The sequence below is a fragment of the Sceloporus occidentalis genome, unplaced genomic scaffold (genome assembly GCF_023333645.1).
Source record: "Sceloporus occidentalis isolate IW3139 unplaced genomic scaffold, rSceOcc1.0.p SCAF_122, whole genome shotgun sequence".
NCBI lineage: Eukaryota > Metazoa > Chordata > Lepidosauria > Squamata > Phrynosomatidae > Sceloporus > Sceloporus occidentalis.
The window spans coordinates 95,394-167,482 of NW_028317102.1; the positions used below are offsets into that span (position 1 = coordinate 95,394).

Here is a 72,089-nt window from a genome sequence, read left to right on the forward strand (position 1 = left end):
TTCACCTATTATATATACAACGAGTGCAGCAAACCAAGAAACAGCGTGAAATGCAATACAATCATTAAATGAAATGTGAAAAGCTGTTCAGCTTTATTTACTAACCCACAAAAGGCTCCTCTGCCCACGTAAAATCCTTTCTTTCTGGGTTTCAATAGTTTAAAGTCTTTTTTTTTTTATAGTTTGCGAAAAGCTTTTGATGCATTTTTAGAATATCTCTGCAATATTTTAAAATGATATTTTTTATTTCACTCTGGAAAATGTCAGGAATTCTCTAGAATAACGAAAGGGATTGTGGTAGATACACTACTTATATGGACAAAAGTATTGGGACACCTGACCTTACACCAACAGGGACTTTGATGACATCACATTCTAAATACATTAATATGTAGTCAGTCCCCCGTTGCAGCTATAACGGCTTCCACTCCTCTAGGAAGGGCTTCCACAAGATTTTGAGGCGTTTCTTTGGGAATTTTTGCCCATTCATCCAGTAGAGTGTCTGTGAGGTCAGGCGCTGACGTCGGACGAGACGCCCTGCTCACAATCTCCGTTCCAGTTCATCCCAAAGGAGTTCGAAGAGGTTTGAGATCAGGACTCTCTGCTGGCCAGCAAAGTTCTTCCACACCAATTTGGACAAACCGTTTCTGTACGGACCTCCCTTCGATCACACGATCTTTGTCCTACTGAAACCAGATAGTGACGATCTTTGGCTTGTGTGCCGCTCCTTGTCTATGGAAACCACATTTCATGTAGCTCCTGAAGAGCAGTCCTTGTGCTGATGTTCCTGCAGAAGCAGTTTGGAACTTGGTAGCGAGTGTTCCAACTGAGGGCAGGTGTTTTTTTATATGCTATGTTCTTCAACGCTCAGAGGTCCCGTTCTGCGAGCCTCTGTGGACTCCTACGTTGTGGCGGAACTGTTGCTGCTTAAGAAAGGTTTCCAGATAACAGCATTTACGCCCCAAATTACTTTTTGGAAAAAATGGCATTCTGTGACAATGTCACGTTGAAAGTCGCTAAGCTCTTGCTGTTCTACTGCCAATGTTTGTCTATGGATGGCAGTGGGCTTGATTGTATACACTTGTCAGCAGTCGGAGCACTTTGTGTGTCTCTGAGTTTTGCGTTGTGTGTGTCACATATATTGTGTTTTAGTGTCACTCTCTTAAAGCAATTGATCTCATTATGTTCTTCACGTTCTCTCCATATGGATGGCTCACTGCTTATCTCTCCAAAGAATGAGTTCAATCAGAGCTCGCTGTATTTTTAACCTCCATTCGTCTGTCTTAATAGCCGCTGTGATGCCATCAAACAGCAATTGATGAAACGTCCCCTTTTAATTCAATTATTTTATTCGACAACGAGAGCCGGGTTTAAAGTGTTACCTTTGGTTGCTAAATATATGCAGGAGATAATGGTGTCATTAAAAGCCAGTATTTGTTGAGTTTCCCCAAGGGGTACGCTGACACCGCGGGGAAATAGCTGACAGTTTAGTGGCGAAATCGATCATTCCTACTAATGATTGAGCCAGAGACGATCATCTGATGAAACCAATATGAGCCAATTTGTTAGAAGTGGACAACATAAAGTAAGGATATAAGTAACCCACGTCATAGCCATTAAATTTACTGAATTGAATGTATTTCAGCATCCCGAAGGTTCCACGTCTCAGAGCCTCTTATTTACAAGTGGAAGTGAACCTATTGATTTATATAGAGAGCCGCTATATCTCGCGGCAGTTTATTTCCGGAGAACACTGATGCTTTTTTGCCTCAATGTTTCAAATGTGTGAGTCAAATTATTGGTGCCAACATACCCAACCCCAACTCTGTATTTTTGGCCCCCTTTTCCTCCCCTGATGTCCATCTTTTCTGGCAATGTTTGCTGGGTATGAGTATATTGCATTGGTCTACAGACCTTAAAGTCACAGTAATTGTAGAAAAACAACAGAAACGTGTTTATGAATTACATTTTTGTAATTTGCGATTTTTCTTCTTTTTTCTCTGATGATCTGCAATTCTTCTTCTTTCTTCTCCAATAATCTGCGATCATTCTTCTTTCTTCTCCGATGATCTGCTGCATTACCCTGGCCTCCTGGAGCACTTTCCCGTCAGGGCGGAGCCTCGGCGTTCACCATGTGGTCAACCTCTCGCCTGATTGGAAGTGGTCCAGTGGTGCATGCCGAAGCTCCGCCTTGATGCGAAAATGCGCCAGGAGGCCAAAATAATGCAAACAGATCTGCAGAGAAGAAGAAGCGCAGAAATGCTTCTCTTTCCCCATTCCTCCAATCTGTAGAGAAGTTGCCCCCCGTGGTCCTCGCTGAGGCTCTGGTCTGATGCGGAAGTGGTCCAGAAGACCAGGGTAATGCAGCAGATCACCAGAGGAGAATGCGGAGAACATGGAGGAGGAGAAGAAACTGAACTATGTAAATGGAGACAGAGACAGAGACGATAGGGAAACATTGAGAGAGAATGTGACAGAGTGTGGGAAAAGAAACCTAAGCAAAAATTCTGAGCTTTCAGTTTAAAATTCTTACACAATTACAGATCCTCCAATGTTTAGGAGCACCAAGGTGGCACCCGTTGGGATTAAAGCGTTGACTTCAGAAAAATGGACAGGGACTCCATTCATAACCACGTTCACCAGAAAAATAAATCTGCTCTTCTTTTTATTTGCATGTCGTAGCAAAGCCTGCCTGAAGATGCCCTGACTGGATACGTCATCGGATGAGAGTATGGAAACCTTTAAGTTAGACATTGAGCTCCCTCTGCTTCATAGACTCCCGGCAACAATATTTTACATGTCACTTTTCTTAAGTACTTTTTGTTCTCCCTGTAACTACTAAAGCTGGGGTATGAAGGCAAAATATTTTCTACGTAACATACATCAAGTAGCACAATGGTCCAGATCTGCATCTAATAAACGACTCTTAAGGCTGTAGAACCCTGTGATACCCTCATACCCAGCAAAACGTTCTGAGCTAATTGAAGAGATGCCTGTAGATGTCCTATATACATATATATACTCTTTGTATACCATAGATACAGTCTGCCATCTATATAGTCTGTTTTTATGATTGATTTTCAATATAGGTGTAAGATAATCTTAAACAATAAAGATAAACAAATAGTTATTAAACATATCATACTAGGCCAACTACTTTTGTGCAGGACAGTGGCTCTGCCTTGGGAAGTATATAATGTTATATATAATGTTTAGGGCTGAAACAACTAATCGATAAAATCGATAATAATCGATAATGAATATCGTTGTCAACGATTTTCATTTTCGATTAGTCGAATCGATTTTATCCTTATATAATCCGACCTCAAACAGAGATCGGATTATAACACTAGAATCCAGATCCCCCGCAACGCTGCAGGGTACCTGGATTCCCCTCACTGTCGGCCGGTCTCTCACTTCTGTCTCTCTCTCCCCTCCGATACACCCCTCTGACTCCTCCCCCTCCCATATACCACTCTGGCTCCTCCCCCTCCCATACACCACTCTGCCTCTATACCCGGTTCCCTTGTGTCTTGTGAACCTCGGTTGCTGACAGGAGGCAGAGTGGAGTATGGGAGGGGGGAGGAGGCAGAGTAGCGTATGGGAGGGGGAGGAGGCAGAGTGGAGTATGGGAGGGGGAGGAGCCAGAGTGGTGTATGGGAGGGGGGAGGAGCCAGATTGGTGTATGGGAGGGGGAGGGGCCAGAGTGGTGTATGGGAGGGGGGAGGAGGCAAAGTGGTGTATGAGGGGGGAGGAGGCAAAGCGGTGTATGGGAGGGGGGAGAAGGTAAAGTGGTGTATGGGAGGGGGGAGGAGGCAAAGTGGTGTATGGGAGGGGGGAGGAGGCAGAGTGGTGTATGGGAGGGGGGAGGAGGCAGAGTGGTGTATGGGTGAGTTATAGTGGTGTATGGGGGGTATAACGAATTTCAGGGAGGCAGAATGGCATATCTGGGGGAGTTAGAGTGGTGTATAGGGGAGGTAGAGTGGTGTATGGGGGGTATAATTAATTTCAGAGTGGCATATCTGGGGGAGGCAGAGTGGTGAATCAGGGAGAATTTCAGGGTGGTGCAGGGGAGCGGAGTGGCATATCAGGGTGCACAGTGGCATATAGGGAGGTATAAGGCATAAATGGGGGCGAGTGGCATATTGGAAGTTATAAGGCATATCAGGGGGGCATAAGACATATCTGGGGGTAAAAGGTATATCAGGGGGCTCAGTTGGATATCACTGGCATATAAGGAGTATAAGGCATATCGGGGGCACAGTGGCATATCAGGGGCACAGTGGAATCTGGCATATAAGAGGTATAAGGCATGGGGCACGAGTGGCAAGCTGGGGGTCAGATGTGCATAACTGGGGGCAGTTTGGTAAATAAACGAAAATATAAACAAGGCTTTTTTCTCAGTTTTTATTAAATATGAAAAATAGTTAACATATGAATTAATATTTACTAATAACTTTGTATTAAAACCTAGTTTGAGAAGCACTGTGTTTGGGTTCTTGTAGCTTTTATTATTATGTCAGTAAAATAAGAAGGTGAATAGCGAGAGGCCATTGTGATAAAGAGATGAAAGTGTAAATTGTACGTTTTTTTATTACATTATTTTAAATTAAAAAAAAAATGTTTTTATCCAATTAATCGAAAAAATAATCGGCCAACTAATCGATTATTAAAATAATCGTTAGTTGCAGCCCTAATAATGTTATATATAGTGGTTATTTTCATGGGTACTGATATACCCTTTGTGTTTGACTTGGTCAAACCCAGAGAATTCTCAGGTATACCAATTAAATAACCCTGCTGTGGGCAAAATTCTAGCCGTGGCAATATTGTAATGCAGGTAATTATCATTATGTAAAAAGAAATCAGCACGTAGCGTAAAACAGTGTGTTTTCTACTATTTATTACCCTGTTAGATACAGCGTAAAAAAAAATGAAAAATGTAGTTCCTAATTTAAAAATGTGACAATAATTGTTGTGACATTAAATGTTCCTGTACATAAACAAGCAAACAAGCCCCCCCCACCGCAGAGGAAAAGTGTGTTTCTGAATTTCCGAGAACTAAATCTTGTTAGAGCCTTTGCAGTGATTTCAAACATAATGATAAATTGTCCTTCATTTTCTTAGATCAATTTATCTACAAAAAATCATTTCTAAATAACATTGTTCGCCGTGTTCCCCATGGCTAGCGCTCTAGTAATGCATTTTAAATCTGCCTTATGGCTCTGAGAACAGAATCACTCATTATTCCCTGTTTGCCCTCAATACACGCAGCTTTGCCAACACATCTCAATCATGCCAGGATTTGTAATTTCTATGCCCAGTTTTTCCATTTTTTGGCAATGGTTCCATTAACCTGTTTCCCTGGCTGGCCCCTAGCGGCGTATAAGAACTTGGTTTTAGTTATTTTTTTCTTCCTGGTGAAACACTTTCTAAATAAAAAAAAAATAGTGTTTTCATATTTTATTTACAAAAAAATAGGGAAATATTTCAATACTGACATCAAGTGGTCAACTAGAAAACTGCAGTATTCTACCAGCAACCTTTTTACCCCAGGAAAGGAATGACTGATGAAGTACAATACTCAGGGGCGTACCTAGAGTATTTGGCACCCGGGGCGGATCCTGTAAGTGGCACCCCCCCCCCGCCCCACCAAATGTAAAGACATCTACAAAATTATGTTAAGAATATTTATTGCACCGATTTGTAAACTGTATGTCAACTGTAAACAACAAGAAATCTGAAAAAATAAATTAATAACTTATAAGTAAAATAAATACGTTTAAATAACATTTACTGAACATATAATAGCGCTTTCTTTAATAACCCTCCAAAAAAAACAGCGTCCACATTGCCCACATAGAACCTGACCGGCACCCAAATTACACACACATACGACGTGCCATCTTTGCCCCCAAACAGCCCAGCATGAGTCAGCATTGTTCCAAAACAGCCGAGTGTACGCCATCTTTGTCCCATGAACACGCTACCTGTGCCATCTTTGTCCCATAAACACCCTGCCTGTGCCATTTTTGTCCCATAAACACCCTGCTTATACCATCTTTGCCTTTTTGACAAATCAACTATACACCTATGATTAACACAAACACTTTTACAGTCACTCACTAATTCACTTTCATTCACACAATTCATTCACACAATCATTTATTCTTTCACACAAATTATTTACACATATTCATTGATGCATTCTCACAAACTCATTAATTCTCTCACTCATTCAAACAATTCACCCACACATTAATCCATTCATTTTCGCTCTCTCATTCTGACTCTTTATTTCAATATTCTTGCTACCCTCCTTTCTCCCTATCTACCCATTCTCACCCCCTTCTGCCCTATCTACCCCTTCTCACTCCCTTTTCCCTATCTACACCCTATCCCCCCGTCTCACTCTCTTCTCCCTATCTACCCCCTCCTAACTATCTACCCTCTCCCCCCTTTGAAGTTAACTTACCTTTCAGGAGTCCTGCGGTGGGGGTGCAAGGCCTCTGTCTCCCAGCTCTGCCACTGTATTGAACAGTATAGAGTGATGGGAGTTATGATGTATAATTATATAATGAAAAAGACATTGGAAATGGTACAGCATAACACCCATCACTCTCACACATTTACCAATCCACACTTACCAATCCACACTTACCAATCCACAGATTCCACGCATACCAATCCACACATACCAATCCAGATTCCACACATACCAATCCACAGATTCCACACTTACCAATCCACAGATTCCACACATACCAATCCACTCTCACTGTCACTCTCACTGAATGATTTCCTACCTTTCCTCTTTTCTTCTTACAGCAGCCAGCTCCTTTTCTTTCTCTTCGCTCCTCTTCTTCTGTCTTCTTCCGGGTCAGAGGGCACGGACAACGGTGGGCGCGGCTTCAGTGTTGTGCGCCGGGGTTTGTTGTCAGATTGCAGCAGTTGCCGCGTGGATCGCGAGGGAGCGGTATCGGAGGTCTTTAACAGACCTCCGGCTCCCTTGAGTGATTTTAAGCCGGTTCAAAGGAACCGACTTAAAATCACTCAAGGAAGCCGGAGGTCTGTTAAAGACCTCTGATACCGCTCCCTTGTGAGCCTGCTCCTCCAGCGGCGGACATTACTGTCCGTCTCTGGAGGGGTGCCGGGTGCCGGCAACTTGGCACCCCCCCGATGAGCGGACCGCCCCCCCCCGCCCCCCGCTAGGTACGCTACTGACAATACTCATTAAGTAATAATCATTAGAAGTAAAGCTGGTGAAAGCTAATTAATGACAATACACATCTTTTTCATTAGTTACCAATTTCTTGTATTTTTTTTAATTAAAGGGAACATTTAGTCCTCATTATTTCCATATGTATATATATATATATATATATATATAATGTATTAATATTGTTTAATAACCAAAGATATGGTGGGTAAAAGTGATGGAAAAGTATTAAAATTAAAGGGGGTAGTAGAAGCATTATTAAACACTCATCTACAGACACCAGACAGGCCAGAAGGACAATGCATAGGACCCGTCGTCACACATTTAGACTGGAAGAAAGGAGATTTAGTCTAAGGCAGAGGAAAGGGGTTTTTTACAGTTAGGACAATAAGGATGTGGAATTCTCTGCCTGCAGAGGTAGTTTTATCAGAGTCTGAACGGCAACTGGATGAATACATGCAAAAACATAATATTCAGGAATATCATTTATAAATTATAAGGACATTCTGGGGTCAAGAAGTATTTTTTTCCTCGATTTTGCAAAATTTGGAACAGCAATTAACAGATGTGGAAAAGGCTAAACTTGACGGACGCATGTCTTTTTTCAGACTATGTAACTAACTATGCAATACAAATGTGTGAAAAAAACTAACAAGGCAAACGTGTCTCTAAGCATTGCAGCCGTCCAAAGCTTCCCTGTTGAGCATATTTGTCTGTTTTCACAAATACTACCTTTTCCCAGAAATTATCTTCAGTTACACAACTAAGAAGTCAGTGATGTAGTGAATTGTTTTGGAAAGAACAGATTTTATTAATCCACGTATGATAAATCAGATCAGTTATGTCAAATCAGAGATGGCTTCACACTATTCCCTCCCCAAGAGTGTGGCCATACCAACTTTCAAGTAAGTCACATCAAAATGACCTAAAAGTTATGTTTCTGTATCATTGCCAGGCTGGGTCTTTGCTCTTCCTTGTGGTTTTAGTCCTCATCACTATATGAAGGTTGAAGAAGCTGAGATTCTGCTCCCTGTTCAGCTTCCACCTCATCTTTAGGAGCACAGAGCTTACCCTTCTCTACGTCAAAAGACTGAGCTTTGTTTACAGTTCTTCTCCGGAGAAGCCAGCAAATGAAAAACAGCTTCGCTATCGAGACTACAGTAGCCCCGCTTATAACTACAGCCATGGCTATAGTTTCAGGTGCCAGGGTGGTGCTAAGGTCTGTACTTGGAGATTGAGCCTGTGAGCAGGAATGGCTTTTGGCGTTGTAGGTGGATAAAGGTGAGCAGGAAGTGCAATTATTGTCCGACTTCCCGTTACAGGTGTTACAGGATGGATGGCAAGCAGCACAAATACGGGTAAAGCCATCAGATCCTTCTGTCTCCACCGTCTGCGTAGTCTTGAAGTGCTTGGGAGGGCAATAAGACAGGCAGAGCTTTCCAAAGATGTAATACGGTGACTCACATTTTGTACATAACCCATTGCTGTCAAAGGTCAAACAGTCTCTCCTTACAGACCTCTGGATTCTTCTGGCCATCATGTCTTCTTCTGTACCATACAGAATCAGCCTGAAATTATTAAGAAATCCATGGTTCCTATAGCCTCCCTTGTTTAAAAGTTCCAAGGTCCAAATGCCCTGTGGATTTTCATCCCAAGTGTGTGTCGTCATGAAAGACCAGTCTTTGTACCCATCGGTGCTGGTATCATATGCTCTCAAAGCCATCAACACAGAACGGGTGCCCATAGGGCTGGTGAGAGAGATTTCCAGGTCACCTCTGCGACTATAACTTAGGGAGATTTGGGCTTGGACATGTTCCAGGGACACTATGTGGTTGCGGGAACCATGACAGGCAGTGACATTCACGGTCACCAGTAGGTTAGAATCCAGTTTTTGTGGGGTGTTTACAACCTCAATCAGGCACTTTCTTTGAGGCCGAGTTGTCTCCCACATTTTAGCCAGCTCTACTACTTGTCCAGCGTTCAGGAGCCCATAGCCATAATGGTGGCTGACTTTTCGTCCAACTCCATTTGATACCCAGTCTTCAGCAGTCAGGTGGGTGGGATTGGATGATCTTACTACAATATGCTGTAAATCCCTCCATGTTAGAGCTGGGTTTGCCTCCAATGCGAGAGCTAGAATTCCAGTAGCAAGCGGTGCAGAAGCTGAAGTGCCAGTATACTGATCTGTGCACTTGTGACGAATATCAGTGCTGACAATCTTCCCTTCGTTGTTGATGCCGCTGCTGTATGTAGTGGTGAGTAAGGCTGAGCATGCCTCACTGTACCACGGGACCTTTCCATATTCTGTGGTACTACCCACAGAAATGGTGTAGATGCTGTTAGAGTACCCATCAGCATTGCAGTTGTCATAATGCAATCCACCATTTCCAGATGCCCAAACAAAGACAGATCCAAGGCCACCTCGACCATTCGCTATTCCTTTAACGAAAGCCTCAGAAGCAAGCACTCCTGGTCCGTCTACAATCTCACCATCATCGTCAGGGCCCCAGCTGGCACTATAAATGTCAATATGCTGTGGGTTTAGACTCAGTGACTGAGCTTCGATAATATCTGTGATCAACCCGTCCAGCATCCGCACACCGCCTATTGCAGCATTGTAGGCGATTCCGGCGCCACAAATACCATTATTGGCAACTGCAGCCACCTCACCTGCACAGCGGGTCCCGTGGTGGTTCTCATTGGATGGGTCATATCGGGGCTGAGGGTCAGGATCATTACTGTTAAAGTCATAACTTGCCATTGGATCATAGTTCTGTGCCAGATCAGGGTGGTCCTTTTCAAGTCCATCATCCACAATGGTCACAACCACACCCCTTCCAGTGTACCCATGGCTCCAAGCAGTCAGAACGCCTAAGTCAGGATTGCCATTTTTATTCAGGTACCACTGCTTGCGGAACAGGGGGTCTGTTGGCTCCGGATAAGTTTGTCTTTTCTTCCTTCTCTTCAAGGTCTGCTGCTCAAACCAACTAATCTTGGGTTCTTTCTTCAGCTGAACATGCCTACCCCAGTGAGGGCTGAAAGATTTCTTTTGTATGCTCCGATGGACTAGATGGTAGAAATCACTACCAAGCACCACTTCCCCAAGATTGATGAAACCAAATTTCCTTGCTATGCGTTCTGCCTCTGCAGAGCCATCAGGTATGCGCACTGCCCAGCTATTTGTATACAGTTCAAGAGCAAAGAGCGCATGGATCCCGACAGCTACAATCAAAACCAAAGCGATTCTCCACATTTTGCAACGTGAGTTTAAACAAAACTCTGTGTTTTTCACCACCAGTGTTTATATAGCCACTGCTCACCAGTAGTGTCTCAATAAGAGTGTTTGGCAGCAGCAGTGACGCAGTAACAGAATGTGGCAGCAGCACTGTCACAATAACAGGGTGTGGCACATGGACAGCTTACATCACAATAGCAGGGGGAGGGGCATGAAACTCTCAGTGACCAGCCAGCCAACAAAGTAATGCTTACAATGATAGTGTCAATATGTTATATACATACATACCTATACATACTACTGTTCAAAGGTTTGCAATCACTGAGATGTTTTGATTAAAAAAGAAAACTTCTAGCTGTAACATACTTGCAGAAGGGTTTTTTAATGACCAATTGTCATTAGAATGTACATTAACTGGACATATTTCCCAGCTTTAATAAATATTTATATTGTTATTTACTACTAAAGTAAACATGTTAAATAAATGAATTCCTTTTTGAAAATACTTTTGCAGTACTGTACTGTTTCTATAGTTTCTTGGTGAGGCTGCTTAATTTGTGAGGCTGTCCCATCTGTCTTCACACTCAGCTGTCTGTTCAGCACTGGAGGGGTTAATGTTCGCTTCCAGCCTTCCCCAGTGCCCAATACCGACCTCCATGCTTGGGTAGCTCTGAAACCAGGGGCATTGCTAGGTCTCAAAAAAATCCAGGGCTACAGCCCATAGCAGATAAAATAGCAGTGGAGTCCACTTTTGCAGTGGTTACTGTGCATACAGCACACACACATTATACATATATATATATATATATATATATATATATATATATATATACATACATATATATATATATATACACACACATTTTTCCTATTACCCAGATTACACACAGACACAGGACTCACCCAGATTGCACACACAGTGGTCTCCTCTCTGATTTTCAGGTCTCCACTCAGTCTCGCTCAGGCACAAAAAGAGGCTCAAAACTAAACCAAATAACTGCAGGATTCTCAGGGGTAATCAAACCCTAATGATAACCGATCTCAGACAAGTATCTAATATCCTGCCAATAAAACATAACTTTTATTTGTAATGGTAGCCTGTAAGAGCAATACAATGTATCTAAAAAGTGGCCGTCTCTGCTCTACATAGAGGTTTCTAATGACAGACACTATGTATGACTATTCACCCTGCTGCTCCTCCCTACACCCTAAACTGCCTCTATCTAACAAAGCTTCTCTCCCATAGTGACATACTTCCTAGCAGAAGATGTAAAGGGTGCCCAAACCTGTCAGTCTGTCTCGCTTAAAAACATCCTAGGATTGCCTTAACCAGAGAAAAAAGAAAAATAAATAAACTAACCCTGACGTTCAAAACATTTAAAAACGCGAGTAGCTTGGTACAGTTTTTAAAATACTTGCGTGAGACGCCCATTGGACAGCATCCTCACATCCCCACACAGCAGATTTCTCTCCTCGTTGGTACATAACGTCACACCTCCAGGGTTTTTAAATCTTTTAAATCAATTGTTTCTTTTACATATGTCTTAATGACCTTACAACAGATACATACACTGTTACTCGTTAATTAATATTGTTGTTTTAAATTATTTTATGTAAGACAATGACTGCCACACACAACAGGGAAAGATATACATCCGAGACATTTCTGTATATTAAGTGCAGACTAAATGGTATGCCTTAGCAAGAGCAGAAAGGACAAAATGTGGACTACTAGTTATTCAATAGTCCCATATAATTCACTGTCCCTTTCCTTCTATTTGGGGATCTTTCTCAAATCAAATTTTGGAACAGATGCCAAGGCCGATCCTGTGTGGTTGCAGTGCATCATCCTCCTTAGAATGCCCCCGAAATGTTGTCCCAAATAAAAAAGACCTCCAAATTTAGCCGAAACGAACAGCCAGAAAACAAAATTTCTCAAAATGTTTTTAGTGTTGCGGAAAACCTTGATGTAAAGGCATTGCAACGACAGCTGAGCGAAGAAAGCGGTTCATTTCTGAGCCTTTTGAATCCCGTGATGGGCCAGGCACGTCAATTGTCGCTGTCATCTGTGTGATTTTTCATCAAGGCGTTAATCATAACTCTAAGAGCAAATCTGAGGTCGCCCAATACTTTTTCATCCCCCACACATTCTGTGAATTAAACTTTTATTTCTTTATATCTTTACCATTCTCAAAGGAATCCTACATATTTTGTTTGTACAACAAACTAGGCAACAATGTGTGTGAATTAAAGGTCGAATTCTCCTCAGAAAGAGTTTCCTTTCTTCAGATCATGCGCATAATCGAGACAAGGCACGCAGCAAACATAAGTCGAAACGTTGTCTACTTACATGTTTAGATTGCATGGTTTATATAGCATCTTATCTACTTCTAATGATATATCCTGATTGGTCACTTTTCAAGCAGTTAATGCCTTTTAAGCTGCATAATTAAGAATGGCCTATACTTGACCCTTTGCATACATTCAAAGAAGCATGGAGTAGATGTCTTGGCACAGTTTCAAGGATAACATATTTATATATATATATATATATATATATATATATATATCATAAGTCCTCGGCAACTTGGAACTGCAGCTACTATAGTCATAGTAATTATTCCGGACATTATGATTCCTGACTATCGCCAAAACCATCCTTCTAACCAAGAGGTGAACACATCATGTATCCCTGCATTCTCGGCAAGTTCATTTGATAAGGATGTTAGTCCTTCGAGTGCTTTGGTGATGCTCCCATCAGGGGTGGTATTATTTGGTGGCCAATAGCATGTCCAAGCCCATTCGATTCTGCCAGGCCATAAGGGAGGTCGCATCCAGTTGCTCATGTATTCCATAGTGAATCAGATAATTCCTTATAATTAAAATAGCTTCCATTTCCCAGATGTTCCTTACAGGTGTAATTTCCTTCACCACTGCTGGAGGTAATTGAGCCCTTTTAACCTTGGGAAACAACAAGTCTAATGTATGACAAGTTCCATTTCCAGGTGAAGTATAAGTGTCATTAAACAATTGTATCATATAATCCTATTGGATCATTTTCTTTTGTTAATGGAAATGGCACCATAGCCAACTGCGGACGGGCTTCTGCACAGACTATACAATTCTCTTTGTTTAGACTTTTTACAGTAAATCGAAGCCATTCCAACCAAATGTTATCTCCATGGAACTGCTTCCAAGGCAATGTAATCAATAGAACTCAAATTGGTATACCGAATTACCCGTCTCAACTTCCTCAATTTGTTTTTCTTCCTGGATCTGTAACTCTTTTTCTGCTTGGACCTTATCTTCTGGAAAGGATAAAAAAAGAAATTTCCCTGTGGGTCCCAATCTGAAATCCACACACATATGGTATATAGTCTCTCATCCGTCTTCATAGGTTCTTTCAAGGTAAATAGCAATTTGTTACAATTATCAAAGGTTGTACATTCAGATTGTAATCTTTTTACAGAAAATCTTGTTTTAATCTAACTCGCTCTTGCCTCGGGTAAATTATATCCCAAATCTGGACTAGCTGTTGTCCGCATAGCATAATCCTAACCGAGGCATGATTTTATACTTCGTTTCCCGGGGGCTTTTCGGGCATCCAACATATATATATACATGGGCCTTAGCGTACTTTCTTGCTTGCCCTATATTTTCGCAATGAATCAATTTACACAGATCAATGACAATAGAACTACCCCCTGTTTTTTTGCTCTGCTATCTTCCCATCTAGTCACCTTCTTGTTCCCATCCAATTTAGCATTAGCATCAGAATAAGGAATTATTGAAAAGGCATCAGTCACTACCCAACAAACTTTAAGCAGGCACCACCTCTTCATCCTACCTGGCCGTCAACTCAGGGTTCGGGGAATGGATTTCTTCACTGGCTTGAGACGAGTCCAACCTATTGTCTGGACCCCCCTTTGTACCCAGACTTAATGAGTGACTACCAGCAAGTGGTGTTACCTTCTTACAGTGCGACTGATGTATCCAACAACTCCTTTTGGCTATTTTACACGCAGTGGGGGTGGTTAATAAAACTTGATACGGTCCTTCACACCTTGGTGATGACCAGTTCTTCCATTTGATTATCCTTACTAAGTCAGTGATGTAGTGAATTGTTTTGGAAAGAACAGTTTTTATTATTAATCCACGTATGATACATCATATCAGATGTGCTGTCCTTAAGACATATGATTAACCCCTTAAGGACAATGGGCGGTCCCTAAACCCATTTAAAACAATGCATTTTGAGCCCGTAGATGTATGGGCTTTGTCATTAAGGGGTTAAGAAATGTTTGTGTATTACATTTAAGATCTATTATGATGTCCTATTATGTATAGTATTATAGATGTTGGTGCCATCTGGTGGCTATTTGCTGTAATCACCAGCCTTTAATACTTGAGCATCTTAGCCCTGCATCCCAGGAGTTGCATAATGCTGGAGGCTGTAAAGAGCGAATTTCCTTTCCTGTCCCTGCCAGGGTGGATGGAGTGGTACTAAGGTCTGTACTTGGAGACTGAGCCTGTGAGCATGAATTGTTTTCGGCGTTGTAGGTGGACAAAGGTGAGCAGGAAGTGCAATTATTGTCCGACTTCCTGTTACAGGTGTTACAGGATGGATGGCAAGCAGCACAAATACGGGTAAAGCCATCAGGTCCTTCTGTCTCCACCGTCTGCGTAGTCTTGAAGTGCTTGGGAGGGCAATAAGACAGGCAGAGCTTTCCAAAGATGTAATACGGTGACTCACATTTTGTACATAACCCATTGCTGCCCCAGGTCAAACAGTCTCTCCTTACAGACCTCTGGATTCTTCTGGCCATCATGTCTTCTTCTGTACCATACAGAATCAGCCTGAAATTATGAAGAAAGACCAGTCTTTGTACCCATCGGCGCTGGTATCCTTTTTAAAAAATTTATATTTTTATGTTTCAAGAAGAAACCGTTTCTTATGTGTTACAAAAATGTTGATCACTGAACATGTATTATTATTTGTAATCTCAATAAGAATATGCAATAGACAATTGCTGTTTTCTGTTGGCCTGAAAGAGTTATTTCTAATGTTTTAAACATATATAAATACATACATTTCTCTATCATTCTATCCCAATCATCCTCATGGAGGGGGCCTAGGGTTTTCTGTCGGGGCGAGTTAACTGTCTTATATTATGTTCTATATCGCCCAGGGAGAAAAAATGAAAAAAAGTAAAGAGGAAACCCAGAGTCAGAGCGGGAAAGATTAACATTCTTAGAATTTGGGCCCTTTTTAGTTAATAATTTCCTCTAAACCAGCCACAAGGGCTGATTTCCATGGCTCCCAAATTTTATAAAATGTAACAACATTATTGATTTTGGAGAAATAGCCTCTTTCCATTGAATATTGGTATTGAATTTGATTAAAGACTAACTTCCAACTAATTCTATCTTCTTTTCTCCACTGTCTGGTCATACACATCTTAACCGCAAGGAGAACATGAACAATAAAGATATTTTGTTTTACCGAAAATTTGTCTAGACCCAGCAGGGGATATCCTGTTCTCCGATGACCTTCCGGGTTACGTCAACAGTGACGCACCCCGGAAGGGAATGCCTGATCGCGTGGCCGGGTAGTTTAAAATAGAACAGCTTTCCAGCTTTCATGCCGGAAGCTGTTACATCAGATCAGACAGCAGAAAGCCGGCGATGACAGCTTCTTCTGTCAGTCCAGGCTGTCAAATGACGTGCAGCAGCAGGCATGTGTCCCTGACGCTGCAAGAAGGGCTGGACGTACCGGTATGTCCATAGGGGATTCTTGAGAGGCGTTTTTTGGACGTCCCGGTACGTCCATAGGGGATTGAAGGGGTTAACCAGAGAAAAAAGAAAAATAAATAAATAAAGCCCGACATTCGCAACATTAGAAAACACGAGTAGCTCAGTACAGTTTTTAAAATACTTGTGTGAGACGCCCATCGGACAGCATCCTCACATCCCCACACGTTCATTGGCTCACATTAACACAGGAGCTTAAATGAGCTGAAAGGAGATTTCTCTCCTCGTTGGTACATAACGTCACACCTCCAGGGTTTGCAGCAAGCAGGCAGCCGACACGTTTCCTTACTTTTAGTCTTAACAGACCGATGTTTAGACTAGACCGGCACTTATCATCATGTAACCAATAGTGCCCTGACAGAGCATCAGTGATCTACTTCAGAAAATATTTTAAATACCAGCTCAATAAAGAAATTATAATGGTATATGTTCTGCCCCAAATCATGTATTCAATTTTCTCATATGATGGCTAAATCTTTATGTATAATTAAAATTAAAAGATATATCCCATGTAACACATATGACACATTGCATCCATGTCTATCCAGTACTTGTTTCAAAATATTAATAGTTCGCAAATTATGTACTTTATATGGTTTATCTAAATATTTCCATTACGTGATTCGGACGAGCCTGCTTCTACAGTTTTTTATATAATTGTTTTTCTTTTAAATCAATTGTTTCTTTTAAATATGTCTTAATTACCTTACAATAGCTTATCACATACATACACTCAGAGCCGGCCTTAGGTGTTCTGGCACCCTGTGCGAACTACACCTCTGGTGCCCCCTCTCGTCCCCCAAAAAAGAAAGGAAAAAAATCTTGTAACAAACAAATAGCTTTCATTAAACAAAACAGCTAATCTGCTGTAACAAAAACAATTTTTTAAACCCTGCTACCACACCAAAAAAAATTGCCACACTGACTGCAGATTAGGGGAAGACTGAAAATCACATGTTAACTCAGCGATAATGGTATAGATCAAATAAACAGAATCAGACATACAAACCCTCTATTTGTAGGTATACAATAATAATGTAAGGAAACATAGCGTACCAGATACAGATCGACAGAATAACACACACCCAGCTTTGCAGGTATAAATATATTGGAATTCACATATAAACTCAGCATTAAAGGTATAGATAACCCCCTAAATTACAGCATAGATCACAGGTCACACACCCCAAAGCCAGCCCTGGCGTCCTCATTGCCCACATAGAACCTGATCAGCACCCAGATTACACACATATTACAGCCCAGCCTGAGCCAACTTTTTCCCCAAACAGCCCAGTATAAGACATCTTTGTCTGCAAACTATGTACCCCCTCTTATCACTATCCTTCCCCCCTCTGCCCCTTCTCACTGCCCCCCCTCTGCCACTTCTCACTGCCTCCCCCTCTGCCACTTCTCACTGCCTCTCCCTCTGCCACTTCTCACTGCCCACCTCTGCCACTTCTCACTGCCCCCCCTCTGCCACTTCTCACTGCACCCCCCTCTGCCACTTCTCACTGCCTCCCCCTCTGCCACTTCTCACTGCCTCCCCCTCTGCCACTTCTCACTGCCCACCTCTGCCACTTCTCACTGCCCCCCCTCTGACACTTCTCACTGCCTCCCCCTCTGCCACTTCTCACTGCCTCACCTGCTGTGCCACTTCTCACTACCCCCCCTCTGCCACTTCTCACTGCCCCCCCCTCTGCCACTTCTCACTGCACCCCCCTCTGCCACTTCTCACTGCCTCCCCCTCTGCCACTTCTCACTGCCACCCCCTCTGCCACTTCTTACTGCCTCCCCCTCTGCCACTTCTCACTGCCTCCCCCTCTGCCACTTCTCACTGCCTCCCCCTCTGCCACTTCTCACTGCCTTCCCGCGCTCTGTCACTTCTCACTGCCCCCCCCCTCCCTATCTACCCCCTCTCCCTACTTCTCGTTATAATTGCTTACCTTGTTGCCGGCGTCCGTCTTCCCACTTTGCCGTGATGCGCACTTCACAGCTGAGCGCCGAAATATGACGTCATATTCCGGCGCTCACCAGGAAACGCCGGCGCCGCGACGGAGATCGACGCCTCGCGTAGAAGAGTGAGGTGTGCCGAGCGGTTGCTGAAAACTTCATGAACGATCGCTCGGCGCCCCTGTTTCTCTTCCGCATTAAATAAAGTTGTTAAAGAAAGACGATGTTTCTATTCCTGACTCCAGGGCAGGCGCCCCTGCTGCCACAGCGCACAGGTAGCACACCCCTAAGACCTGCCCTGCAAACACTGTTACTTGTTGATTAATATTGTTGTTTTAAATTATTTTATGTAAGACAATGACTGCCACACACAACAGGGAAAGATATACATCCGAGACATTTCTGTATATTAAGTGCAAAGTAAATGGTATGCCTTAGCAAGAGCAGAAAGGACAAAATGTGGACTACTAGTTATTCAATAGTCCCATATAATTCACTGTCCCTTTCCTTCTATTTGGGGATCTTCCTCCAATCAAACTTTAAATAAAAAAGACCTCCGAATTTCAGCCGAAACGAACCGCCAGAAAACAAAATTTCTCAAAATGTTTTTAGTGTTGCGGAAAACCTTGATGTAAAGGCATTGCAACGTCAGCTGAGCGAAGAAAGCGGTTGCTTTCTGAGCTTGTTGAACCCCATGATGGGCCAGGCACGTCAATTGTCGCTGTCATCTGTGTGATTTCTCATCAAGGCATTAATCATAACTCTAAGAGCAAATCTGAGGTCGCCCAATAATTTTTCATCCTCCAAGCATTCTGTAAATTAAATTAAATTAAATTTATTTTTATATCTTTACATTTTCAAAGGAATCCTACATATTTTGTTTGTACAACAAACTAGGCAACAATGTGCAATGTCAGTCAGCAGTTGCTAAGGCCAGTAAGGTATTGTCATGTATAAAAAGGAGCATCAATTCGCGGGATAAAAATATAATTGTGCCTCTTTATAAATCAATGGTAAGACCACACCTTGAAAATGCTGTGCAATTTTGGCTACAAAATTAATTACATGGAATGGAACTCTTTAGTTATTTAGAAAGGTTAAAAAAAGTAAATATTTTTAGTTTAGAAGAATGGAGCCTCGGAGGGGATATGATAACATAAATATATTCAGGGCCAAAACAAACCATTGTCTGGAAATCTATTCAAAAACAGGACTATGCATAGGACACGGGGTCACGCGTTTAGACTGGAAGAAAGGAGATTTAGTCTAAGGCAGAGGAAAGGTTTTTTACAGTAAGGACAATAAGGATGTGGAATTCTCTGCCTGCAGAGGTAGTTTAAACAGCAACTGGATGAATACATGCAAAAATATAATATTCAGGGATATCATTTTTAAATTATGGGGAAATAGCTTCTTGATCCAAGGAAAGATCTGACTGCTATTCTGGGATCAAGAAGGATTCCCCCCCCCCCTAGTTTTTGCAAAATTAGAAAGGGCTACAAACTGGATTTTTAGTCCCTTCTTTTGGATTAACAGCAATTAACAGATGTGGGAAAGGCTAAACTTGATGGACGCATGTCTTTTTTCAGACTATGTAACTATGCAATACAAATGTGTGAAATAAACTAACAAGACAAACGTGTCTCTAAGCATTGCAGCCGTCCAAAGCTTCCCTGTTATATTTGTCTGTTTTCACAAATACTACCTTTTCCCAGAAATTATCTTCAGTTACACAACTAATAAGTCAGTGATGTAGTGAATTGTTTTGGAACGCATGATTTTTATTATTAATCCACGTATGATAAATCAGATCGGATATGTCAAATCAGAGATGGCGTCACGCTATTCCCTCCCCAAGAGTGTGGCCATATCAACTATCAAGTAAGTCACATCAAAATGACCTTTTTCATTGTCAAGTCTCTGTATCATTGCCAGGCTGGGTCTTTGCTCTTCCTTGTGGTTTTAGTCCTCATCGCTATATGAAGGTTGGAGAAGCTGAGATTCTGCTCCCTGTTCAGCTTCCACCTCATCATTAGGAGCACAGAGCTTACCCTTCTCTACGTCAAAAGACTGAGCTTTGTTTACAGTTCTTCTCCGGAGAAGCCAGCAAATGAAAAACAGCTTCGCTATCGAGACTACAGTAGCCCCGCTTATAACTACAGCCATGGCTATAGTTTCAGGTGCCAGGGTGGTGCTAAGGTCTGTACTTGGAGATTGAGCCTGTGAGCAGGAATGGCTTTTGGCGTTGTAGGTGGATAAAGGTGAGCAGGAAGTGCAATTATTGTCCGACTTCCCGTTACAGGTGTTACAGGATGGATGGCAAGCAGCACAAATACGGGTAAAGCCATCAGATCCTTCTGTCTCCACCGTCTGCGTAGTCTTGAAGTGCTTGGGAGGGCAATAAGACAGGCAGAGCTTTCCAAAGATGTAATACGGTGACTCACATTTTGTACATAACCCATTGCTGTCAAAGGTCAAACAGTCTCTCCTTACAGACCTCTGGATTCTTCTGGCCATCATGTCTTCTTCTGTACCATACAGAATCAGCCTGAAATTATTAAGAAATCCATGGTTCCTATAGCCTCCCTTGTTTAAAAGTTCCAAGGTCCAAATGCCCTGTGGATTTTCATCCCAAGTGTGTGTCGTCATGAAAGACCAGTCTTTGTACCCATCGGTGCTGGTATCATATGCTCTCAAAGCCATCAACACAGAACGGGTGCCCATAGGGCTGGTGAGAGAGATTTCCAGGTCACCTCTGCGACTATAACTTAGGGAGATTTGGGCTTGGACATGTTCCAGGGACACTATGTGGTTGCGGGAACCATGACAGGCAGTCACATTCACGGTCACCAGTAGGTTAGAATCCAGTTTTTGTGGGGTGTTTACAACCTCAATCAGGCACTTTCTTTGAGGCCGAGTTGTCTCCCACATTTTAGCCAGCTCTACTACTTGTCCAGCATTCAGGAGCCCATAGCCATAATGGTGGCTGACTTTTCGTCCAACTCCATTTGATACCCAGTCTTCAGCAGTCAGGTGGGTGGGATTGGATGATCTTACTACAATATGCTGTAAATCCCTCCATGTTAGAGCTGGGTTTGCCTCCAATGCGAGAGCTAGAATTCCAGTAGCAAGCGGTGCAGAAGCTGAAGTGCCAGTATACTGATCTGTGCACTTGTGACGAATATCAGTGCTGACAATCTTCCCTTCGTTGTTGATGCCGCTGCTGTATGTAGTGGTGAGTAAGGCTGAGCATGCCTCACTGTACCACGGGACCTTTCCATATTCTGTGGTACTACCCACAGAAATGGTGTAGATGCTGTTAGAGTACCCATCAGCATTGCAGTTGTCATAATGCAATCCACCATTTCCAGATGCCCAAACAAAGACAGATCCAAGGCCACCTCGACCATTCGCTATTCCTTTAACGAAAGCCTCAGAAGCAAGCACTCCTGGTCCGTCTACAATCTCACCATCATCGTCAGGGCCCCAGCTGGCACTATAAATGTCAATATGCTGTGGGTTTAGACTCAGTGACTGAGCTTCGATAATATCTGTGATCAACCCGTCCAGCATCCGCACACCGCCTATTGCAGCATTGTAGGCGATTCCGGCGCCACAAATACCATTATTGGCAACTGCAGCCACCTCACCTGCACAGCGGGTCCCGTGGTGGTTCTCATTGGATGGGTCATATCGGGGCTGAGGGTCAGGATCATTACTGTTAAAGTCATAACTTGCCATTGGATCATAGTTCTGTGCCAGATCAGGGTGGTCCTTTTCAAGTCCATCATCCACAATGGTCACAACCACACCCCTTCCAGTGTACCCATGGCTCCAAGCAGTCAGAACGCCTAAGTCAGGATTGCCATTTTTATTCAGGTACCACTGCTTGCGGAACAGGGGATCTGTTGGCTCCGGATAAGTTTGTCTTTTCTTCCTTCTCTTCAAGGTCTGCTGCTCAAACCAACTAATCTTGGGTTCTTTCTTCAGCTGAACATGCCTACCCCAGTGAGGGCTGAAAGATTTCTTTTGTATGCTCCGATGGACTAGATGGTAGAAATCACTGCCAAGCACCACTTGTCCAAGATTGATGAAACCAAATTTCCGTGCTATGCGTTCTGCCTCTGCAGAGCCATCAGGTATGCGCACTGCCCAGCTATTTGTATACAGTTCAAGAGCAAAGAGCGCATGGATCCCGACAGCTACAATCAAAACCAAAGCGATTCTCCACATTTTGCAACGTGAGTTTAAACAAGACTCTGTGTTTTTCACCACCAGTGTTTATATAGCCACTGCTCACCAGTAGTGTCTCAATAAGAGTGTTTGGCAGCAGCAGTGACACAGTAACAGAATGTGGCAGCAGCAGTGTCACAATAACAGGGTGTGGCACATGGACAGCTTACATCACAATAGCAGGGGGCGGGGCATGAAACTCTCAGTGACCAGCCAGCCAAAAAAGTAATGCTTACAATGATAGTGTCAATGTGTTTATACATATATATATATATATATATATATATATATATATATATATATATACACACACACATACATGTATATACTACTGTTCAAAGGTTTGCAATAACTGGGCTGTTTTTATGAAAAATTAAAACTTCTAGCTGTAACATACTTGAAAAAGGGTTTTTTAAAGATCAACTGTCATTAGAATGTACATTAACTGGACATTTTTCCAGCATTACTAAATATTTATATTGTTATGTACAACAAAAGTAAACATGTTAAATAAATACATTCCTATTTTAAAATAATGTGCAGTACTGTACCGTTTCTATAATTTCTTGATGAGGCTGCTTAATTTGTGAGGCTGCCTCATCTGTCTCCACACTCAGCTGTCTGTTCAGCACTGGAGGGGTTAATGTTCGCTTGCAGCCTTCCCCAGTGCCCAATACCGACCGCCATGCGCGGGTAGCTCTGTAAACCAGGGGCATTGCTAGATCTCCAAAAGATCCAGGGCTACAGCGCATAGCAGATTAAATAGCAGAGGAGTCCACTTTTGCAGCCGTTACTGTGCACACAGCACACACACACATATATATATATATATATATACATATATACACACACACATATATATATATATATATATATATATATACACATTTTTCCTATTACCCAGATTATACACAGACACAGGACTCACCCAGCACCCAGATTGCACCCACAGTGGTCTCCTCTCTGAGTTTCAGGTCTCCCGTCAGTCTCGCTCAGGCACATCAGTTATTCATAAATATAAAAAGAGAAAAGATGCTCAAAACTAAACCAAATAACTGCAGGATTCTCAGGGGTAATCAAACCCTAATGAAAACCGATCTCAGACAAGTATCTGATATCCTGCCAATAAAACAGAACTTTTATTTGTAATGGTAGCCTGTAAGAGCAATACAATGTATCTAAAAAGTGGCCGTCTCTGCTCTACATAGAGGTTTCTAATGACAGACACTATGTATGACTATTCACCCTGCTGCTCCTCCCTACACCCTAAACTGCCTCTATCTAACAAAGCTTCTCTCCCATAGTGACATACTTCCTAGCAGAAGATGTAAAGGGTGCCCAAACCTGTCAGTCTGTCTCGCTTAAAAACATCCTAGGATTGCCTTAACCAGAGAAAAAAGAAAAAGAAACTAACCCTGACGTTCAAAACATTTAAAAACGCGAGTTTTCAAATGGACCGCATCCTCACATCCCCACACGTTCATTGGCTCACATCAACACAGCAGCTTAAATCAGCCGAAAGGAGATTTCTCTCCTCTTTGGTACATAACGTCACACATCCAGGGTTTGCAGCTGTTTTTTTTTTAAATATATCATTGTTTTTCTTTCAAATCAATTGTTTATTTTACAATTCTCTTAATGATCTTTCAATAGCTTATCGCATACATACACTGTTACTCGTTGATTAAACCCTTCGTGACAAAGGCTGATTTTACTTTTTGTACCCTTCGTGACAATGGCCGTTTTAACATTTCTGCACTGCTCGTGTTTAGTTGTAAACACACTGTGATTAGAAAGCTGGGCTCCATTGACTTGCATGGTTGAATGCAGTACCTGTAATCAACCTGCAACTGGAGCCAGAGTTCTCTAGAGGGTCAGGAGACCGTCTAGCGAACCTTTTCATCTTTATTATTTTTTTTCCCGGGCCGCCGCCATCTTGCTGATGGCGAAGATCACCGGCAGCTGCGGCTTTGACCGCTCTCCGGAGCGGTCACACTCCATCAAGAGGTAAGTGTTTGGTGTCGCTGAATGCCTCCTGATCCAGGCATTCCAGCGACACCATTTAAGTTTAGGAGGTGATCGTTGATCGCCTCCTAAACGCTTTTAAAACGGGCGTCCGCCGCCATACATTGTATGGCGGATGTTGACGCCCCGGGGAGGGGCCAGACATGGCCCCTGATTCCGATCATGGCGTTGCTGAATGCCTCGAGGTCGAGGCATTACAGCAACGCCGTTTGGGTAAAAAAATCGATCACGGATCGTTTTTTTTTACCCGTTTTAACAAATGACGGTCCTGGCACGTCATTTGTCGTTAACGACATGTTTTTCCGTGACGTGCCCGGACCGTCAATTGTCATCAAGGGGTTAATGTTGTTGTTTTAAATTATTTTACGTAAAACAATGACTGCCACACACAGGGAAAGATATACAACCAAGACATTTCCGTATATTAAGTGCAAACTAAATGGTATGCTTTAGCAAGAGCAGAAAGGACCAAATGTGGACTACTAGTTATTCAATAGTCCCATATAATTCACTGTCCCTTTCCTTCCATTTGGGGATCTTCCTCAAATCAAACACTGGAACAGATGCCAAGGCCGATCCTGTGTGGTTGTAGCACATCATCCTGCTTTGAACGCCCCTGAAATGTCTCCCCAAATAAAAAAGGCCCCTGAATTCCAGCCGAAACGAACAGCCAAAAAACATAATTTCTCAATGTTTTTAGTGTTGCGGAAAACCTTGATGTAAAGGCATTGAAACGTCAGCTGAGCGAAGAAAGTGACTTCTTTCTGAGCTGGTTGAACCCCATGATGGGCCAGGCACGTCAATTGTCGCTGTCATCTGTGTGATTTCTCATCAATGCGTTAATCATAACTCTAAGAGCAAATCTGAGGTCGCCCAAAACTTTTTCATCCCCCACACATTCTGTGAATTAAACTTTTATTTTTATATCTTTACATTTTCAAAGGAATCCTACATACTTTGTACAACAAACTAGGCAACAATGTGCAATGTCAGTCAGCAGTTGCTAAGGCCAGTAAGGTATTGTCGTGTATAAAAAGGGCATCAATTTGCAGGAAAAATGGCGCCTCAGAGGGGATACAATAGCATTATATAAATATATTCGGGGCCAAAACAAACCATTGTCTGGAAACCTATTCATAAACAGGACTATGCACAGGACACGGGGTCACGCGTTTAGACTGGAAGAAAGGAGATTTAGTCTAAGGCAGAGGAAAGGGTTTTTTACAGTAAGGACAATAGGGATGTGGAATTCTCTGCCTGCAGAGGTAGTTTTATCAGAGTCTGTACAGATGTTTAAGCAACAACTGGATGAATACATGCAAAAACATAATATTCAGGGATATCATTTTTTAATTATGGGGAAATAGCTTCTTGATCCAAGGAAAGATCTGACTGCTATTCTGGGATCAAGAAGGATTCCCCCCCCCCTAGTTTTTGCAAAATTAGAAAGGGCTACAAACTGGATTTTTAGCGCCTTCTTTTGGATTAACAGCAATTAACAGATGTGGGAAAGGCTAAACTTGACGGACGCATGTCTTTTTTCAGACTATGTAACTATGCAATACAAATGTGTGAAATAAACTAACAAGACAAACGTGTCTCTAAGCATTGCAGCCGTCCAAAGCTTCCCTGTTGAGCATATTTGTCTGTTTTCACAAATACTACCTTTTCCCAGAAGTTATCTTCAGTTACACAACTAAGAAGTCAGTGATGTAGTGAATTGTTTTGGAAAGAAGAGATTTTATTAATCCACGTATGATAAATCAGATTAGTTATGTCAAATCAGAGATGGCTTCACACTATTCCCTCCCCAAGAGTGTGGCCATACCACCTTTCAAGTAAGTCACATCAAAAATGACCTAAAAGTTATGTTTTCATGTCAAAAACATGTAAAGTCTCTGTATCATTGCCAGGCTGGGTCTTTGCTCTTCCTTGTGGTTTTAGTCCTCATCGCTATATGAAGGTTGGAGAAGCTGAGATTCTGCTCCCTGTTCAGCTTCCACCTCATCATTAGGAGCACAGAGCTTACCCTTCTCTACGTCAAAAGACTGAGCTTTGTTTACAGTTCTTCTCCGGAGAAGCCAGCAAATGAAAAACAGCTTCGCTATCGAGACTACAGTAGCCCCGCTTATAACTACAGCCATGGCTATAGTTTCAGGTGCCAGGGTGGTGCTAAGGTCTGTACTTGGAGATTGAGCCTGTGAGCAGGAATGGCTTTTGGCGTTGTAGGTGGATAAAGGTGAGCAGGAAGTGCAATTATTGTCCGACTTCCCGTTACAGGTGTTACAGGATGGATGGCAAGCAGCACAAATACGGGTAAAGCCATCAGATCCTTCTGTCTCCACCGTCTGCGTAGTCTTGAAGTGCTTGGGAGGGCAATAAGACAGGCAGAGCTTTCCAAAGATGTAATACGGTGACTCACATTTTGTACATAACCCATTGCTGTCAAAGGTCAAACAGTCTCTCCTTACAGACCTCTGGATTCTTCTGGCCATCATGTCTTCTTCTGTACCATACAGAATCAGCCTGAAATTATTAAGAAATCCATGGTTCCTATAGCCTCCCTTGTTTAAAAGTTCCAAGGTCCAAATGCCCTGTGGATTTTCATCCCAAGTGTGTGTCGTCATGAAAGACCAGTCTTTGTACCCATCGGTGCTGGTATCATATGCTCTCAAAGCCATCAACACAGAACGGGTGCCCATAGGGCTGGTGAGAGAGATTTCCAGGTCACCTCTGCGACTATAACTTAGGGAGATTTGGGCTTGGACATGTTCCAGGGACACTATGTGGTTGCGGGAACCATGACAGGCAGTGACATTCACGGTCACCAGTAGGTTAGAATCCAGTTTTTGTGGGGTGTTTACAACCTCAATCAGGCACTTTCTTTGAGGCCGAGTTGTCTCCCACATTTTAGCCAGCTCTACTACTTGTCCAGCGTTCAGGAGCCCATAGCCATAATGGTGGCTGACTTTTCGTCCAACTCCATTTGATACCCAGTCTTCAGCAGTCAGGTGGGTGGGATTGGATGATCTTACTACAATATGCTGTAAATCCCTCCATGTTAGAGCTGGGTTTGCCTCCAATGCGAGAGCTAGAATTCCAGTAGCAAGCGGTGCAGAAGCTGAAGTGCCAGTATACTGATCTGTGCACTTGTGACGAATATCAGTGCTGACAATCTTCCCTTCGTTGTTGATGCCGCTGCTGTATGTAGTGGTGAGTAAGGCTGAGCATGCCTCACTGTACCACGGGACCTTTCCATATTCTGTGGTACTACCCACAGAAATGGTGTAGATGCTGTTAGAGTACCCATCAGCATTGCAGTTGTCATAATGCAATCCACCATTTCCAGATGCCCAAACAAAGACAGATCCAAGGCCACCTCGACCATTCGCTATTCCTTTAACGAAAGCCTCAGAAGCAAGCACTCCTGGTCCGTCTACAATCTCACCATCATCGTCAGGGCCCCAGCTGGCACTATAAATGTCAATATGCTGTGGGTTTAGACTCAGTGACTGAGCTTCGATAATATCTGTGATCAACCCGTCCAGCATCCGCACACCGCCTATTGCAGCATTGTAGGCGATTCCGGCGCCACAAATACCATTATTGGCAACTGCAGCCACCTCACCTGCACAGCGGGTCCCGTGGTGGTTCTCATTGGATGGGTCATATCGGGGCTGAGGGTCAGGATCATTACTGTTAAAGTCATAACTTGCCATTGGATCATAGTTCTGTGCCAGATCAGGGTGGTCCTTTTCAAGTCCATCATCCACAATGGTCACAACCACACCCCTTCCAGTGTACCCATGGCTCCAAGCAGTCAGAACGCCTAAGTCAGGATTGCCATTTTTATTCAGGTACCACTGCTTGCGGAACAGGGGGTCTGTTGGCTCCGGATAAGTTTGTCTTTTCTTCCTTCTCTTCAAGGTCTGCTGCTCAAACCAACTAATCTTGGGTTCTTTCTTCAGCTGAACATGCCTACCCCAGTGAGGGCTGAAAGATTTCTTTTGTATGCTCCGATGGACTAGATGGTAGAAATCACTACCAAGCACCACTTCCCCAAGATTGATGAAACCAAATTTCCTTGCTATGCGTTCTGCCTCTGCAGAGCCATCAGGTATGCGCACTGCCCAGCTATTTGTATACAGTTCAAGAGCAAAGAGCGCATGGATCCCGACAGCTACAATCAAAACCAAAGCGATTCTCCACATTTTGCAACGTGAGTTTAAACAAAACTCTGTGTTTTTCACCACCAGTGTTTATATAGCCACTGCTCACCAGTAGTGTCTCAATAAGAGTGTTTGGCAGCAGCAGTGACGCAGTAACAGAATGTGGCAGCAGCACTGTCACAATAACAGGGTGTGGCACATGGACAGCTTACATCACAATAGCAGGGGGAGGGGCATGAAACTCTCAGTGACCAGCCAGCCAACAAAGTAATGCTTACAATGATAGTGTCAATATGTTATATACATACATACCTATACATACTACTGTTCAAAGGTTTGCAATCACTGAGATGTTTTGATTAAAAAAGAAAACTTCTAGCTGTAACATACTTGCAGAAGGGTTTTTTAATGACCAATTGTCATTAGAATGTACATTAACTGGACATATTTCCCAGCTTTAATAAATATTTATATTGTTATTTACTACTAAAGTAAACATGTTAAATAAATGAATTCCTTTTTGAAAATACTTTTGCAGTACTGTACTGTTTCTATAGTTTCTTGGTGAGGCTGCTTAATTTGTGAGGCTGTCTCATCTGTCTTCACACTCAGCTGTCTGTTCAGCACTGGAGGGGTTAATGTTCGCTTCCAGCCTTCCCCAGTGCCCAATACCGACCTCCATGCTTGGGTAGCTCTGAAACCAGGGGCATTGCTAGGTCTCAAAAAAATCCAGGGCTACAGCCCATAGCAGATAAAATAGCAGTGGAGTCCACTTTTGCAGTGGTTACTGTGCATACAGCACACACACATTATACATATATATATATATATATATATATATATACACACACATTTTTCCTATTACCCAGATTACACACAGACACAGGACTCACCCAGATTGCACACACAGTGGTCTCCTCTCTGATTTTCAGGTCTCCACTCAGTCTCGCTCAGGCACAAAAAGAGGCTCAAAACTAAACCAAATAACTGCAGGATTCTCAGGGGTAATCAAACCCTAATGATAACCGATCTCAGACAAGTATCTAATATCCTGCCAATAAAACATAACTTTTATTTGTAATGGTAGCCTGTAAGAGCAATACAATGTATCTAAAAAGTGGCCGTCTCTGCTCTACATAGAGGTTTCTAATGACAGACACTATGTATGACTATTCACCCTGCTGCTCCTCCCTACACCCTAAACTGCCTCTATATAACAAAGCTTCTCTCCCATAGTGACATACTTCCTAGCAGAAGATGTAAAGGGTGCCCAAACCTGTCAGTCTGTCTCGCTTAAAAACATCCTAGGATTGCCTTAACCAGAGAAAAAAGAAAAATAAATAAACTAACCCTGACGTTCAAAACATTTAAAAACGCGAGTAGCTTGGTACAGTTTTTAAAATACTTGCGTGAGACGCCCATTGGACAGCATCCTCACATCCCCACACAGCAGATTTCTCTCCTCGTTGGTACATAACGTCACACCTCCAGGGTTTTTAAATCTTTTAAATCAATTGTTTCTTTTACATATGTCTTAATGACCTTACAACAGATACATACACTGTTACTCGTTAATTAATATTGTTGTTTTAAATTATTTTATGTAAGACAATGACTGCCACACACAACAGGGAAAGATATACATCCGAGACATTTCTGTATATTAAGTGCAGACTAAATGGTATGCCTTAGCAAGAGCAGAAAGGACAAAATGTGGACTACTAGTTATTCAATAGTCCCATATAATTCACTGTCCCTTTCCTTCTATTTGGGGATCTTTCTCAAATCAAATTTTGGAACAGATGCCAAGGCCGATCCTGTGTGGTTGCAGTGCATCATCCTCCTTAGAATGCCCCCGAAATGTTGTCCCAAATAAAAAAGACCTCCAAATTTAGCCGAAACGAACAGCCAGAAAACAAAATTTCTCAAAATGTTTTTAGTGTTGCGGAAAACCTTGATGTAAAGGCATTGCAACGACAGCTGAGCGAAGAAAGCGGTTCATTTCTGAGCCTTTTGAATCCCGTGATGGGCCAGGCACGTCAATTGTCGCTGTCATCTGTGTGATTTTTCATCAAGGCGTTAATCATAACTCTAAGAGCAAATCTGAGGTCGCCCAATACTTTTTCATCCCCCACACATTCTGTGAATTAAACTTTTATTTCTTTATATCTTTACCATTCTCAAAGGAATCCTACATATTTTGTTTGTACAACAAACTAGGCAACAATGTGTGTGAATTAAAGGTCGAATTCTCCTCAGAAAGAGTTTCCTTTCTTCAGATCATGCGCATAATCGAGACAAGGCACGCAGCAAACATAAGTCGAAACGTTGTCTACTTACATGTTTAGATTGCATGGTTTATATAGCATCTTATCTACTTCTAATGATATATCCTGATTGGTCACTTTTCAAGCAGTTAATGCCTTTTAAGCTGCATAATTAAGAATGGCCTATACTTGACCCTTTGCATACATTCAAAGAAGCATGGAGTAGATGTCTTGGCACAGTTTCAAGGATAACATATTTATATATATATATATATATATATATATATCATAAGTCCTCGGCAACTTGGAACTGCAGCTACTATAGTCATAGTAATTATTCCGGACATTATGATTCCTGACTATCGCCAAAACCATCCTTCTAACCAAGAGGTGAACACATCATGTATCCCTGCATTCTCGGCAAGTTCATTTGATAAGGATGTTAGTCCTTCGAGTGCTTTGGTGATGCTCCCATCAGGGGTGGTATTATTTGGTGGCCAATAGCATGTCCAAGCCCATTCGATTCTGCCAGGCCATAAGGGAGGTTGCATCCAGTTGCTCATGTATTCCATAGTGAATCAGATAATTCCTTATAATTAAAATAGCTTCCATTTCCCAGATGTTCCTTACAGGTGTAATTTCCTTCATACAGTTGCACTGCTGGAGGTAATTGAGCCCTTTTAACCTTGGGAAACAACAAGTCTAATGTATGACAAGTTCCATTTCCAGGTGAAGTATAAGTGTCATTAAACAATTGTATCATATAATCCTATTGGATCATTTTCTTTTGTTAATGGAAATGGCACCATAGCCAACTGCGGACGGGCTTCTGCACAGACTATACAATTCTCTTTGTTTAGACTTTTTACAGTAAATCGAAGCCATTCCAACCAAATGTTATCTCCATGGAACTGCTTCCAAGGCAATGTAATCAATAGAACTCAAATTGGTATACCGAATTACCCGTCTCAACTTCCTCAATTTGTTTTTCTTCCTGGATCTGTAACTCTTTTTCTGCTTGGACCTTATCTTCTGGAAAGGATAAAAAAAGAAATTTCCCTGTGGGTCCCAATCTGAAATCCACACACATATGGTATATAGTCTCTCATCCGTCTTCATAGGTTCTTTCAAGGTAAATAGCAATTTGTTACAATTATCAAAGGTTGTACATTCAGATTGTAATCTTTTTACAGAAAATCTTGTTTTAATCTAACTCGCTCTTGCCTCGGGTAAATTATATCCCAAATCTGGACTAGCTGTTGTCCGCATAGCATAATCCTAACCGAGGCATGATTTTATACTTCGTTTCCCGGGGGCTTTTCGGGCATCCAACATATATATATACATGGGCCTTAGCGTACTTTCTTGCTTGCCCTATATTTTCGCAATGAATCAATTTACACAGATCAATGACAATAGAACTACCCCCTGTTTTTTTGCTCTGCTATCTTCCCATCTAGTCACCTTCTTGTTCCCATCCAACTTAGCATTAGCATCAGAATAAGGAATTATTGAAAAGGCATCAGTCACTACCCAACAAACTTTAAGCAGGCACCACCTCTTCATCCTACCTGGCCGTCAACTCAGGGTTCGGGGAATGGATTTCTTCACTGGCTTGAGACGAGTCCAACCTATTGTCTGGACCCCCCTTTGTACCCAGACTTAATGAGTGACTACCAGCAAGTGGTGTTACCTTCTTACAGTGCGACTGATGTATCCAACAACTCCTTTTGGCTATTTTACACGCAGTGGGGGTGGTTAATAAAACTTGATACGGTCCTTCACACCTTGGTGATGACCAGTTCTTCCATTTGATTATCCTTACTAAGTCAGTGATGTAGTGAATTGTTTTGGAAAGAACAGTTTTTATTATTAATCCACGTATGATACATCATATCAGATGTGCTGTCCTTAAGACATATGATTAACCCCTTAAGGACAATGGGCGGTCCCTAAACCCATTTAAAACAATGCATTTTGAGCCCGTAGATGTATGGGCTTTGTCATTAAGGGGTTAAGAAATGTTTGTGTATTACATTTAAGATCTATTATGATGTCCTATTATGTATAGTATTATAGATGTTGGTGCCATCTGGTGGCTATTTGCTGTAATCACCAGCCTTTAATACTTGAGCATCTTAGCCCTGCATCCCAGGAGTTGCATAATGCTGGAGGCTGTAAAGAGCGAATTTCCTTTCCTGTCCCTGCCAGGGTGGATGGAGTGGTACTAAGGTCTGTACTTGGAGACTGAGCCTGTGAGCATGAATTGTTTTCGGCGTTGTAGGTGGACAAAGGTGAGCAGGAAGTGCAATTATTGTCCGACTTCCTGTTACAGGTGTTACAGGATGGATGGCAAGCAGCACAAATACGGGTAAAGCCATCAGGTCCTTCTGTCTCCACCGTCTGCGTAGTCTTGAAGTGCTTGGGAGGGCAATAAGACAGGCAGAGCTTTCCAAAGATGTAATACGGTGACTCACATTTTGTACATAACCCATTGCTGCCCCAGGTCAAACAGTCTCTCCTTACAGACCTCTGGATTCTTCTGGCCATCATGTCTTCTTCTGTACCATACAGAATCAGCCTGAAATTATGAAGAAAGACCAGTCTTTGTACCCATCGGCGCTGGTATCCTTTTTAAAAAATTTATATTTTTATGTTTCAAGAAGAAACCGTTTCTTATGTGTTACAAAAATGTTGATCACTGAACATGTATTATTATTTGTAATCTCAATAAGAATATGCAATAGACAATTGCTGTTTTCTGTTGGCCTGAAAGAGTTATTTCTAATGTTTTAAACATATATAAATACATACATTTCTCTATCATTCTATCCCAATCATCCTCATGGAGGGGGCCTAGGGTTTTCTGTCGGGGCGAGTTAACTGTCTTATATTATGTTCTATATCGCCCAGGGAGAAAAAATGAAAAAAAGTAAAGAGGAAACCCAGAGTCAGAGCGGGAAAGATTAACATTCTTAGAATTTGGGCCCTTTTTAGTTAATAATTTCCTCTAAACCAGCCACAAGGGCTGATTTCCATGGCTCCCAAATTTTATAAAATGTAACAACATTATTGATTTTGGAGAAATAGCCTCTTTCCATTGAATATTGGTATTGAATTTGATTAAAGACTAACTTCCAACTAATTCTATCTTCTTTTCTCCACTGTCTGGTCATACACATCTTAACCGCAAGGAGAACATGAACAATAAAGATATTTTGTTTTACCGAAAATTTGTCTAGACCCAGCAGGGGATATCCTGTTCTCCGATGACCTTCCGGGTTACGTCAACAGTGACGCACCCCGGAAGGGAATGCCTGATCGCGTGGCCGGGTAGTTTAAAATAGAACAGCTTTCCAGCTTTCATGCCGGAAGCTGTTACATCAGATCAGACAGCAGAAAGCCGGCGATGACAGCTTCTTCTGTCAGTCCAGGCTGTCAAATGACGTGCAGCAGCAGGCATGTGTCCCTGACGCTGCAAGAAGGGCTGGACGTACCGGTATGTCCATAGGGGATTCTTGAGAGGCGTTTTTTGGACGTCCCGGTACGTCCATAGGGGATTGAAGGGGTTAACCAGAGAAAAAAGAAAAATAAATAAATAAAGCCCGACGTTCGCAACATTAGAAAACACGAGTAGCTCAGTACAGTTTTTAAAATACTTGTGTGAGACGCCCATCGGACAGCATCCTCACATCCCCACACGTTCATTGGCTCACATTAACACAGGAGCTTAAATGAGCTGAAAGGAGATTTCTCTCCTCGTTGGTACATAACGTCACACCTCCAGGGTTTGCAGCAAGCAGGCAGCCGACACGTTTCCTTACTTTTAGTCTTAACAGACCGATGTTTAGACTAGACCGGCACTTATCATCATGTAACCAATAGTGCCCTGACAGAGCATCAGTGATCTACTTCAGAAAATATTTTAAATACCAGCTCAATAAAGAAATTATAATGGTATATGTTCTGCCCCAAATCATGTATTCAATTTTCTCATATGATGGCTAAATCTTTATGTATAATTAAAATTAAAAGATATATCCCATGTAACACATATGACACATTGTATCCATGTCTATCCAGTACTTGTTTCAAAATATTAATAGTTCGCAAATTATGTACTTTATATGGTTTATCTAAATATTTCCATTACGTGATTCGGACGAGCCTGCTTCTACAGTTTTTTATATAATTGTTTTTCTTTTAAATCAATTGTTTCTTTTAAATATGTCTTAATTACCTTACAATAGCTTATCACATACATACACTCAGAGCCGGCCTTAGGTGTTCTGGCACCCTGTGCGAACTACACCTCTGGTGCCCCCTCTCGTCCCCCAAAAAAGAAAGGAAAAAAATCTTGTAACAAACAAATAGCTTTCATTAAACAAAACAGCTAATCTGCTGTAACAAAAACAATTTTTTAAACCCTGCTACCACACCAAAAAAAATTGCCACACTGACTGCAGATTAGGGGAAGACTGAAAATCACATGTTAACTCAGCGATAATGGTATAGATCAAATAAACAGAATCAGACATACAAACCCTCTATTTGTAGGTATACAATAATAATGTAAGGAAACATAGCGTACCAGATACAGATCGACAGAATAACACACACCCAGCTTTGCAGGTATAAATATATTGGAATTCACATATAAACTCAGCATTAAAGGTATAGATAACCCCCTAAATTACAGCATAGATCACAGGTCACACACCCCAAAGCCAGCCCTGGCGTCCTCATTGCCCACATAGAACCTGATCAGCACCCAGATTACACACATATTACAGCCCAGCCTGAGCCAACTTTTTCCCCAAACAGCCCAGTATAAGACATCTTTGTCTGCAAACTATGTACCCCCTCTTATCACTATCCTTCCCCCCTCTGCCCCTTCTCACTGCCCCCCCTCTGCCACTTCTCACTGCCTCCCCCTCTGCCACTTCTCACTGCCTCTCCCTCTGCCACTTCTCACTGCCCACCTCTGCCACTTCTCACTGCCCCCCCTCTGCCACTTCTCACTGCACCCCCCTCTGCCACTTCTCACTGCCTCCCCCTCTGCCACTTCTCACTGCCTCCCCCTCTGCCACTTCTCACTGCCCACCTCTGCCACTTCTCACTGCCCCCCCTCTGACACTTCTCACTGCCTCCCCCTCTGCCACTTCTCACTGCCTCACCTGCTGTGCCACTTCTCACTGCCCCCCCTCTGCCACTTCTCACTGCCCCCCCCTCTGCCACTTCTCACTGCACCCCCCTCTGCCACTTCTCACTGCCTCCCCCTCTGCCACTTCTCACTGCCACCCCCTCTGCCACTTCTTACTGCCTCCCCCTCTGCCACTTCTCACTGCCTCCCCCTCTGCCACTTCTCACTGCCTCCCCCTCTGCCACTTCTCACTGCCTTCCCGCGCTCTGTCACTTCTCACTGCCCCCCCCCCTCCCTATCTACCCCCTCTCCCTACTTCTCGTTATAATTGCTTACCTTGTTGCCGGCGTCCGTCTTCCCACTTTGCCGTGATGCGCGCTTCACAGCTGAGCGCCGAAATATGACGTCATATTCCGGCGCTCACCAGGAAACGCCGGCGCCGCGACGGAGATCGACGCCTCGCGTAGAAGAGTGAGGTGTGCCGAGCGGTTGCTGAAAACTTCATGAACGATCGTTCGGCGCCCCTGTTTCTCTTCCGCATTAAATAAAGTTGTTAAAGAAAGACGATGTTTCTATTCCTGACTCCAGGGCAGGCGCCCCTGCTGCCACAGCGCACAGGTAGCACACCCCTAAGACCTGCCCTGCAAACACTGTTACTTGTTGATTAATATTGTTGTTTTAAATTATTTTATGTAAGACAATGACTGCCACACACAACAGGGAAAGATATACATCCGAGACATTTCTGTATATTAAGTGCAAAGTAAATGGTATGCCTTAGCAAGAGCAGAAAGGACAAAATGTGGACTACTAGTTATTCAATAGTCCCATATAATTCACTGTCCCTTTCCTTCTATTTGGGGATCTTCCTCCAATCAAACTTTAAATAAAAAAGACCTCCGAATTTCAGCCGAAACGAACCGCCAGAAAACAAAATTTCTCAAAATGTTTTTAGTGTTGCGGAAAACCTTGATGTAAAGGCATTGCAACGTCAGCTGAGCGAAGAAAGCGGTTGCTTTCTGAGCTTGTTGAACCCCATGATGGGCCAGGCACGTCAATTGTCGCTGTCATCTGTGTGATTTCTCATCAAGGCATTAATCATAACTCTAAGAGCAAATCTGAGGTCGCCCAATAATTTTTCATCCTCCAAGCATTCTGTAAATTAAATTAAATTAAATTTATTTTTATATCTTTACATTTTCAAAGGAATCCTACATATTTTGTTTGTACAACAAACTAGGCAACAATGTGCAATGTCAGTCAGCAGTTGCTAAGGCCAGTAAGGTATTGTCATGTATAAAAAGGAGCATCAATTCGCGGGATAAAAATATAATTGTGCCTCTTTATAAATCAATGGTAAGACCACACCTTGAAAATGCTGTGCAATTTTGGCTACAAAATTAATTACATGGAATGGAACTCTTTAGTTATTTAGAAAGGTTAAAAAAAGTAAATATTTTTAGTTTAGAAGAATGGAGCCTCGGAGGGGATATGATAACATAAATATATTCAGGGCCAAAACAAACCATTGTCTGGAAATCTATTCAAAAACAGGACTATGCATAGGACACGGGGTCACGCGTTTAGACTGGAAGAAAGGAGATTTAGTCTAAGGCAGAGGAAAGGTTTTTTACAGTAAGGACAATAAGGATGTGGAATTCTCTGCCTGCAGAGGTAGTTTAAACAGCAACTGGATGAATACATGCAAAAATATAATATTCAGGGATATCATTTTTAAATTATGGGGAAATAGCTTCTTGATCCAAGGAAAGATCTGACTGCTATTCTGGGATCAAGAAGGATTCCCCCCCCCCTAGTTTTTGCAAAATTAGAAAGGGCTACAAACTGGATTTTTAGTCCCTTCTTTTGGATTAACAGCAATTAACAGATGTGGGAAAGGCTAAACTTGATGGACGCATGTCTTTTTTCAGACTATGTAACTATGCAATACAAATGTGTGAAATAAACTAACAAGACAAACGTGTCTCTAAGCATTGCAGCCGTCCAAAGCTTCCCTGTTATATTTGTCTGTTTTCACAAATACTACCTTTTCCCAGAAATTATCTTCAGTTACACAACTAATAAGTCAGTGATGTAGTGAATTGTTTTGGAACGCATGATTTTTATTATTAATCCACGTATGATAAATCAGATCGGATATGTCAAATCAGAGATGGCGTCACGCTATTCCCTCCCCAAGAGTGTGGCCATATCAACTATCAAGTAAGTCACATCAAAATGACCTTTTTCATTGTCAAGTCTCTGTATCATTGCCAGGCTGGGTCTTTGCTCTTCCTTGTGGTTTTAGTCCTCATCGCTATATGAAGGTTGGAGAAGCTGAGATTCTGCTCCCTGTTCAGCTTCCACCTCATCATTAGGAGCACAGAGCTTACCCTTCTCTACGTCAAAAGACTGAGCTTTGTTTACAGTTCTTCTCCGGAGAAGCCAGCAAATGAAAAACAGCTTCGCTATCGAGACTACAGTAGCCCCGCTTATAACTACAGCCATGGCTATAGTTTCAGGTGCCAGGGTGGTGCTAAGGTCTGTACTTGGAGATTGAGCCTGTGAGCAGGAATGGCTTTTGGCGTTGTAGGTGGATAAAGGTGAGCAGGAAGTGCAATTATTGTCCGACTTCCCGTTACAGGTGTTACAGGATGGATGGCAAGCAGCACAAATACGGGTAAAGCCATCAGATCCTTCTGTCTCCACCGTCTGCGTAGTCTTGAAGTGCTTGGGAGGGCAATAAGACAGGCAGAGCTTTCCAAAGATGTAATACGGTGACTCACATTTTGTACATAACCCATTGCTGTCAAAGGTCAAACAGTCTCTCCTTACAGACCTCTGGATTCTTCTGGCCATCATGTCTTCTTCTGTACCATACAGAATCAGCCTGAAATTATTAAGAAATCCATGGTTCCTATAGCCTCCCTTGTTTAAAAGTTCCAAGGTCCAAATGCCCTGTGGATTTTCATCCCAAGTGTGTGTCGTCATGAAAGACCAGTCTTTGTACCCATCGGTGCTGGTATCATATGCTCTCAAAGCCATCAACACAGAACGGGTGCCCATAGGGCTGGTGAGAGAGATTTCCAGGTCACCTCTGCGACTATAACTTAGGGAGATTTGGGCTTGGACATGTTCCAGGGACACTATGTGGTTGCGGGAACCATGACAGGCAGTCACATTCACGGTCACCAGTAGGTTAGAATCCAGTTTTTGTGGGGTGTTTACAACCTCAATCAGGCACTTTCTTTGAGGCCGAGTTGTCTCCCACATTTTAGCCAGCTCTACTACTTGTCCAGCATTCAGGAGCCCATAGCCATAATGGTGGCTGACTTTTCGTCCAACTCCATTTGATACCCAGTCTTCAGCAGTCAGGTGGGTGGGATTGGATGATCTTACTACAATATGCTGTAAATCCCTCCATGTTAGAGCTGGGTTTGCCTCCAATGCGAGAGCTAGAATTCCAGTAGCAAGCGGTGCAGAAGCTGAAGTGCCAGTATACTGATCTGTGCACTTGTGACGAATATCAGTGCTGACAATCTTCCCTTCGTTGTTGATGCCGCTGCTGTATGTAGTGGTGAGTAAGGCTGAGCATGCCTCACTGTACCACGGGACCTTTCCATATTCTGTGGTACTACCCACAGAAATGGTGTAGATGCTGTTAGAGTACCCATCAGCATTGCAGTTGTCATAATGCAATCCACCATTTCCAGATGCCCAAACAAAGACAGATCCAAGGCCACCTCGACCATTCGCTATTCCTTTAACGAAAGCCTCAGAAGCAAGCACTCCTGGTCCGTCTACAATCTCACCATCATCGTCAGGGCCCCAGCTGGCACTATAAATGTCAATATGCTGTGGGTTTAGACTCAGTGACTGAGCTTCGATAATATCTGTGATCAACCCGTCCAGCATCCGCACACCGCCTATTGCAGCATTGTAGGCGATTCCGGCGCCACAAATACCATTATTGGCAACTGCAGCCACCTCACCTGCACAGCGGGTCCCGTGGTGGTTCTCATTGGATGGGTCATATCGGGGCTGAGGGTCAGGATCATTACTGTTAAAGTCATAACTTGCCATTGGATCATAGTTCTGTGCCAGATCAGGGTGGTCCTTTTCAAGTCCATCATCCACAATGGTCACAACCACACCCCTTCCAGTGTACCCATGGCTCCAAGCAGTCAGAACGCCTAAGTCAGGATTGCCATTTTTATTCAGGTACCACTGCTTGCGGAACAGGGGATCTGTTGGCTCCGGATAAGTTTGTCTTTTCTTCCTTCTCTTCAAGGTCTGCTGCTCAAACCAACTAATCTTGGGTTCTTTCTTCAGCTGAACATGCCTACCCCAGTGAGGGCTGAAAGATTTCTTTTGTATGCTCCGATGGACTAGATGGTAGAAATCACTGCCAAGCACCACTTGTCCAAGATTGATGAAACCAAATTTCCGTGCTATGCGTTCTGCCTCTGCAGAGCCATCAGGTATGCGCACTGCCCAGCTATTTGTATACAGTTCAAGAGCAAAGAGCGCATGGATCCCGACAGCTACAATCAAAACCAAAGCGATTCTCCACATTTTGCAACGTGAGTTTAAACAAGACTCTGTGTTTTTCACCACCAGTGTTTATATAGCCACTGCTCACCAGTAGTGTCTCAATAAGAGTGTTTGGCAGCAGCAGTGACACAGTAACAGAATGTGGCAGCAGCAGTGTCACAATAACAGGGTGTGGCACATGGACAGCTTACATCACAATAGCAGGGGGCGGGGCATGAAACTCTTAGTGACCAGCCAGCCAAAAAAGTAATGCTTACAATGATAGTGTCAATGTGTTTATACATATATATATATATATATATATATATATATATATATACACACACACATACATGTATATACTACTGTTCAAAGGTTTGCAATAACTGGGCTGTTTTTATGAAAAATTAAAACTTCTAGCTGTAACATACTTGAAAAAGGGTTTTTTAAAGATCAACTGTCATTAGAATGTACATTAACTGGACATTTTTCCAGCATTACTAAATATTTATATTGTTATGTACAACAAAAGTAAACATGTTAAATAAATACATTCCTATTTTAAAATAATGTGCAGTACTGTACCGTTTCTATAATTTCTTGATGAGGCTGCTTAATTTGTGAGGCTGCCTCATCTGTCTCCACACTCAGCTGTCTGTTCAGCACTGGAGGGGTTAATGTTCGCTTGCAGCCTTCCCCAGTGCCCAATACCGACCGCCATGCGCGGGTAGCTCTGTAAACCAGGGGCATTGCTAGATCTCCAAAAGATCCAGGGCTACAGCGCATAGCAGATTAAATAGCAGAGGAGTCCACTTTTGCAGCCGTTACTGTGCACACAGCACACACACACATATATATATATATATATATACATATATACACACACACATATATATATATATATATATATATATATACACATTTTTCCTATTACCCAGATTATACACAGACACAGGACTCACCCAGCACCCAGATTGCACCCACAGTGGTCTCCTCTCTGAGTTTCAGGTCTCCCGTCAGTCTCGCTCAGGCACATCAGTTATTCATAAATATAAAAAGAGAAAAGATGCTCAAAACTAAACCAAATAACTGCAGGATTCTCAGGGGTAATCAAACCCTAATGAAAACCGATCTCAGACAAGTATCTGATATCCTGCCAATAAAACAGAACTTTTATTTGTAATGGTAGCCTGTAAGAGCAATACAATGTATCTAAAAAGTGGCCGTCTCTGCTCTACATAGAGGTTTCTAATGACAGACACTATGTATGACTATTCACCCTGCTGCTCCTCCCTACACCCTAAACTGCCTCTATCTAACAAAGCTTCTCTCCCATAGTGACATACTTCCTAGCAGAAGATGTAAAGGGTGCCCAAACCTGTCAGTCTGTCTCGCTTAAAAACATCCTAGGATTGCCTTAACCAGAGAAAAAAGAAAAAGAAACTAACCCTGACGTTCAAAACATTTAAAAACGCGAGTTTTCAAATGGACCGCATCCTCACATCCCCACACGTTCATTGGCTCACATCAACACAGCAGCTTAAATCAGCCGAAAGGAGATTTCTCTCCTCTTTGGTACATAACGTCACACATCCAGGGTTTGCAGCTGTTTTTTTTTTAAATATATCATTGTTTTTCTTTCAAATCAATTGTTTATTTTACAATTCTCTTAATGATCTTTCAATAGCTTATCGCATACATACACTGTTACTCGTTGATTAAACCCTTCGTGACAAAGGCTGATTTTACTTTTTGTACCCTTCGTGACAATGGCCGTTTTAACATTTCTGCACTGCTCGTGTTTAGTTGTAAACACACTGTGATTAGAAAGCTGGGCTCCATTGACTTGCATGGTTGAATGCAGTACCTGTAATCAACCTGCAACTGGAGCCAGAGTTCTCTAGAGGGTCAGGAGACCGTCTAGCGAACCTTTTCATCTTTATTATTTTTTTTCCCGGGCCGCCGCCATCTTGCTGATGGCGAAGATCACCGGCAGCTGCGGCTTTGACCGCTCTCCGGAGCGGTCACACTCCATCAAGAGGTAAGTGTTTGGTGTCGCTGAATGCCTCCTGATCCAGGCATTCCAGCGACACCATTTAAGTTTAGGAGGTGATCGTTGATCGCCTCCTAAACGCTTTTAAAACGGGCGTCCGCCGCCATACATTGTATGGCGGATGTTGACGCCCCGGGGAGGGGCCAGACATGGCCCCTGATTCCGATCATGGCGTTGCTGAATGCCTCGAGGTCGAGGCATTACAGCAACGCCGTTTGGGTAAAAAAATCGATCACGGATCGATTTTTTTTACCCGTTTTAACAAATGACGGTCCTGGCACGTCATTTGTCGTTAACGACATGTTTTTCCGTGACGTGCCCGGACCGTCAATTGTCATCAAGGGGTTAATGTTGTTGTTTTAAATTATTTTACGTAAAACAATGACTGCCACACACAGGGAAAGATATACAACCAAGACATTTCCGTATATTAAGTGCAAACTAAATGGTATGCTTTAGCAAGAGCAGAAAGGACCAAATGTGGACTACTAGTTATTCAATAGTCCCATATAATTCACTGTCCCTTTCCTTCCATTTGGGGATCTTCCTCAAATCAAACACTGGAACAGATGCCAAGGCCGATCCTGTGTGGTTGTAGCACATCATCCTGCTTTGAACGCCCCTGAAATGTCTCCCCAAATAAAAAAGGCCCCTGAATTCCAGCCGAAACGAACAGCCAAAAAACATAATTTCTCAATGTTTTTAGTGTTGCGGAAAACCTTGATGTAAAGGCATTGAAACGTCAGCTGAGCGAAGAAAGTGACTTCTTTCTGAGCTGGTTGAACCCCATGATGGGCCAGGCACGTCAATTGTCGCTGTCATCTGTGTGATTTCTCATCAATGCGTTAATCATAACTCTAAGAGCAAATCTGAGGTCGCCCAAAACTTTTTCATCCCCCACACATTCTGTGAATTAAACTTTTATTTTTATATCTTTACATTTTCAAAGGAATCCTACATACTTTGTACAACAAACTAGGCAACAATGTGCAATGTCAGTCAGCAGTTGCTAAGGCCAGTAAGGTATTGTCGTGTATAAAAAGGGCATCAATTTGCAGGAAAAATGGCGCCTCAGAGGGGATACAATAGCATTATATAAATATATTCGGGGCCAAAACAAACCATTGTCTGGAAACCTATTCATAAACAGGACTATGCACAGGACACGGGGTCACGCGTTTAGACTGGAAGAAAGGAGATTTAGTCTAAGGCAGAGGAAAGGGTTTTTTACAGTAAGGACAATAGGGATGTGGAATTCTCTGCCTGCAGAGGTAGTTTTATCAGAGTCTGTACAGATGTTTAAGCAACAACTGGATGAATACATGCAAAAACATAATATTCAGGGATATCATTTTTTAATTATGGGGAAATAGCTTCTTGATCCAAGGAAAGATCTGACTGCTATTCTGGGATCAAGAAGGATTCCCCCCCCCCTAGTTTTTGCAAAATTAGAAAGGGCTACAAACTGGATTTTTAGCGCCTTCTTTTGGATTAACAGCAATTAACAGATGTGGGAAAGGCTAAACTTGACGGACGCATGTCTTTTTTCAGACTATGTAACTATGCAATACAAATGTGTGAAATAAACTAACAAGACAAACGTGTCTCTAAGCATTGCAGCCGTCCAAAGCTTCCCTGTTGAGCATATTTGTCTGTTTTCACAAATACTACCTTTTCCCAGAAGTTATCTTCAGTTACACAACTAAGAAGTCAGTGATGTAGTGAATTGTTTTGGAAAGAAGAGATTTTATTAATCCACGTATGATAAATCAGATTAGTTATGTCAAATCAGAGATGGCTTCACACTATTCCCTCCCCAAGAGTGTGGCCATACCACCTTTCAAGTAAGTCACATCAAAAATGACCTAAAAGTTATGTTTTCATGTCAAAAACATGTAAAGTCTCTGTATCATTGCCAGGCTGGGTCTTTGCTCTTCCTTGTGGTTTTAGTCCTCATCGCTATATGAAGGTTGGAGAAGCTGAGATTCTGCTCCCTGTTCAGCTTCCACCTCATCATTAGGAGCACAGAGCTTACCCTTCTCTACGTCAAAAGACTGAGCTTTGTTTACAGTTCTTCTCCGGAGAAGCCAGCAAATGAAAAACAGCTTCGCTATCGAGACTACAGTAGCCCCGCTTATAACTACAGCCATGGCTATAGTTTCAGGTGCCAGGGTGGTGCTAAGGTCTGTACTTGGAGATTGAGCCTGTGAGCAGGAATGGCTTTTGGCGTTGTAGGTGGATAAAGGTGAGCAGGAAGTGCAATTATTGTCCGACTTCCCGTTACAGGTGTTACAGGATGGATGGCAAGCAGCACAAATACGGGTAAAGCCATCAGATCCTTCTGTCTCCACCGTCTGCGTAGTCTTGAAGTGCTTGGGAGGGCAATAAGACAGGCAGAGCTTTCCAAAGATGTAATACGGTGACTCACATTTTGTACATAACCCATTGCTGTCAAAGGTCAAACAGTCTCTCCTTACAGACCTCTGGATTCTTCTGGCCATCATGTCTTCTTCTGTACCATACAGAATCAGCCTGAAATTATTAAGAAATCCATGGTTCCTATAGCCTCCCTTGTTTAAAAGTTCCAAGGTCCAAATGCCCTGTGGATTTTCATCCCAAGTGTGTGTCGTCATGAAAGACCAGTCTTTGTACCCATCGGTGCTGGTATCATATGCTCTCAAAGCCATCAACACAGAACGGGTGCCCATAGGGCTGGTGAGAGAGATTTCCAGGTCACCTCTGCGACTATAACTTAGGGAGATTTGGGCTTGGACATGTTCCAGGGACACTATGTGGTTGCGGGAACCATGACAGGCAGTGACATTCACGGTCACCAGTAGGTTAGAATCCAGTTTTTGTGGGGTGTTTACAACCTCAATCAGGCACTTTCTTTGAGGCCGAGTTGTCTCCCACATTTTAGCCAGCTCTACTACTTGTCCAGCGTTCAGGAGCCCATAGCCATAATGGTGGCTGACTTTTCGTCCAACTCCATTTGATACCCAGTCTTCAGCAGTCAGGTGGGTGGGATTGGATGATCTTACTACAATATGCTGTAAATCCCTCCATGTTAGAGCTGGGTTTGCCTCCAATGCGAGAGCTAGAATTCCAGTAGCAAGCGGTGCAGAAGCTGAAGTGCCAGTATACTGATCTGTGCACTTGTGACGAATATCAGTGCTGACAATCTTCCCTTCGTTGTTGATGCCGCTGCTGTATGTAGTGGTGAGTAAGGCTGAGCATGCCTCACTGTACCACGGGACCTTTCCATATTCTGTGGTACTACCCACAGAAATGGTGTAGATGCTGTTAGAGTACCCATCAGCATTGCAGTTGTCATAATGCAATCCACCATTTCCAGATGCCCAAACAAAGACAGATCCAAGGCCACCTCGACCATTCGCTATTCCTTTAACGAAAGCCTCAGAAGCAAGCACTCCTGGTCCGTCTACAATCTCACCATCATCGTCAGGGCCCCAGCTGGCACTATAAATGTCAATATGCTGTGGGTTTAGACTCAGTGACTGAGCTTCGATAATATCTGTGATCAACCCGTCCAGCATCCGCACACCGCCTATTGCAGCATTGTAGGCGATTCCGGCGCCACAAATACCATTATTGGCAACTGCAGCCACCTCACCTGCACAGCGGGTCCCGTGGTGGTTCTCATTGGATGGGTCATATCGGGGCTGAGGGTCAGGATCATTACTGTTAAAGTCATAACTTGCCATTGGATCATAGTTCTGTGCCAGATCAGGGTGGTCCTTTTCAAGTCCATCATCCACAATGGTCACAACCACACCCCTTCCAGTGTACCCATGGCTCCAAGCAGTCAGAACGCCTAAGTCAGGATTGCCATTTTTATTCAGGTACCACTGCTTGCGGAACAGGGGGTCTGTTGGCTCCGGATAAGTTTGTCTTTTCTTCCTTCTCTTCAAGGTCTGCTGCTCAAACCAACTAATCTTGGGTTCTTTCTTCAGCTGAACATGCCTACCCCAGTGAGGGCTGAAAGATTTCTTTTGTATGCTCCGATGGACTAGATGGTAGAAATCACTACCAAGCACCACTTCCCCAAGATTGATGAAACCAAATTTCCTTGCTATGCGTTCTGCCTCTGCAGAGCCATCAGGTATGCGCACTGCCCAGCTATTTGTATACAGTTCAAGAGCAAAGAGCGCATGGATCCCGACAGCTACAATCAAAACCAAAGCGATTCTCCACATTTTGCAACGTGAGTTTAAACAAAACTCTGTGTTTTTCACCACCAGTGTTTATATAGCCACTGCTCACCAGTAGTGTCTCAATAAGAGTGTTTGGCAGCAGCAGTGACGCAGTAACAGAATGTGGCAGCAGCACTGTCACAATAACAGGGTGTGGCACATGGACAGCTTACATCACAATAGCAGGGGGAGGGGCATGAAACTCTCAGTGACCAGCCAGCCAACAAAGTAATGCTTACAATGATAGTGTCAATATGTTATATACATACATACCTATACATACTACTGTTCAAAGGTTTGCAATCACTGAGATGTTTTGATTAAAAAAGAAAACTTCTAGCTGTAACATACTTGCAGAAGGGTTTTTTAATGACCAATTGTCATTAGAATGTACATTAACTGGACATATTTCCCAGCTTTAATAAATATTTATATTGTTATTTACTACTAAAGTAAACATGTTAAATAAATGAATTCCTTTTTGAAAATACTTTTGCAGTACTGTACTGTTTCTATAGTTTCTTGGTGAGGCTGCTTAATTTGTGAGGCTGTCTCATCTGTCTTCACACTCAGCTGTCTGTTCAGCACTGGAGGGGTTAATGTTCGCTTCCAGCCTTCCCCAGTGCCCAATACCGACCTCCATGCTTGGGTAGCTCTGAAACCAGGGGCATTGCTAGGTCTCAAAAAAATCCAGGGCTACAGCCCATAGCAGATAAAATAGCAGTGGAGTCCACTTTTGCAGTGGTTACTGTGCATACAGCACACACACATTATACATATATATATATATATATATATATATATATACACACACATTTTTCCTATTACCCAGATTACACACAGACACAGGACTCACCCAGATTGCACACACAGTGGTCTCCTCTCTGATTTTCAGGTCTCCACTCAGTCTCGCTCAGGCACAAAAAGAGGCTCAAAACTAAACCAAATAACTGCAGGATTCTCAGGGGTAATCAAACCCTAATGATAACCGATCTCAGACAAGTATCTAATATCCTGCCAATAAAACATAACTTTTATTTGTAATGGTAGCCTGTAAGAGCAATACAATGTATCTAAAAAGTGGCCGTCTCTGCTCTACATAGAGGTTTCTAATGACAGACACTATGTATGACTATTCACCCTGCTGCTCCTCCCTACACCCTAAACTGCCTCTATATAACAAAGCTTCTCTCCCATAGTGACATACTTCCTAGCAGAAGATGTAAAGGGTGCCCAAACCTGTCAGTCTGTCTCGCTTAAAAACATCCTAGGATTGCCTTAACCAGAGAAAAAAGAAAAATAAATAAACTAACCCTGACGTTCAAAACATTTAAAAACGCGAGTAGCTTGGTACAGTTTTTAAAATACTTGCGTGAGACGCCCATTGGACAGCATCCTCACATCCCCACACAGCAGATTTCTCTCCTCGTTGGTACATAACGTCACACCTCCAGGGTTTTTAAATCTTTTAAATCAATTGTTTCTTTTACATATGTCTTAATGACCTTACAACAGATACATACACTGTTACTCGTTAATTAATATTGTTGTTTTAAATTATTTTATGTAAGACAATGACTGCCACACACAACAGGGAAAGATATACATCCGAGACATTTCTGTATATTAAGTGCAGACTAAATGGTATGCCTTAGCAAGAGCAGAAAGGACAAAATGTGGACTACTAGTTATTCAATAGTCCCATATAATTCACTGTCCCTTTCCTTCTATTTGGGGATCTTTCTCAAATCAAATTTTGGAACAGATGCCAAGGCCGATCCTGTGTGGTTGCAGTGCATCATCCTCCTTAGAATGCCCCCGAAATGTTGTCCCAAATAAAAAAGACCTCCAAATTTAGCCGAAACGAACAGCCAGAAAACAAAATTTCTCAAAATGTTTTTAGTGTTGCGGAAAACCTTGATGTAAAGGCATTGCAACGACAGCTGAGCGAAGAAAGCGGTTCATTTCTGAGCCTTTTGAATCCCGTGATGGGCCAGGCACGTCAATTGTCGCTGTCATCTGTGTGATTTTTCATCAAGGCGTTAATCATAACTCTAAGAGCAAATCTGAGGTCGCCCAATACTTTTTCATCCCCCACACATTCTGTGAATTAAACTTTTATTTCTTTATATCTTTACCATTCTCAAAGGAATCCTACATATTTTGTTTGTACAACAAACTAGGCAACAATGTGTGTGAATTAAAGGTCGAATTCTCCTCAGAAAGAGTTTCCTTTCTTCAGATCATGCGCATAATCGAGACAAGGCACGCAGCAAACATAAGTCGAAACGTTGTCTACTTACATGTTTAGATTGCATGGTTTATATAGCATCTTATCTACTTCTAATGATATATCCTGATTGGTCACTTTTCAAGCAGTTAATGCCTTTTAAGCTGCATAATTAAGAATGGCCTATACTTGACCCTTTGCATACATTCAAAGAAGCATGGAGTAGATGTCTTGGCACAGTTTCAAGGATAACATATTTTTATATATATATATATATATATATATATATATATATATATATATATATCATAAGTCCTCGGCAACTTGGAACTGCAGCTACTATAGTCATAGTAATTATTCCGGACATTATGATTCCTGACTATCGCCAAAACCATCCTTCTAACCAAGAGGTGAACACATCATGTATCCCTGCATTCTCGACAAGTTCATTTGATAAGGATGTTAGTCCTTCGAGTGCTTTGGTGATGCTCCCATCAGGGGTGGTATTATTTGGTGGCCAATAGCATGTCCAAGCCCATTCGATTCTGCCAGGCCATAAGGGAGGTCGCATCCAGTTGCTCATGTATTCCATAGTGAATCAGATAATTCCTTATAATTAAAATAGCTTCCATTTCCCAGATGTTCCTTACAGGTGTAATTTCCTTCATACAGTTGCACTGCTGGAGGTAATTGAGCCCTTTTAACCTTGGGAAACAACAAGTCTAATGTATGACAAGTTCCATTTCCAGGTGAAGTATAAGTGTCATTAAACAATTGTATCATATAATCCTATTGGATCATTTTCTTTTGTTAATGGAAATGGCACCATAGCCAACTGCGGACGGGCTTCTGCACAGACTATACAATTCTCTTTGTTTAGACTTTTTACAGTAAATCGAAGCCATTCCAACCAAATGTTATCTCCATGGAACTGCTTCCAAGGCAATGTAATCAATAGAACTCAAATTGGTATACCGAATTACCCGTCTCAACTTCCTCAATTTGTTTTTCTTCCTGGATCTGTAACTCTTTTTCTGCTTGGACCTTATCTTCTGGAAAGGATAAAAAAAGAAATTTCCCTGTGGGTCCCAATCTGAAATCCACACACATATGGTATATAGTCTCTCATCCGTCTTCATAGGTTCTTTCAAGGTAAATAGCAATTTGTTACAATTATCAAAGGTTGTACATTCAGATTGTAATCTTTTTACAGAAAATCTTGTTTTAATCTAACTCGCTCTTGCCTCGGGTAAATTATATCCCAAATCTGGACTAGCTGTTGTCCGCATAGCATAATCCTAACCGAGGCATGTTATATTTCGTTTCCCGGGGGCTTTTCGGGCATCCAACATATATATACATGGGCCTTAGCGTACTTTCTTGCTTGCCCTATATTTTCGCAATGAATCAATTTACACAGATCAATGACAATAGAACTACCCCCTGTTTTTTTGCTCTGCTATCTTCCCATCTAGTCACCTTCTTGTTCCCATCCAACTTAGCATTAGCATCAGAATAAGGAATTATTGAAAAGGCATCAGTCACTACCCAACAAACTTTAAGCAGGCACCACCTCTTCATCCTACCTGGCCGTCAACTCAGGGTTCGGGGAATGGATTTCTTCACTGGCTTGAGACGAGTCCAACCTATTGTCTGGACCCCCCTTTGTACCCAGACTTAATGAGTGACTACCAGCAAGTGGTGTTACCTTCTTACAGTGCGACTGATGTATCCAACAACTCCTTTTGGCTATTTTACACGCAGTGGGGGTGGTTAATAAAACTTGATACGGTCCTTCACACCTTGGTGATGACCAGTTCTTCCATTTGATTATCCTTACTAAGTCAGTGATGTAGTGAATTGTTTTGGAAAGAACAGTTTTTATTATTAATCCACGTATGATACATCATATCAGATGTGCTGTCCTTAGGACATATGATTAACCCCTTAAGGACAATGGGCGGTCCCTAAACCCATTTAAAACAATGCATTTTGAGCCCGTAGATGTATGGGCTTTGTCATTAAGGGGTTAAGAAATGTTTGTGTATTACATTTAAGATCTATTATGATGTCCTATTATGTATAGTATTATAGATGTTGGTGCCATCTGGTGGCTATTTGCTGTAATCACCAGCCTTTAATACTTGAGCATCTTAGCCCTGCATCCCAGGAGTTGCATAATGCTGGAGGCTGTAAAGAGCGAATTTCCTTTCCTGTCCCTGCCAGGGTGGATGGAGTGGTACTAAGGTCTGTACTTGGAGACTGAGCCTGTGAGCATGAATTGTTTTCGGCGTTGTAGGTGGACAAAGGTGAGCAGGAAGTGCAATTATTGTCCGACTTCCTGTTACAGGTGTTACAGGATGGATGGCAAGCAGCACAAATACGGGTAAAGCCATCAGGTCCTTCTGTCTCCACCGTCTGCGTAGTCTTGAAGTGCTTGGGAGGGCAATAAGACAGGCAGAGCTTTCCAAAGATGTAATACGGTGACTCACATTTTGTACATAACCCATTGCTGCCCCAGGTCAAACAGTCTCTCCTTACAGACCTCTGGATTCTTCTGGCCATCATGTCTTCTTCTGTACCATACAGAATCAGCCTGAAATTATGAAGAAAGACCAGTCTTTGTACCCATCGGCGCTGGTATCCTTTTTAAAAAATTTATATTTTTATGTTTCAAGAAGAAACCGTTTCTTATGTGTTACAAAAATGTTGATCACTGAACATGTATTATTATTTGTAATCTCAATAAGAATATGCAATAGACAATTGCTGTTTTCTGTTGGCCTGAAAGAGTTATTTCTAATGTTTTAAACATATATAAATACATACATTTCTCTATCATTCTATCCCAATCATCCTCATGGAGGGGGCCTAGGGTTTTCTGTCGGGGCGAGTTAACTGTCTTATATTATGTTCTATATCGCCCAGGGAGAAAAAATGAAAAAAAGTAAAGAGGAAACCCAGAGTCAGAGCGGGAAAGATTAACATTCTTAGAATTTGGGCCTTTTTTAGTTAATAATTTCCTCTAAACCAGCCACAAGGGCTGATTTCCATGGCTCCCAAATTTTATAAAATGTAACAACATTATTGATTTTGGAGAAATAGCCTCTTTCCATTGAATATTGGTATTGAATTTGATTAAAGACTAACTTCCAACTAATTCTATCTTCTTTTCTCCACTGTCTGGTCATACACATCTTAACCGCAAGGAGAACATGAACAATAAAGATATTTTGTTTTACCGAAAATTTGTCTAGACCCAGCAGGGGATATCCTGTTCTCCGATGACCTTCCGGGTTACGTCAACAGTGACGCACCCCGGAAGGGAATGCCTGATCGCGTGGCCGGGTAGTTTAAAATAGAACAGCTTTCCAGCTTTCATGCCGGAAGCTGTTACATCAAGTCAGACAGCAGAAAGCCGGCGATGCCAGCTTCTTCTGTCAGTCCAGGCTGTCAAATGACGTGCAGCAGCAGGCATGTGTCCCTGACGCTGCAAGAAGGGCTGGACGTACCGGTATGTCCATAGGGGATTCTTGAGAGGCGTTTTTTGGACGTCCCGGTACGTCCATAGGGGATTGAAGGGGTTAACCAGAGAAAAAAGAAAAATAAATAAATAAAGCCCGACGTTCGCAACATTAGAAAACACGAGTAGCTCAGTACAGTTTTTAAAATACTTGTGTGAGACGCCCATCGGACAGCATCCTCACATCCCCACACGTTCATTGGCTCACATTAACACAGGAGCTTAAATGAGCTGAAAGGAGATTTCTCTCCTCGTTGGTACATAACGTCACACCTCCAGGGTTTGCAGCAAGCAGGCAGCCGACACGTTTCCTTACTTTTAGTCTTAACAGACCGATGTTTAGACTAGACCGGCACTTATCATCATGTAACCAATAGTGCCCTGACAGAGCATCAGTGATCTACTTCAGAAAATATTTTAAATACCAGCTCAATAAAGAAATTATAATGGTATATGTTCTGCCCCAAATCATGTATTCAATTTTCTCATATGATGGCTAAATCTTTATGTATAATTAAAATTAAAAGATATATCCCATGTAACACATATGACACATTGTATCCATGTCTATCCAGTACTTGTTTCAAAATATTAATAGTTCGCAAATTATGTACTTTATATGGTTTATCTAAATATTTCCATTACGTGATTCGGACGAGCCTGCTTCTACAGTTTTTTATATAATTGTTTTTCTTTTAAATCAATTGTTTCTTTTAAATATGTCTTAATTACCTTACAATAGCTTATCACATACATACACTCAGAGCCGGCCTTAGGTGTTCTGGCACCCTGTGCGAACTACACCTCTGGTGCCCCCTCTCGTCCCCCAAAAAAGAAAGGAAAAAAATCTTGTAACAAACAAATAGCTTTCATTAAACAAAACAGCTAATCTGCTGTAACAAAAACAATTTTTTAAACCCTGCTACCACACCAAAAAAAATTGCCACACTGACTGCAGATTAGGGGAAGACTGAAAATCACATGTTAACTCAGCGATAATGGTATAGATCAAATAAACAGAATCAGACATACAAACCCTCTATTTGTAGGTATACAATAATAATGTAAGGAAACATAGCGTACCAGATACAGATCGACAGAATAACACACACCCAGCTTTGCAGGTATAAATATATTGGAATTCACATATAAACTCAGCATTAAAGGTATAGATAACCCCCTAAATTACAGCATAGATCACAGGTCACACACCCCAAAGCCAGCCCTGGCGTCCTCATTGCCCACATAGAACCTGATCAGCACCCAGATTACACACATATTACAGCCCAGCCTGAGCCAACTTTTTCCCCAAACAGCCCAGTATAAGACATCTTTGTCTGCAAACTATGTACCCCCTCTTATCACTATCCTTCCCCCCTCTGCCCCTTCTCACTGCCCCCCCTCTGCCACTTCTCACTGCCTCCCCCTCTGCCACTTCTCACTGCCTCTCCCTCTGCCACTTCTCACTGCCCACCTCTGCCACTTCTCACTGCCCCCCCTCTGCCACTTCTCACTGCACCCCCCTCTGCCACTTCTCACTGCCTCCCCCTCTGCCACTTCTCACTGCCTCCCCCTCTGCCACTTCTCACTGCCCACCTCTGCCACTTCTCACTGCCCCCCCCTCTGACACTTCTCACTGCCTCCCCCTCTGCCACTTCTCACTGCCTCACCTGCTGTGCCACTTCTCACTGCCCCCCCTCTGCCACTTCTCACTGCCCCCCCCTCTGCCACTTCTCACTGCACCCCCCTCTGCCACTTCTCACTGCCTCCCCCTCTGCCACTTCTCACTGCCACCCCCTCTGCCACTTCTTACTGCCTCCCCCTCTGCCACTTCTCACTGCCTCCCCCTCTGCCACTTCTCACTGCCTCCCCCTCTGCCACTTCTCACTGCCTTCCCGCGCTCTGTCACTTCTCACTGCCCCCCCCCTCCCTATCTACCCCCTCTCCCTACTTCTCGTTATAATTGCTTACCTTGTTGCCGGCGTCCGTCTTCCCACTTTGCCGTGATGCGCGCTTCACAGCTGAGCGCCGAAATATGACGTCATATTCCGGCGCTCACCAGGAAACGCCGGCGCCGCGACGGAGAAGAGTGAGGTGTGCCGAGCGGTTGCTGAAAACTTCATGAACGATCGCTCGGCGCCCCTGTTTCTCTTCCGCATTAAATAAAGTTGTTAAAGAAAGACGATGTTTCTATTCCTGACTCCAGGGCAGGCGCCCCTGCTGCCACAGCGCACAGGTAGCACACCCCTAAGACCTGCCCTGCAAACACTGTTACTTGTTGATTAATATTGTTGTTTTAAATTATTTTATGTAAGACAATGACTGCCACACACAACAGGGAAAGATATACATCCGAGACATTTCTGTATATTAAGTGCAAAGTAAATGGTATGCCTTAGCAAGAGCAGAAAGGACAAAATGTGGACTACTAGTTATTCAATAGTCCCATATAATTCACTGTCCCTTTCCTTCTATTTGGGGATCTTCCTCCAATCAAACTTTAAATAAAAAAGACCTCCGAATTTCAGCCGAAACGAACCGCCAGAAAACAAAATTTCTCAAAATGTTTTTAGTGTTGCGGAAAACCTTGATGTAAAGGCATTGCAACGTCAGCTGAGCGAAGAAAGCGGTTGCTTTCTGAGCTTGTTGAACCCCATGATGGGCCAGGCACGTCAATTGTCGCTGTCATCTGTGTGATTTCTCATCAAGGCATTAATCATAACTCTAAGAGCAAATCTGAGGTCGCCCAATAATTTTTCATCCTCCAAGCATTCTGTAAATTAAATTAAATTCAATTTATTTTTATATCTTTACATTTTCAAAGGAATCCTACATATTATGTTTGTACAACAAACTAGGCAACAATGTGCAATGTCATTCAGCAGTTGCTAAGGCCAGTAAGGTATTGTCATGTATAAAAAGGAGCATCAATTCGCGGGATAAAAATATAATTGTGCCTCTTTATAAATCAATGGTAAGACCACACCTTGAAAATGCTGTGCAATTTTGGCCAATTATTCTAAAGAAGGATTTTATAACACTACAAAAAAGGCAGAGATGGGCTACAAAATTAATTACATGGAATGGAACTCTTTAGTTATTTAGAAAGGTTAAAAAAAGTAAATATTTTTAGTTTAGAAGAATGGAGCCTCGGAGGGGATATGATAACATAAATATATTCAGGGCCAAAACAAACCATTGTCTGGAAATCTATTCAAAAACAGGACTATGCATAGGACACGGGGTCACGCGTTTAGACTGGAAGAAAGGAGATTTAGTCTAAGGCAGAGGAAAGGTTTTTTACAGTAAGAACAATAAGGATGCGGAATTCTCTGCCTGCAGAGGTAGTTTAAACAGCAACTGGATGAATACATCCAAAAATATAATATTCAGGGATATCATTTTTAAATTATGGGGAAATAGCTTCTTGATCCAAGGAAAGATCTGACTGCTATTCTGGGATCAAGAAGGATTCCCCCCCCCCCCTAGTTTTTGCAAAATTGGAAAGAGCTACAAACTGGATTTTTAGTCCCTTCTTTTAGATTAACAGCAATTAACAGATGTGGGAAAGGCTAAACTTGAAGGACGCATGTCTTTTTCAGACTATGTAACTATGCAATACAAATGTGTGAAATAAACTAACAAGACAAACGTGTCTCTAAGCATTGCAGCCGTCCAAAGCTCCCCTGTTGAGCATATTTGTCTGTTTTCACAAATACTACCTTTTCCCAGAAATTATCTTCAGTTACACAACTAATAAGTCAGTGATGCAGTGAATTGTTTTGGAACGCATGATTTTTATTATTAATCCACGTATGATAAATCAGATCGGATATGTCAAATCAGAGATGGTGTCACACTATTCCCTCCCCAAGAGTGTGGCCATATCAACTATCAAGTAAGTCACATCAAAATGACCTTTTTCATTGTCAAGTCTCTGTATCATTGCTAGGCTGGGTCTTTGCTCTTCCTTGTGGTTTTAGTCCTCATCGCTATATGAAGGTTGGAGAAGCTGAGATTCTGCTCCCTGTTCAGCTTCCACCTCATCATTAGGAGCACAGAGCTTACCCTTCTCTACGTCAAAAGACTGAGCTTTGTTTACAGTTCTTCTCCGGAGAAGCCAGCAAATGAAAAACAGCTTCGCTATCGAGACTACAGTAGCCCCGCTTATAACTACAGCCATGGCTATAGTTTCAGGTGCCAGGGTGGTGCTAAGGTCTGTACTTGGAGATTGAGCCTGTGAGCAGGAATGGCTTTTGGCGTTGTAGGTGGATAAAGGTGAGCAGGAAGTGCAATTATTGTCCGACTTCCCGTTACAGGTGTTACAGGATGGATGGCAAGCAGCACAAATACGGGTAAAGCCATCAGATCCTTCTGTCTCCACCGTCTGCGTAGTCTTGAAGTGCTTGGGAGGGCAATAAGACAGGCAGAGCTTTCCAAAGATGTAATACGGTGACTCACATTTTGTACATAACCCATTGCTGTCAAAGGTCAAACAGTCTCTCCTTACAGACCTCTGGATTCTTCTGGCCATCATGTCTTCTTCTGTACCATACAGAATCAGCCTGAAATTATTAAGAAATCCATGGTTCCTATAGCCTCCCTTGTTTAAAAGTTCCAAGGTCCAAATGCCCTGTGGATTTTCATCCCAAGTGTGTGTCGTCATGAAAGACCAGTCTTTGTACCCATCGGTGCTGGTATCATATGCTCTCAAAGCCATCAACACAGAACGGGTGCCCATAGGGCTGGTGAGAGAGATTTCCAGGTCACCTCTGCGACTATAACTTAGGGAGATTTGGGCTTGGACATGTTCCAGGGACACTATGTGGTTGCGGGAACCATGACAGGCAGTCACATTCACGGTCACCAGTAGGTTAGAATCCAGTTTTTGTGGGGTGTTTACAACCTCAATCAGGCACTTTCTTTGAGGCCGAGTTGTCTCCCACATTTTAGCCAGCTCTACTACTTGTCCAGCGTTCAGGAGCCCATAGCCATAATGGTGGCTGACTTTTCGTCCAACTCCATTTGATACCCAGTCTTCAGCAGTCAGGTGGGTGGGATTGGATGATCTTACTACAATATGCTGTAAATCCCTCCATGTTAGAGCTGGGTTTGCCTCCAATGCGAGAGCTAGAATTCCAGTAGCAAGCGGTGCAGAAGCTGAAGTGCCAGTATACTGATCTGTGCACTTGTGACGAATATCAGTGCTGACAATCTTCCCTTCGTTGTTGATGCCGCTGCTGTATGTAGTGGTGAGTAAGGCTGAGCATGCCTCACTGTACCACGGGACCTTTCCATATTCTGTGGTACTACCCACAGAAATGGTGTAGATGCTGTTAGAGTACCCATCAGCATTGCAGTTGTCATAATGCAATCCACCATTTCCAGATGCCCAAACAAAGACAGATCCAAGGCCACCTCGACCATTCGCTATTCCTTTAACGAAAGCCTCAGAAGCAAGCACTCCTGGTCCGTCTACAATCTCACCATCATCGTCAGGGCCCCAGCTGGCACTATAAATGTCAATATGCTGTGGGTTTAGACTCAGTGACTGAGCTTCGATAATATCTGTGATCAACCCGTCCAGCATCCGCACACCGCCTATTGCAGCATTGTAGGCGATTCCGGCGCCACAAATACCATTATTGGCAACTGCAGCCACCTCACCTGCACAGCGGGTCCCGTGGTGGTTCTCATTGGATGGGTCATATCGGGGCTGAGGGTCAGGATCATTACTGTTAAAGTCATAACTTGCCATTGGATCATAGTTCTGTGCCAGATCAGGGTGGTCCTTTTCAAGTCCATCATCCACAATGGTCACAACCACACCCCTTCCAGTGTACCCATGGCTCCAAGCAGTCAGAACGCCTAAGTCAGGATTGCCATTTTTATTCAGGTACCACTGCTTGCGGAACAGGGGGTCTGTTGGCTCCGGATAAGTTTGTCTTTTCTTCCTTCTCTTCAAGGTCTGCTGCTCAAACCAACTAATCTTGGGTTCTTTCTTCAGCTGAACATGCCTACCCCAGTGAGGGCTGAAAGATTTCTTTTGTATGCTCCGATGGACTAGATGGTAGAAATCACTACCAAGCACCACTTCCCCAAGATTGATGAAACCAAATTTCCTTGCTATGCGTTCTGCCTCTGCAGAGCCATCAGGTATGCGCACTGCCCAGCTATTTGTATACAGTTCAAGAGCAAAGAGCGCATGGATCCCGACAGCTACAATCAAAACCAAAGCGATTCTCCACATTTTGCAACGTGAGTTTAAACAAAACTCTGTGTTTTTCACCACCAGTGTTTATATAGCCACTGCTCACCAGTAGTGTCTCAATAAGAGTGTTTGGCAGCAGCAGTGACGCAGTAACAGAATGTGGCAGCAGCACTGTCACAATAACAGGGTGTGGCACATGGACAGCTTACATCACAATAGCAGGGGGAGGGGCATGAAACTCTCAGTGACCAGCCAGCCAACAAAGTAATGCTTACAATGATAGTGTCAATATGTTATATACATACATACCTATACATACTACTGTTCAAAGGTTTGCAATCACTGAGATGTTTTGATTAAAAAAGAAAACTTCTAGCTGTAACATACTTGCAGAAGGGTTTTTTAATGACCAATTGTCATTAGAATGTACATTAACTGGACATATTTCCCAGCTTTAATAAATATTTATATTGTTATTTACTACTAAAGTAAACATGTTAAATAAATGAATTCCTTTTTGAAAATACTTTTGCAGTACTGTACTGTTTCTATAGTTTCTTGGTGAGGCTGCTTAATTTGTGAGGCTGTCTCATCTGTCTTCACACTCAGCTGTCTGTTCAGCACTGGAGGGGTTAATGTTCGCTTCCAGCCTTCCCCAGTGCCCAATACCGACCTCCATGCTTGGGTAGCTCTGAAACCAGGGGCATTGCTAGGTCTCAAAAAAATCCAGGGCTACAGCCCATAGCAGATAAAATAGCAGTGGAGTCCACTTTTGCAGTGGTTACTGTGCATACAGCACACACACATTATACATATATATATATATATATATATATATATATATACACACACATTTTTCCTATTACCCAGATTACACACAGACACAGGACTCACCCAGATTGCACACACAGTGGTCTCCTCTCTGATTTTCAGGTCTCCACTCAGTCTCGCTCAGGCACAAAAAGAGGCTCAAAACTAAACCAAATAACTGCAGGATTCTCAGGGGTAATCAAACCCTAATGATAACCGATCTCAGACAAGTATCTAATATCCTGCCAATAAAACATAACTTTTATTTGTAATGGTAGCCTGTAAGAGCAATACAATGTATCTAAAAAGTGGCCGTCTCTGCTCTACATAGAGGTTTCTAATGACAGACACTATGTATGACTATTCACCCTGCTGCTCCTCCCTACACCCTAAACTGCCTCTATATAACAAAGCTTCTCTCCCATAGTGACATACTTCCTAGCAGAAGATGTAAAGGGTGCCCAAACCTGTCAGTCTGTCTCGCTTAAAAACATCCTAGGATTGCCTTAACCAGAGAAAAAAGAAAAATAAATAAACTAACCCTGACGTTCAAAACATTTAAAAACGCGAGTAGCTTGGTACAGTTTTTAAAATACTTGCGTGAGACGCCCATTGGACAGCATCCTCACATCCCCACACAGCAGATTTCTCTCCTCGTTGGTACATAACGTCACACCTCCAGGGTTTTTAAATCTTTTAAATCAATTGTTTCTTTTACATATGTCTTAATGACCTTACAACAGATACATACACTGTTACTCGTTAATTAATATTGTTGTTTTAAATTATTTTATGTAAGACAATGACTGCCACACACAACAGGGAAAGATATACATCCGAGACATTTCTGTATATTAAGTGCAGACTAAATGGTATGCCTTAGCAAGAGCAGAAAGGACAAAATGTGGACTACTAGTTATTCAATAGTCCCATATAATTCACTGTCCCTTTCCTTCTATTTGGGGATCTTTCTCAAATCAAATTTTGGAACAGATGCCAAGGCCGATCCTGTGTGGTTGCAGTGCATCATCCTCCTTAGAATGCCCCCGAAATGTTGTCCCAAATAAAAAAGACCTCCAAATTTAGCCGAAACGAACAGCCAGAAAACAAAATTTCTCAAAATGTTTTTAGTGTTGCGGAAAACCTTGATGTAAAGGCATTGCAACGACAGCTGAGCGAAGAAAGCGGTTCATTTCTGAGCCTTTTGAATCCCGTGATGGGCCAGGCACGTCAATTGTCGCTGTCATCTGTGTGATTTTTCATCAAGGCGTTAATCATAACTCTAAGAGCAAATCTGAGGTCGCCCAATACTTTTTCATCCCCCACACATTCTGTGAATTAAACTTTTATTTCTTTATATCTTTACCATTCTCAAAGGAATCCTACATATTTTGTTTGTACAACAAACTAGGCAACAATGTGTGTGAATTAAAGGTCGAATTCTCCTCAGAAAGAGTTTCCTTTCTTCAGATCATGCGCATAATCGAGACAAGGCACGCAGCAAACATAAGTCGAAACGTTGTCTACTTACATGTTTAGATTGCATGGTTTATATAGCATCTTATCTACTTCTAATGATATATCCTGATTGGTCACTTTTCAAGCAGTTAATGCCTTTTAAGCTGCATAATTAAGAATGGCCTATACTTGACCCTTTGCATACATTCAAAGAAGCATGGAGTAGATGTCTTGGCACAGTTTCAAGGATAACATATTTTTATATATATATATATATATATATATATATATATATATATATATCATAAGTCCTCGGCAACTTGGAACTGCAGCTACTATAGTCATAGTAATTATTCCGGACATTATGATTCCTGACTATCGCCAAAACCATCCTTCTAACCAAGAGGTGAACACATCATGTATCCCTGCATTCTCGACAAGTTCATTTGATAAGGATGTTAGTCCTTCGAGTGCTTTGGTGATGCTCCCATCAGGGGTGGTATTATTTGGTGGCCAATAGCATGTCCAAGCCCATTCGATTCTGCCAGGCCATAAGGGAGGTCGCATCCAGTTGCTCATGTATTCCATAGTGAATCAGATAATTCCTTATAATTAAAATAGCTTCCATTTCCCAGATGTTCCTTACAGGTGTAATTTCCTTCATACAGTTGCACTGCTGGAGGTAATTGAGCCCTTTTAACCTTGGGAAACAACAAGTCTAATGTATGACAAGTTCCATTTCCAGGTGAAGTATAAGTGTCATTAAACAATTGTATCATATAATCCTATTGGATCATTTTCTTTTGTTAATGGAAATGGCACCATAGCCAACTGCGGACGGGCTTCTGCACAGACTATACAATTCTCTTTGTTTAGACTTTTTACAGTAAATCGAAGCCATTCCAACCAAATGTTATCTCCATGGAACTGCTTCCAAGGCAATGTAATCAATAGAACTCAAATTGGTATACCGAATTACCCGTCTCAACTTCCTCAATTTGTTTTTCTTCCTGGATCTGTAACTCTTTTTCTGCTTGGACCTTATCTTCTGGAAAGGATAAAAAAAGAAATTTCCCTGTGGGTCCCAATCTGAAATCCACACACATATGGTATATAGTCTCTCATCCGTCTTCATAGGTTCTTTCAAGGTAAATAGCAATTTGTTACAATTATCAAAGGTTGTACATTCAGATTGTAATCTTTTTACAGAAAATCTTGTTTTAATCTAACTCGCTCTTGCCTCGGGTAAATTATATCCCAAATCTGGACTAGCTGTTGTCCGCATAGCATAATCCTAACCGAGGCATGTTATATTTCGTTTCCCGGGGGCTTTTCGGGCATCCAACATATATATACATGGGCCTTAGCGTACTTTCTTGCTTGCCCTATATTTTCGCAATGAATCAATTTACACAGATCAATGACAATAGAACTACCCCCTGTTTTTTTGCTCTGCTATCTTCCCATCTAGTCACCTTCTTGTTCCCATCCAACTTAGCATTAGCATCAGAATAAGGAATTATTGAAAAGGCATCAGTCACTACCCAACAAACTTTAAGCAGGCACCACCTCTTCATCCTACCTGGCCGTCAACTCAGGGTTCGGGGAATGGATTTCTTCACTGGCTTGAGACGAGTCCAACCTATTGTCTGGACCCCCCTTTGTACCCAGACTTAATGAGTGACTACCAGCAAGTGGTGTTACCTTCTTACAGTGCGACTGATGTATCCAACAACTCCTTTTGGCTATTTTACACGCAGTGGGGGTGGTTAATAAAACTTGATACGGTCCTTCACACCTTGGTGATGACCAGTTCTTCCATTTGATTATCCTTACTAAGTCAGTGATGTAGTGAATTGTTTTGGAAAGAACAGTTTTTATTATTAATCCACGTATGATACATCATATCAGATGTGCTGTCCTTAGGACATATGATTAACCCCTTAAGGACAATGGGCGGTCCCTAAACCCATTTAAAACAATGCATTTTGAGCCCGTAGATGTATGGGCTTTGTCATTAAGGGGTTAAGAAATGTTTGTGTATTACATTTAAGATCTATTATGATGTCCTATTATGTATAGTATTATAGATGTTGGTGCCATCTGGTGGCTATTTGCTGTAATCACCAGCCTTTAATACTTGAGCATCTTAGCCCTGCATCCCAGGAGTTGCATAATGCTGGAGGCTGTAAAGAGCGAATTTCCTTTCCTGTCCCTGCCAGGGTGGATGGAGTGGTACTAAGGTCTGTACTTGGAGACTGAGCCTGTGAGCATGAATTGTTTTCGGCGTTGTAGGTGGACAAAGGTGAGCAGGAAGTGCAATTATTGTCCGACTTCCTGTTACAGGTGTTACAGGATGGATGGCAAGCAGCACAAATACGGGTAAAGCCATCAGGTCCTTCTGTCTCCACCGTCTGCGTAGTCTTGAAGTGCTTGGGAGGGCAATAAGACAGGCAGAGCTTTCCAAAGATGTAATACGGTGACTCACATTTTGTACATAACCCATTGCTGCCCCAGGTCAAACAGTCTCTCCTTACAGACCTCTGGATTCTTCTGGCCATCATGTCTTCTTCTGTACCATACAGAATCAGCCTGAAATTATGAAGAAAGACCAGTCTTTGTACCCATCGGCGCTGGTATCCTTTTTAAAAAATTTATATTTTTATGTTTCAAGAAGAAACCGTTTCTTATGTGTTACAAAAATGTTGATCACTGAACATGTATTATTATTTGTAATCTCAATAAGAATATGCAATAGACAATTGCTGTTTTCTGTTGGCCTGAAAGAGTTATTTCTAATGTTTTAAACATATATAAATACATACATTTCTCTATCATTCTATCCCAATCATCCTCATGGAGGGGGCCTAGGGTTTTCTGTCGGGGCGAGTTAACTGTCTTATATTATGTTCTATATCGCCCAGGGAGAAAAAATGAAAAAAAGTAAAGAGGAAACCCAGAGTCAGAGCGGGAAAGATTAACATTCTTAGAATTTGGGCCCTTTTTAGTTAATAATTTCCTCTAAACCAGCCACAAGGGCTGATTTCCATGGCTCCCAAATTTTATAAAATGTAACAACATTATTGATTTTGGAGAAATAGCCTCTTTCCATTGAATATTGGTATTGAATTTGATTAAAGACTAACTTCCAACTAATTCTATCTTCTTTTCTCCACTGTCTGGTCATACACATCTTAACCGCAAGGAGAACATGAACAATAAAGATATTTTGTTTTACCGAAAATTTGTCTAGACCCAGCAGGGGATATCCTGTTCTCCGATGACCTTCCGGGTTACGTCAACAGTGACGCACCCCGGAAGGGAATGCCTGATCGCGTGGCCGGGTAGTTTAAAATAGAACAGCTTTCCAGCTTTCATGCCGGAAGCTGTTACATCAAGTCAGACAGCAGAAAGCCGGCGATGCCAGCTTCTTCTGTCAGTCCAGGCTGTCAAATGACGTGCAGCAGCAGGCATGTGTCCCTGACGCTGCAAGAAGGGCTGGACGTACCGGTATGTCCATAGGGGATTCTTGAGAGGCGTTTTTTGGACGTCCCGGTACGTCCATAGGGGATTGAAGGGGTTAACCAGAGAAAAAAGAAAAATAAATAAATAAAGCCCGACGTTCGCAACATTAGAAAACACGAGTAGCTCAGTACAGTTTTTAAAATACTTGTGTGAGACGCCCATCGGACAGCATCCTCACATCCCCACACGTTCATTGGCTCACATTAACACAGGAGCTTAAATGAGCTGAAAGGAGATTTCTCTCCTCGTTGGTACATAACGTCACACCTCCAGGGTTTGCAGCAAGCAGGCAGCCGACATGTTTCCTTACTTTTAGTCTTAACAGACCGATGTTTAGACTAGACCGGCACTTATCATCATGTAACCAATAGTGCCCTGACAGAGCATCAGTGATCTACTTCAGAAAATATTTTAAATACCAGCTCAATAAAGAAATTATAATGGTATATGTTCTGCCCCAAATCATGTATTCAATTTTCTCATATGATGGCTAAATCTTTATGTATAATTAAAATTAAAAGATATATCCCATGTAACACATATGACACATTGTATCCATGTCTATCCAGTACTTGTTTCAAAATATTAATAGTTCGCAAATTATGTACTTTATATGGTTTATCTAAATATTTCCATTACGTGATTCGGACGAGCCTGCTTCTACAGTTTTTTATATAATTGTTTTTCTTTTAAATCAATTGTTTCTTTTAAATATGTCTTAATTACCTTACAATAGCTTATCACATACATACACTCAGAGCCGGCCTTAGGTGTTCTGGCACCCTGTGCGAACTACACCTCTGGTGCCCCCTCTCGTCCCCCAAAAAAGAAAGGAAAAAAATCTTGTAACAAACAAATAGCTTTCATTAAACAAAACAGCTAATCTGCTGTAACAAAAACAATTTTTTAAACCCTGCTACCACACCAAAAAAAATTGCCACACTGACTGCAGATTAGGGGAAGACTGAAAATCACATGTTAACTCAGCGATAATGGTATAGATCAAATAAACAGAATCAGACATACAAACCCTCTATTTGTAGGTATACAATAATAATGTAAGGAAACATAGCGTACCAGATACAGATCGACAGAATAACACACACCCAGCTTTGCAGGTATAAATATATTGGAATTCACATATAAACTCAGCATTAAAGGTATAGATAACCCCCTAAATTACAGCATAGATCACAGGTCACACACCCCAAAGCCAGCCCTGGCGTCCTCATTGCCCACATAGAACCTGATCAGCACCCAGATTACACACATATTACAGCCCAGCCTGAGCCAACTTTTTCCCCAAACAGCCCAGTATAAGACATCTTTGTCTGCAAACTATGTACCCCCTCTTATCACTATCCTTCCCCCCTCTGCCCCTTCTCACTGCCCCCCCTCTGCCACTTCTCACTGCCTCCCCCTCTGCCACTTCTCACTGCCTCTCCCTCTGCCACTTCTCACTGCCCACCTCTGCCACTTCTCACTGCCCCCCCTCTGCCACTTCTCACTGCACCCCCCTCTGCCACTTCTCACTGCCTCCCCCTCTGCCACTTCTCACTGCCTCCCCCTCTGCCACTTCTCACTGCCCACCTCTGCCACTTCTCACTGCCCCCCCCTCTGACACTTCTCACTGCCTCCCCCTCTGCCACTTCTCACTGCCTCACCTGCTGTGCCACTTCTCACTGCCCCCCCTCTGCCACTTCTCACTGCCCCCCCCTCTGCCACTTCTCACTGCACCCCCCTCTGCCACTTCTCACTGCCTCCCCCTCTGCCACTTCTCACTGCCACCCCCTCTGCCACTTCTTACTGCCTCCCCCTCTGCCACTTCTCACTGCCTCCCCCTCTGCCACTTCTCACTGCCTCCCCCTCTGCCACTTCTCACTGCCTTCCCGCGCTCTGTCACTTCTCACTGCCCCCCCCCTCCCTATCTACCCCCTCTCCCTACTTCTCGTTATAATTGCTTACCTTGTTGCCGGCGTCCGTCTTCCCACTTTGCCGTGATGCGCGCTTCACAGCTGAGCGCCGAAATATGACGTCATATTCCGGCGCTCACCAGGAAACGCCGGCGCCGCGACGGAGATCGACGCCTCGCGTAGAAGAGTGAGGTGTGCCGAGCGGTTGCTGAAAACTTCATGAACGATCGCTCGGCGCCCCTGTTTCTCTTCCGCATTAAATAAAGTTGTTAAAGAAAGACGATGTTTCTATTCCTGACTCCAGGGCAGGCGCCCCTGCTGCCACAGCGCACAGGTAGCACACCCCTAAGACCTGCCCTGCAAACACTGTTACTTGTTGATTAATATTGTTGTTTTAAATTATTTTATGTAAGACAATGACTGCCACACACAACAGGGAAAGATATACATCCGAGACATTTCTGTATATTAAGTGCAAAGTAAATGGTATGCCTTAGCAAGAGCAGAAAGGACAAAATGTGGACTACTAGTTATTCAATAGTCCCATATAATTCACTGTCCCTTTCCTTCTATTTGGGGATCTTCCTCCAATCAAACTTTAAATAAAAAAGACCTCCGAATTTCAGCCGAAACGAACCGCCAGAAAACAAAATTTCTCAAAATGTTTTTAGTGTTGCGGAAAACCTTGATGTAAAGGCATTGCAACGTCAGCTGAGCGAAGAAAGCGGTTGCTTTCTGAGCTTGTTGAACCCCATGATGGGCCAGGCACGTCAATTGTCGCTGTCATCTGTGTGATTTCTCATCAAGGCATTAATCATAACTCTAAGAGCAAATCTGAGGTCGCCCAATAATTTTTCATCCTCCAAGCATTCTGTAAATTAAATTAAATTAAATTTATTTTTATATCTTTACATTTTCAAAGGAATCCTACATATTTTGTTTGTACAACAAACTAGGCAACAATGTGCAATGTCAGTCAGCAGTTGCTAAGGCCAGTAAGGTATTGTCATGTATAAAAAGGAGCATCAATTCGCGGGATAAAAATATAATTGTGCCTCTTTATAAATCAATGGTAAGACCACACCTTGAAAATGCTGTGCAATTTTGGCTACAAAATTAATTACATGGAATGGAACTCTTTAGTTATTTAGAAAGGTTAAAAAAAGTAAATATTTTTAGTTTAGAAGAATGGAGCCTTGGAGGGGATATGATAACATAAATATATTCAGGGCCAAAACAAACCATTGTCTGGAAATCTATTCAAAAACAGGACTATGCATAGGACACGGGGTCACGCGTTTAGACTGGAAGAAAGGAGATTTAGTCTAAGGCAGAGGAAAGGTTTTTTACAGTAAGGACAATAAGGATGTGGAATTCTCTGCCTGCAGAGGTAGTTTAAACAGCAACTGGATGAATACATGCAAAAATATAATATTCAGGGATATCATTTTTAAATTATGGGGAAATAGCTTCTTGATCCAAGGAAAGATCTGACTGCTATTCTGGGATCAAGAAGGATTCCCCCCCCCCTAGTTTTTGCAAAATTAGAAAGGGCTACAAACTGGATTTTTAGTCCCTTCTTTTGGATTAACAGCAATTAACAGATGTGGGAAAGGCTAAACTTGATGGACGCATGTCTTTTTTCAGACTATGTAACTATGCAATACAAATGTGTGAAATAAACTAACAAGACAAACGTGTCTCTAAGCATTGCAGCCGTCCAAAGCTTCCCTGTTATATTTGTCTGTTTTCACAAATACTACCTTTTCCCAGAAATTATCTTCAGTTACACAACTAATAAGTCAGTGATGCAGTGAATTGTTTTGGAACGCATGATTTTTATTATTAATCCACGTATGATAAATCAGATCGGATATGTCAAATCAGAGATGGCGTCACGCTATTCCCTCCCCAAGAGTGTGGCCATATCAACTATCAAGTAAGTCACATCAAAATGACCTTTTTCATTGTCAAGTCTCTGTATCATTGCCAGGCTGGGTCTTTGCTCTTCCTTGTGGTTTTAGTCCTCATCGCTATATGAAGGTTGGAGAAGCTGAGATTCTGCTCCCTGTTCAGCTTCCACCTCATCATTAGGAGCACAGAGCTTACCCTTCTCTACGTCAAAAGACTGAGCTTTGTTTACAGTTCTTCTCCGGAGAAGCCAGCAAATGAAAAACAGCTTCGCTATCGAGACTACAGTAGCCCCGCTTATAACTACAGCCATGGCTATAGTTTCAGGTGCCAGGGTGGTGCTAAGGTCTGTACTTGGAGATTGAGCCTGTGAGCAGGAATGGCTTTTGGCGTTGTAGGTGGATAAAGGTGAGCAGGAAGTGCAATTATTGTCCGACTTCCCGTTACAGGTGTTACAGGATGGATGGCAAGCAGCACAAATACGGGTAAAGCCATCAGATCCTTCTGTCTCCACCGTCTGCGTAGTCTTGAAGTGCTTGGGAGGGCAATAAGACAGGCAGAGCTTTCCAAAGATGTAATACGGTGACTCACATTTTGTACATAACCCATTGCTGTCAAAGGTCAAACAGTCTCTCCTTACAGACCTCTGGATTCTTCTGGCCATCATGTCTTCTTCTGTACCATACAGAATCAGCCTGAAATTATTAAGAAATCCATGGTTCCTATAGCCTCCCTTGTTTAAAAGTTCCAAGGTCCAAATGCCCTGTGGATTTTCATCCCAAGTGTGTGTCGTCATGAAAGACCAGTCTTTGTACCCATCGGTGCTGGTATCATATGCTCTCAAAGCCATCAACACAGAACGGGTGCCCATAGGGCTGGTGAGAGAGATTTCCAGGTCACCTCTGCGACTATAACTTAGGGAGATTTGGGCTTGGACATGTTCCAGGGACACTATGTGGTTGCGGGAACCATGACAGGCAGTCACATTCACGGTCACCAGTAGGTTAGAATCCAGTTTTTGTGGGGTGTTTACAACCTCAATCAGGCACTTTCTTTGAGGCCGAGTTGTCTCCCACATTTTAGCCAGCTCTACTACTTGTCCAGCATTCAGGAGCCCATAGCCATAATGGTGGCTGACTTTTCGTCCAACTCCATTTGATACCCAGTCTTCAGCAGTCAGGTGGGTGGGATTGGATGATCTTACTACAATATGCTGTAAATCCCTCCATGTTAGAGCTGGGTTTGCCTCCAATGCGAGAGCTAGAATTCCAGTAGCAAGCGGTGCAGAAGCTGAAGTGCCAGTATACTGATCTGTGCACTTGTGACGAATATCAGTGCTGACGATCTTCCCTTCGTTGTTGATGCCGCTGCTGTATGTAGTGGTGAGTAAGGCTGAGCATGCCTCACTGTACCACGGGACCTTTCCATATTCTGTGGTACTACCCACAGAAATGGTGTAGATGCTGTTAGAGTACCCATCAGCATTGCAGTTGTCATAATGCAATCCACCATTTCCAGATGCCCAAACAAAGACAGATCCAAGGCCACCTCGACCATTCGCTATTCCTTTAACGAAAGCCTCAGAAGCAAGCACTCCTGGTCCGTCTACAATCTCACCATCATCGTCAGGGCCCCAGCTGGCACTATAAATGTCAATATGCTGTGGGTTTAGACTCAGTGACTGAGCTTCGATAATATCTGTGATCAACCCGTCCAGCATCCGCACACCGCCTATTGCAGCATTGTAGGCGATTCCGGCGCCACAAATACCATTATTGGCAACTGCAGCCACCTCACCTGCACAGCGGGTCCCGTGGTGGTTCTCATTTGATGGGTCATATCGGGGCTGAGGGTCAGGATCATTACTGTTAAAGTCATAACTTGCCATTGGATCATAGTTCTGTGCCAGATCAGGGTGGTCCTTTTCAAGTCCATCATCCACAATGGTCACAACCACACCCCTTCCAGTGTACCCATGGCTCCAAGCAGTCAGAACGCCTAAGTCAGGATTGCCATTTTTATTCAGGTACCACTGCTTGCGGAACAGGGGGTCTGTTGGCTCCGGATAAGTTTGTCTTTTCTTCCTTCTCTTCAAGGTCTGCTGCTCAAACCAACTAATTTTGGGTTCTTTCTTCAGCTGAACATGCCTACCCCAGTGAGGGCTGAAAGATTTCTTTTGTATGCTCCGATGGACTAGATGGTAGAAATCACTGCCAAGCACCACTTGTCCAAGATTGATGAAACCAAATTTCCGTGCTATGCGTTCTGCCTCTGCAGAGCCATCAGGTATGCGCACTGCCCAGCTATTTGTATACAGTTCAAGAGCAAAGAGCGCATGGATCCCGACAGCTACAATCAAAACCAAAGCGATTCTCCACATTTTGCAACGTGAGTTTAAACAAGACTCTGTGTTTTTCACCACCAGTGTTTATATAGCCACTGCTCACCAGTAGTGTCTCAATAAGAGTGTTTGGCAGCAGCAGTGACACAGTAACAGAATGTGGCAGCAGCAGTGTCACAATAACAGGGTGTGGCACATGGACAGCTTACATCACAATAGCAGGGGGCGGGGCATGAAACTCTCAGTGACCAGCCAGCCAAAAAAGTAATGCTTACAATGATAGTGTCAATGTGTTTATACATATATATATATATATATATATATATATATACACACACACACATACATGTATATACTACTGTTCAAAGGTTTGCAATAACTGGGCTGTTTTTATGAAAAATTAAAACTTCTAGCTGTAACATACTTGAAAAAGGGTTTTTTAAAGATCAACTGTCATTAGAATGTACATTAACTGGACATTTTTCCAGCATTACAAAATATTTATATTGTTATGTACAACAAAAGTAAACATGTTAAATAAATACATTCCTATTTTAAAATAATGTGCAGTACTGTACCGTTTCTATAGTTTCTTGGTGAGGCTGCTTAATTTGTGAGGCTGTCTCATCTGTCTCCACACTCAGCTGTCTGTTCAGCACTGGAGGGGTTAATGTTCGCTTGCAGCCTTCCCCAGTGCCCAATACCGACCGCCATGCGCCGGTAGCTCTGTAAACCAGGGGCATTGCTAGATCTCCAAAAGATCCAGGGCTACAGCGCATAGCAGATTAAATAGCAGAGGAGTCCACTTTTGCAGCCGTTACTGTGCACACAGCACACACACACATATATATATACATATATATATATATATACATATATACACACACACACACATATATATATATATATATATATATATATATATACACATTTTTCCTATTACCCAGATTATACACAGACACAGGACTCACCCAGCACCCAGATTGCACCCACAGTGGTCTCCTCTCTGAGTTTCAGGTCTCCCGTCAGTCTCGCTCAGGCACATCAGTTATTCATAAATATAAAAAGAGAAAAGATGCTCAAAACTAAACCAAATAACTGCAGGATTCTCAGGGGTAATCAAACCCTAATGAAAACCGATCTCAGACAAGTATCTGATATCCTGCCAATAAAACATAACTTTTATTTGTAATGGTAGCCTGTAAGAGCAATACAATGTATCTAAAAAGTGTCCGTCTCTGCTCTACATAGAGGTTTCTAATGACAGACACTATGTATGACTATTCACCCTGCTGCTCCTCCCTACACCCTAAAC

At 42.5% G+C, this 72,089-nt stretch overlaps 7 pseudogenes; all 7 read right to left on the minus strand.

The window, feature by feature from the left end:
* Positions 1–8,201: 8,201 nt before the first annotated feature.
* Positions 8,202–10,472, minus strand: LOC149282112 (proprotein convertase subtilisin/kexin type 4 pseudogene; annotated as a pseudogene).
* Positions 10,473–20,177: 9,705 nt separating this feature from the next.
* Positions 20,178–22,448, minus strand: LOC149282113 (proprotein convertase subtilisin/kexin type 4 pseudogene; annotated as a pseudogene).
* Positions 22,449–26,413: 3,965 nt separating this feature from the next.
* Positions 26,414–28,684, minus strand: LOC149282114 (proprotein convertase subtilisin/kexin type 4 pseudogene; annotated as a pseudogene).
* A 9,672-nt stretch (positions 28,685–38,356) lies between these two features.
* On the minus strand, positions 38,357–40,627 carry LOC149282115 (proprotein convertase subtilisin/kexin type 4 pseudogene; annotated as a pseudogene).
* Positions 40,628–44,584: 3,957 nt separating this feature from the next.
* Positions 44,585–46,855, minus strand: LOC149282116 (proprotein convertase subtilisin/kexin type 4 pseudogene; annotated as a pseudogene).
* Positions 46,856–56,584: 9,729 nt separating this feature from the next.
* Positions 56,585–58,855, minus strand: LOC149282117 (proprotein convertase subtilisin/kexin type 4 pseudogene; annotated as a pseudogene).
* A 9,687-nt stretch (positions 58,856–68,542) lies between these two features.
* Positions 68,543–70,813, minus strand: LOC149282118 (proprotein convertase subtilisin/kexin type 4 pseudogene; annotated as a pseudogene).
* Positions 70,814–72,089: the final 1,276 nt, after the last annotated feature.